This window comes from Zea mays, chromosome 2 (genome assembly GCF_902167145.1).
Source record: "Zea mays cultivar B73 chromosome 2, Zm-B73-REFERENCE-NAM-5.0, whole genome shotgun sequence".
In the NCBI taxonomy this organism is placed as follows: Eukaryota; Viridiplantae; Streptophyta; class Magnoliopsida; order Poales; family Poaceae; genus Zea; species Zea mays.
Window position 1 is genome coordinate 231,355,375 of NC_050097.1, and position 68,885 is coordinate 231,424,259.

A 68,885-nucleotide genomic window follows, 5' to 3' on the forward strand; every position below is an offset into this window, starting at 1 on the left:
AAACTAGGAAATTGTCTACAATAAGGTTTTTGGATTGTTGAATAATTAGACAAATTCTAGATTAAATTCCGAATATAAATCATGACAAAATCAGAAGCACTAAAATACAAAGTCAAATCAGATGATGCGAACTGATTAGACATACTGATAGATGGCGCGCGCCGGAATCAGCAGGGTCGACAACGTCGAAGTAGCGAAATCAGCAGGGTCGACGAGGTCAGAAGATCACGAGCAGTCGCGTGAAGACGCTTCCCAAAAACCTTATTCGCCCTCTCCTGGTGCAGGATCTAGAAGGCGAAGGGTTCCGGAGACCTGCTCTCCTGATCGCAGATGCACCTCTGCGGTCGGGATGAAGAGAACTAGAAAGGCGGCTCGGCTGTGAAGAGAGGCGAAAGCTAAACTAGGATGAAGGATGATTTGGAGGCTGGCTGCCGGGCTCCTTTTATAGGGCCGAGTCCGCGACCCCCGATCTTATCCGCCCACAAAAATCTCGCGTTCAATTGAGATTTTATAGCGATCGGTTAGGATAAACGTAATAGCCAAGAAACCAAAAAATCGAACAGCAAAAGGTAGCCGCGCCCCCGCAAGGCGAGGGGCCGGATTTCGGTGGACCATTCACGCGCATGTCGTGCGCCCGCGCCCTTCGCCCCGCCCCGCCCAGGCCAGGCGAGGCGGGCGAGTGCGCGCGCGTGTGGCTCTCCACACTCTCTCCTCTCATCCATGACTTGGTGAGTGAGTGTGGCTTCCATATTTAAGCTAGCTCTACTCCACTAGAACTAGCATATATGGTGCTATTGGTTCCACCTTCCCCCTAGCCATACACTTATATGGGCTTTTGAGATTTTTCTAGGATTTATTTGAATTTCTCAATTGGGCCAAGCCCATAAATCCTAACAGACACCAGGGATGCCCACTCCCAGAGATCCCTCCCTGCACAGGAAGTCGAGACCGGCACGTCGCCCTCGCTCTTCCCATTGTCGGAAGAAGAGATCTATTTTGGGGCCTCTCGTGGCAGGCGAGGGGATGGGAGTCGGCGAAGTTCAGCGCGAGGCGGAGCTGGGGGACGCGGGTCTATGGGGGGGTGCAGCAGGTAGGGCGGGGGTGCACGGGCATCGTGCGACGGGCATAGGCTGCGGGGCGTGGAGGGATGGCGGGCCGTCGGCCGCGAACCTCCCAGACATCGTGTGGGGGATAATGGGGGCTCTAGGATTGGGGGATGCGGTTGTCACGGCTGCTGGGGCTTGAATCGTGGGATGATGGAGCTCGGCGTTGTCGATGGAAGGAGCTGCCACGTTTGGAAGGAACCACGCATCTGTGGGCCTCTGGAATCGTGGGATGCGGGAGCTGATGGTGGGGGCTAGATCGTGGGATGATGGAGCTCGGTGCTATCCATGGAAGGAGTCACCGCGTTTGGAAGGAGTCATGCATCTTTGGACCTCTAGAATCGCGGGATGCGGGAGGTGGTGGCGGGATCACGGCGGGTATCGCGGGATGTAACTTGAGGGCGGGTTGTCTTGGAGCTTCAATGCTGCGGGGGCGGGGGCACGGTCTCACCGCGTCATCTTCGCCGTGTCGCGCGCGGCGGGGCGGTGATGGCGGGGGATCAGCGCGGTAACGGTGGGATCACAGTCAAGGCAGGCGAGGGCACGACGGGTGGTGTGGATGACATCCATGTGCGAGCGTGGGAGGGAGCGGGGGCACGGCGTAAGTGTGGACGCCCTCACTGCATCCTTATAGAGTAGTAATAGATATAGCGCATAAGAGCAACTCCAGTAGTTCTCTAAAAGACTTTCTAAATCAATAATTTAGGTAGTTAACATAAAAACTATTCTCCAACAGTTCTCTAAATGAACTTTCTAAATTTAACAACTTGTCATCTAACCTCGTTTTCTCTCTACATTTGGCAACCATTTAACAACTCCCTAAACAAAAATGTTGACTGCATTATATAGTTTTTGTGACTTATTTTTTATGTGGATAAATACAAAACAAAATTACAACCTATATTTAGAGAACTATTGGAGAACTCACATTTTTTTACTCCAAAAGCCATTTAGCAACTTCTTAAATATGTGATTTAGAGAGCTAAAATTTACATAACTATTGAAGTTGCTCTAAGCTCACACCAGCGTATATCATACATTCGAGTGTGTTACAGCGATATAAACGGAGAGAAGTTTTCAACTGACAGGGTCCTCCAGAAACAGACAAGGTAGAAGAACGACGCTAGAGCTTGCTGGCCGCAACACAACACCTCGTATATATCCTCAAGAAGTTAAAACCAAGGTACGTAGCGATTACAATAATTAATACAGCAAGAACAATCCTTGGAAATCGTGCACCTGCAACTAAACTAATCCAGAACACAAGAAAACAAGGTATATACTATATATGCTACCGAGATCGAGAGTCGTCGTCCGAGACTAGCTAGCAAGTACGCGTGTACTGTATAAATAATCTAAAGTATTAAAACGTGACCTGGTTTCGGCGTCTCCCCGCACTCCACGTTCTTTTAACCATACCGTGCCTTACACGTGTTAGCGTGTACAGATCACTTGGACCCGAAATTTTCATTCTTCTCAGCGTAGCGCACCGAGCGTTGCATCCGCCTTCTTCCCTATATCGTCTGCCGGCGCATGGCCTCTGGGCCTTGGCTCCAGCAACACTCACCGCTGCAGCGACCTGCCAGACCCCGCCCTTGCTCCCGCCACACGACCACCAACCATGGCCTTCACCTCTAAACCCTACTGCTCCACCACCGCCAAACCTTCCACACCCACTGCCCATCGCTCGCCATCCCCCTTCAGCGCGTCACCGACGGCGGCGAGCGAGCGGAAGTAGGCAGCGTGCGCGGCGGCGAGCGCGTACCGGCGGTCGGCCGCGCCGCGGATGAGCGCCACGCGCTCGCGGCACAGCGCGGCGGGGTCTCCGCGCCGCGGTGAGGGCTCGGACGCGGACGAGCGGCGCGCACGGGGCTGGGAACTGGAGGAGGTCACAGCGGCGGCGACGGCGTCGTGGGAGGTCGTGCACCCCATTGCCGCGCGGGAGGGCGAAATCCTACCTTCGGAATCGGCGGCAGAGGCGTGCGGATACAACGGGCTCCGGTGGCTCGTCGGCGTCCATTATACGAAGGGGGACGGACGGCGGCAGGGCACGCTGCGTCGGGTCCGAGTACGGGAAGGTGTGGCGGACCAGGCGCTGTCGTTGAAGGCTCGCGACCACTGGCCCATAGTCACCTTCGTCGAGGCCAGTGGCTCCACCGTGCTTCCCTCCGATGCCGCCTCCCTCCAGATCCACCGCTTCCCTGCCCCTGCTCGTCGATTCGGCTCTACTACCCACCACGTCGTCCCTGTGTCAGTCTAGGTTTACCCTTCCTGCTCCTGTGTCAGTCTCAGTTCCTAGCTCTGCATCTCAAGGTAGCAACATTTTCAGGACCAGGATTGAAGATGCAAACAACGTTGATGCAGGTAATGTGAAAATATAGAGTAATGTACCAAAGTAGATCGTAAGTACCTTTATTAGTTCCTAATTCATATCTACTTAGTGTTGGGTTGACTGGTTTTTGTTTCCTGATTTTGTGTATCAATTGCTCCAGTTATTGATGATGCATGGAACCATATATCCCTAATACTTTAATGACACTCAGCCTCTAGATACCACTAACCTTATATCATTTGGATTGATTGTCAGCTTCTGCACACTTACATTGTGGTATATGTTCAGCCTGCAGATATCTATCTGATTGATGAACCAAGTGCCTATCTTGATTTGGAGCAGCGTATTGTGGCCTCAAAGGTTATCAAGAGATTCATTCTTCACGCGAAGAAAATTGCATTTATTGTTGAGCATGATTTCATCATGGCAACATACTTGGCTAACAAGGTCATTGTTTATGAGGGGCGACCTTCTATTGACTGTACTGCCAATGCACCACAGTCTTTAGTATCCGGGATGAATAAATTCTTATCGGTAAGTTCATGATAGCAAAATATGGATTGTTACCAATAACATAGCGTGCTCTTTGTTGGTCCAGCCATATGCAGTTCTCATAGTTTAATCTTCAGTCATACTATATATCTGCACTTCAAACTTTTATTGGCCTGGAGTCTATCTTATTACCCTTTACATTGGTTCCTATAGTATTAACCTAGGATTTCATGGGTTGTGCAAAAACATAGAATTTCATGCACCATTTTTCTTTTGATTTTGGTGTAGTATCTCCATGTTGGTTTCCAAAAAAGATCCAACCAACTACATGCTGTTTATAAACGAACAGGACTCTGACAGACCAGGCTCTTCAAGACCTTACTAACACCTTGATGTCTAACAAAAATCTTCAGTAGTGAAAGGGAATTAGGCCTACACCTATTTCCTAAACTAATTTTGGTGGTTGAATTGCCCAACACAAATAATTGGACTAACTAGTTAAGCTTAAATGGAAGAAGCGGCTAGTTTTGCAAAGCAATGGCGGCGGCCATCGTCCTAGAGAGAGCTCTTGCTGATGCGTCCCTGGTCCTTCGAGTGGTGACGCTCCTCCTGCTCACAGCTTCTCTTGTTATCATAGTCACCAACAAGGTTTACGGGCCGTTTAGCGACATACAGGACCCGCTGGACTTCACTTTTCGCGACGTCTATGCGTACAGGTCAATATATATCTAGATCTGCCAATTGTTAAACATAGAAGGTCATGTATATTAGGAATGGGCCATGCGCACTTAAATCCGTTGATTGAGGCTCGGTTGATTGAGGCCTCCTGTAATCTTGGCATGTCAATCACGGCATTGCTGCCATGTAATCCACCCTGCTGTACGCGCATATATATACATGCCTATATCCCCAAGAGGGCAGTGTCTTTTGCACCATTAACAACATGGTACCAGAGCCAAGGATATTCTGACTACCCACCACAAATTTTCTCCTCCTCCTCTCCACCTCCATCTTTCCATGGCTTCGCTTGTCCCCATTTCCCAAGCCGTCACAATCAGACTGACTAAGGCCAATTATCTCCTATGGCGTGCTCAAGCCCTCCCCTACCTCCGAAGCTCAAAGCTGATGGGGTTTCTTGATGGCTCCAAACCTGCCGCCGGCTACAACTGTCGTCGCATCCACGGTCGACGGCGCCACGCCAATACCCAATCCGGAGTACGACCGCTGGTTCGATCAGGACCAGCAACTCCTCAGTGGTCTCCTCTCGACGATGACTGAGGATGTTCTTCGGGATGTCGTTCTCGCCAAAACTTCTAAGGAGGTATGGGACTCCCTCCAGAAGAAATTTGCCTCATCCACGAAGGCGCGCACGGTGCAAATCCGTGTCGAACTCACGACTCTCAAAAAGCGTGATCTTTCTGCTGCCGACTTCTTCCACAAGATCATGGGGCTCGCCAACGAGCTCGCTGCCGCCGACGCTCCACTTCGCGACGAAGAGGTGCTCGCTTATTTGCTTGCAGGTCTTCCAATCGAGTATGATCCCTTCGTCACCTCCATGACGACCAAGAGTGAGGCCTTCTCCCTCGATGATGTGTTCGCGCACCTCGTTGCCTTCGAGGCTCGTCGCCTCCAACACCAGACTTACATGCAACTATAGTTCGGTGCTTCCGCGAACTACGCGGGCCGTGGCGGCTTCAATCGTGGCCGCGGTCGTGGTTATCGTGGTCGTCGTGACCGCGGTCGTGGAGGCCGTTCCCGTGGCGGCGCCCCCGCGCGTGGTCCTCGCCGCGGCAGCACCTCTCGGCCCGAGTGCCAAATCTGCGGCATAGTCGGCCACACCGCCATCAAATGTTGGTACCGCATGGATGAATCGTATCAGGAAGAAGGACCATCAGTGGCTTTGGCATCTTCACACTCGTACCAGGTGGATCCCAATTGGTACAGCGATACCAGCGCCACGGACCACATCACGAGCGACCTTGATCGTCTTGCCATGCGTGAGCAATACCACGGTGGCGACACAGTGCAAGTTGGCAATGGAGCAGGTTTGCGAATTTTGCATACTGGTTCTTGTTCAATTTATACTGCTACTCGCCCACTTGCCCTCAATAATGTCCTTCATGTTCCCGACATATCAAAACAACTTCTTTCAGTTCATAAATTATCTCGTAATAATAACGTCTTTTTTGAATTTCATCCATGGTATTATTTCATAAAGGATCGGGCAACACGGAAGCTGCTTCTGGAAGGAAAGTGTGAGTCCGGTCTCTATCCCCTCAAGCCGTCCAACATAAAATCCCTTCATCAAGCCCTTGTTGGCTACTCGGCAAGGCCGGAGCAATGGCATGCTCGGTTTGGTCATCCATCTCCTCAGATCGTTCGGTCTATTTTGCATCTTAATAATCTCCCTTGTCTCAAGGAGTCTAGTGCGTCCTCGGTTTGTAATGCTTGTCAATTGGCTAAAAGTCATCAGCTACCTTATACTAATTCCATTCATCGTACGACTATGCCACTTGAAATTATTCATTCTGATGTTTGGGGTCCTGCTCCAATTTCTATTGGTGGTTATAAGTATTATATCAGTTTTATTGACGATTTTACCAAATTTACATGGATTTATCTTATGCACGATAGAACCGAGGCTCAGCGTATTTTTCTCCAATTCCAAAAACATGTTGAGCGCCTTCTTGACATCAAAATTCGATGTGTTTAGTCCGATTGGGGTGGGGAATACCAGAAACTTCATAATCAATTTTTTACTTCTCTTGGCATCGCTCATCGTGTTTCTTGTCCCCACACCCACCAACAAAATGGGTCTGCTGAACGAAAACACTGTCACATTGTTGAGACGGGTCTTGCTTTATTAGCTCATGCCGGCATGCCACTCAAATTTTGGGACGAAGCCTTTTTGACAGCCACATATCTCATTAATCGTCTCCCTACTCGTGTCCTTGATAACTTGTCTCCCATGGAACGATTATTTCAAAGTCCGCCAAATTATTCTATGCTAAAAATTTTTGGGTGTGCTTGTTGGCCCCATCTTCGACCTTACCACCGTCATAAACTTGAATTTCGTTCTAAACCTTGTGTCTTTATAGGCTATAGCTCCCTTCACAAAGGATACAAGTGCCTTGATATGGAAACCAGACGTGTCTATATTTCTCGGGATGTAATTTTTGATGAGGCTGTTTTTCCATTCTCTAATCCTTCATCCAACTCTGCTGAGCAACCGGGTGATAGCAGTTTTAATTTGAACACTAATCACTTGCACAATTTGCTTCCTGTTAACTCTATGCCTGTAGCTCCGTCCAATGCAGCAGCTTCGGCCACCGGTACGACAGCACCATCTATGGAGTGCACGCCCTGCGCGCCATCACTGACAGCGACCCAGCCGCTCCCGTGTGCTGTGCCCAGCGGTCAGCATGCACCGTCAGGTCCACACGGAGCGCCATCACTGACGGCGAACCAGCCGCTCCCGTGTGTTGTGCCCAGCAGCCAGCAAGCACCGTCAGGTCCACATGGAGGTGCCCGGCTCCTGATTTACTGGGCTCTTCCCCCACGACCGATCAGCATGTCGCGGGACCAGCCCCAGCTGATTTCTCTCCATCTGATCCCGGCACTGATTCTCCAGAAGATACTGCTGGGACTATTGGATCTCCTGTTGGTGTGGATAATCAACAAGTTCCTCATGTCCATCCGTATGGTACTCGCCTTCGGAATAATATTCGACAACCGAAGATTCGTACTGATGGCACTGTCACATATTCAGTATCCCGGGTTTGTTCTTCAGAACCATCCTCCCATGTCACTGCTATGAAGCATCCCCTATGGCGACAGGCTATGCATGATGAATTTGATGCACTTCTCAAGAACAAGACTTGGCACCTTGTTCCACCATGAGCTGGCCTCAATGTTATTGATTCTAAATGGGTTTTTAAACTCAAGCATAATCCCGATGGATCTATTGCTCGCTACAAAGCTCGTTTAGTGGCCAAGGGATTCAAACAGCAATATGGTGTTGATTATGATGCTGCATTCAGTCCTGTTGTCAAGCCAACCACTATTCGCCTGCTCCTATCTTTGGCAGTTTCTCGTAATTGGTTTATTCGACAAATTGACATCCAAAATGCATTTTTGCATGGTGTTCTTGATGAAGATGTGTACATGAAGCAGCCACCGGGTTTCGAGGATTCAGCACATCCAAAGTTTTTATGCAAACTTGATAAGTCTCTATACGGCCTTAAACAAGCGCCCCGGGCATGGTTCTCTCGCTTGAGCGGCACCCTGATACAACTGGGATTTCAAGCATCGAAGGCTGATGTCTCTTTATTTATCTTTAACCAAGACGGTCTTCAGATTTATATACTTATTTATGTGGACGATATTATTATTGTTAGCTCCTCATCTTCGGCGACGGACAAGCTTCTCCAACAACTTCGTTGTGAGTTTGCTGTGAAGGATCTTGGTCAGCTCAATTATTTTCTTGGCATTGAGGTGCATCACACTTCTTCGGGGTTGATTTTAACGCAACGCAAATATATTCGTGACCTCCTCCTGCGCACAAACATGGATACTTCTAAAGGGGTTTCTACGCCTATGCTGCCTGCTGATAAGCTCTCCCTTCATGATGGTGTTCCTCTATCTCCTGATGATACTACGAAGTACCGAAGTGTTGTTGGTACTCTACAGTATTTGTCCCTTACAAGGCCTGACATCACTTTCTCAGTAAATCGGGTTTGTCAGTTTCTCTCCACACCTACTACATCTCATTGGGCTGCTGTGAAGCGGATTCTACGCTATCTCCACTCTACTATTGATCTTGGACTTTGCTTCACTAAGTCCACGTCTTCTCTATTGAGTGCCTTCTCTGATGCTGATTGGGCTGGCAATCCCGATGACCGTCGCAGCACAGGTGGATTCACCATCTTCTTCGGAGGAAATTTGATATCCTGGGCATCTCGAAAACATTCAACGGTTTCTCGCTCTAGTACGGAGGCCGAATACAAAGAAGTTGCAAATGCTATAGCAGAAGTAATTTGGATCCAAGTCCTTCTTCATGAGCTTGGGATTTCTCAGCATCGGCCTCCTAATTTGTGGTGTGACAACATTGGTGCCACCTATCTTACGGCCAATCCAATTTTTCATCGCCGTATGAAGCATGTTGAAGTTGATTATCACTTTGTTCGTGAACGTGTGGCATCGCGGCAACTTGATGTGCACATCATTTCTTCTAGTGACCAAGTGGCAGATATTATGACCAAGCCTCTAGCAAGACCGGCTTTCTCTAAGATTTGTACCAATCTGAACTTAATTTCATATCGTCCAGATTGAGGGGGATGTTAAACATAGAAGGTCATGTATATTAGGAATGGGCCATGCGCACTTAAATCCGTTGATTGAGGCTCGGTTGATTGAGGCCTCCTGTAATCTTGGCATGTCAATCACGGCATTGCTGCCATGTAATCCACCCTGCTGTACGCGCATATATATATATATATATATATATATATATATATATATATATATATATATATATATATATATATATATATATATATATATATATATATATATATGCCTATAGCCCCAAGAGGGCAGTGTCTTTTGCACCATTAACAACACCAATTTCCTTCTTTTCCCAGCTTGTCGTCGTCGTAGAAGATCAAGAAACACGCGCGGTCCATTTAATTTTAATTTTGTTGCTCAGTTTAATTTGTTCTGTTTTTTTGCTCAGGTACGTTCTGTCCGCTGCCGTCATCGGATGTGCGTACAGTCTGGTGGTGCTTCCGTTCGCTGCCATCCATGTAGCCCAGCAGGGAAGGAAGATTGGGCGCGGCGGCGCTAGGGTTCTTCTCATCTTCACTGATGCCGTAAGTATCATGCTGTTTTTGTTTTTTTGGTTCAGTTAGAGACCCTCACAGTGTGTTTGGTTTAAGAAATGAGTTAGTTGTCCACCGTCATCTCGCTTCTCATTTTTTGTTTGGTTCGTGGAATAAAATAAGTTTGATCCATCACCGTCTCATTTTTTCTTAATTCTTATAGTTAGTTAGTATTAATATAGGAATAAGGTCATCCTACCAAATTTGATGCATACACTCATGATACACCCCTTATTTTAGATGGAGTGATTCTTCGAACCAAACAATACCCTAAGGCCGTCTGCAGTTCACCCAGAGTTTACCTAAAAAATATTATTTTGTATTGTTGTGGACTGTAGACTATACTGTTCGCAGAGTAGAGTTTGAAAATAAATATGAGGATGAGTAAGCTGCTAGAGTGCATGCTGCAGGTGTTTGCTGTGCTGGTTGCAACAGGAGCTGCCGCGGGGATCGGCCTAACAGTCGACCTCCTCCGCCTTCTAACGGTGGATTCGGATTTCAAGAACTTCTTCAACATGGCGTACCTCTCGTGCGGCTTGATGCTGGGCCAGTGTGTGCATGCTCACCATGATAATGATCTGGGCTCACTTGCTCAGCTAGCTAGCTTCTGCGCGCACAAAGGACACGTACTTTGGTCTTCTCTTTCGATTCTTTGGCAAGATATATAACTATGATTGTAATAACAAGGTTGTGTTTCTCTTTTTTTTTTTTTTTTGCCTGCAATCCAACATGGACGATTATGTTCGGTAGAGAAGTCTAGCTACTGTGTAACGCATATATGATAGCTGCTTTCGATTTGCTCGTTCACGCTAGCTAGTTTTGTGCTCATATATAGTCGTTGATGCATGGCATGCATAAGTATATAGCTAACTCTCCGCGGCACGATTCAAGCATGAATCATACCTTTAATTTGTTTAAGTCCAACAGTAATAGAATATCGCACGAAAAATGGATACTAACCTATCCATACTTGTTATCGTTGGTATTCAAGTGTGAATCATATATTATTACTATTACCACTTACGTTACACTTCGCGAACCAAATGATACCTTGGTTATTTATTAATGATTCTGGTTGGTATTAAATACTTTTCACTTCACATGCTGGGGTGGGTGAGAGAGAACAAACATCAAGTGCAGCAGCACCACAGTTCAGCAGTCCTACACAGTTTACAGTGGGGATTGCTGGTTTTGTATCCTTTGGATTGGCACTGCGTGTGGCATCTCTCCGTGGTACAGGAACCCTCGGGGCGAAAGCACTGCTCGCAGCCGAAGACTGGCTGGGAGAGAAATGCAACACATGCAGTTCAAGCTAGCATATATAGCAGCAAAACAAATAAACAAGGGTGCTTACAGTTTCCAGCTTGGTAGCATGGAGAGGAACACAACAGGATCGCAGCGATGACCAGCACAGCGGCGGCGATCGTGGTCTGCTTGGCCACCGCCATGTACGTGATGGCAAAAAGATCGAGGATAGATCTAGTTAAGAATGTCCCCCTTATTCCCTTATTCTTGTTCTCTATTCAGCTGCTGCTGGTGTACATGTCACTCTGCATATATATTGAACGCTATGTATAAATTCCGTTTTAATTAAATTTTGATAAACTAATGCTTGGAGGATATCTCGCTCATGACTTGGATTATTTCTATATCATTACATTAGATTATCTCCAGGGCGGATAGATAGAATCTATCTACTACTACAGTATAAAACAGCCAATGAATACTACGGTATAAAACAGCCGATGAATTGGAGCACGGAGGTTAGATGTTGTTTGCTTCGAATTAAAACCAGTTGTTTAGACTGTTGCAACTGTAATTCATAGAGATAAAAATACTGTAGAAGCTGGTACGCATTAAAGCCAAACTAATAGATTGATGCATGTCATTAGTACAGTAGAAAGGGCCATCAATATTAGTTGGGACGGGCCATAGTACCGATCTACACCCGGTTTTGAACAACCGAGACTACAGACACCAATATTATCCATAGACTTTCTATTTTATATATTTACAAATTAATATAGATAGATATTTAATATATATATATATATAGATATATAAACTTATTTTAAATTGATATAATGATAATATCATGTACTAGTAATTAATATATGTACATTAAAATGAATAGTAATAGTAATATATACAAATATACAAGCAAGTACTATAGAGATTACTAACTACTAAATATTTCTTCATTTATATATCCTCATTATTCATCCTCTTTTGTCTTCTGGTGGGATCAGAAGATTTCGTTGATCATAATAGAACTTTCTGTTTTTTATACGACCTCCTTATATATGAACACTATTGGATGTCCTTGGATTAGGATAAAATGATTGCATGGTTACGCGAATTGTTGTAGGTGATAGCCTGTTTGTAGCTAGTGTCGCCACCTTATTCATTCTATGGTAGACCATGAGCTTGTTCCTCTATGGCAAGAGAGATTGCACTAGTTCATTCCTTAATCTAAATAAGATGTGATTGTGCTTGCCTACAGAATAGGGGATGTTTACTAAACGAGTACCACATTTTATGACGTACTGTGGTTGGCAGCTCCAGCCGACCCTTGGGGTCAAGAGCACCAATTTTCCTCACCAGGGTCGTTGTACACATCCTTCTGGGGTTGGCTGTGTCCAGCCACCTTGGGGGTCAGCATGGGGTCTTCTGTAAAAAGGCCAGACCAGTCCCAATAAGTGCAGCACGTGGCTGCTCAGACTTCTAGAGGAAGCTTGTCTAGTACGCGCTAGCTCATTTGCAACTAGAGAAGAGAGAGCTAGGCTTAAAGAGAAGAGAGGGGAGATTGAGAGGCACCAATCCACAAATTTGAGTGATTTAGGGATCTCGAGCCTCCCCTCACTTGTTGGCTCCCACCTATTATATTATTCATCTTCATAGTGGAGTTTTGCTCGCCGTCGCCCGTAGGTTTTCTCTCCGCAAGGAGTTTCCCACGTAAATTTATTTGTCTTCACTTGTTGTGGTATTTTACCTGTCATATGTGTTGATTGTTCAACATATTGCTTGTTGTTCCCTCAATAGTCTTGGTGTATGGTCTTGTTGGCATGAGAGGCATATAGGTGTTCTTTGATATGATGGTGATTTGTTGACGGGGTTTATGTTGTATTGAGCTGATTGCTGTGCATATAGTGTTGTTGTACTGTTGGACAGTTTGTGGTTGTCTGATCTGAAGCTTAAGTGCTTTTTTGGTTGATGCACACAAGGTCTTCGATGAATTGCTATTGACAGCTTAGCTTGCTGCTTTTGGGGCCCGTTTTCGTTGCGCGTCCGACCCTCACAAGTGGTATTAGAGTCGTGTTATATCAAAGGCACGTGGTTACTGTCTCAAAATGTCACATTCGAAAGTAAGCAAGTTTGATGGAACTGGTGACTGTTCGGCTATGGCAAGTTAAATTACAATATGTGTTAGTTAATAAGAGTTTGGAGGCTGCTTTGGAGGATGTTGATCCTAATTTTGCTTCCACTTCTAGAGAAGAGATGAAGAATATTGATAAGAGGGCATTGGAAGTGCCTCGTTTGGCTCTTGTAGATAATGTGTTGAAGCAAGTTTGTGAGGAGAAGAGTACTTTAGCTCTTTGGAAGAAATTGGAAACTCTATTTGGATAAATCACTCTCAAGTGATTTCTACCTCATGATGCGCTTGTTTAGGATGTGTTTGCAAGAAGGCGCTCCTATCAAGCAGTATATTGATGAGTTCAACAAGGCGGTGCTGGATTACCAAAATGTGGGTAGTTCTATGGACAATGATCATTTGGTCGGACAATGATCATTTGGCCATTTTGTTCTTATGCTCACTCCTAGATTCATATGATTCCATTATAGACCAGATCCTTTATGGTACGAATTCTATCTCCATGGATGATATCTGTTGGGGTGAAGGCGAACACGCCACCCTTCGCTCGACGACTTCATCCTCGCCTTGCGCAGACGAAGGCTGAATCCATAGAACCCGCCAGAACAGGTCGAGGGCGCCAATCGGACGGATGCCTGTTCGACCCCCATAGCTCCTACGAGAAAAGACGAAGGCCCTGCCGAAGTCTATGGACCTCCCGCTCTCTCACCACCGGGGGAGGCCCATGTGCGATTCGGCCCATAGAGATGGGCCCCGCGTGGACAGGTGTGATAAGGGTCGTGTCTGTAATAAAGTTTACCGTAATGACTGTCTGTAACCTCCCCTTGTGGGAATATTCTGGAGATAAACCAGGTACTTGAGGGTCTAAATGTCTTTAACAAGGACAGACGGCCCTTCGAGTACCTATAAATACCCTCGTACTGTGCCCAGGCATAGGGAGATTAACGAAGCTTTTGGCATTCCGTGTTAAACTTTGCAAACACTTTTTACTTTCCCGTTGGATCAACTTGCCCTGGAGAGCAGGTTCCAACATTTGGCGCCCACCGTTCGTGTGACAAAAAAACAACCCACGATGGCCCCCAAGAGAGCAACTTTGAAGGCTGTCGTATCCATTGACGACGCGGCAAAGGCAGCACTATTGGCAGAAAAGAAAGGCAAGGCCCTTGCGGACACCAACCCCCAAGAGGCCTTCGAAGATGACGCTGTCAATAGCAAGAGACAGCGCTAGGACCACCCCACCTCCAATGGCACTGTACGCACCTGCAGTCCGATGGCGCACCACAAGCACCACCACCAGGCTTCGCTCCACCAAAGGGCGAAGACATCATAGAGGACGGAGAAGTCATCAGCATCTCAGCCGAAGACCAGCTAAAGCTGCGAGCTCTGCGCATCAAAAACAACCACCTACAGAAGCATAAAGAAATCCTCGAAGCCAAGCGCCAACAAGTCACCATGCAAGCCAAGGTGCGTCAGATGATACAAGATGAGGAGCAGAGAGCTCGGGAGCTAGAGCAAGAGATCGCGCTCATGCAAGGCGAAGGCCAATACAACCTGCAGCGTGGACCCCTCGCACCGCCAACGCCTCTCCAGCAGTACATTCAAGCCGGAGACCCATCCCAACCACAGCGCGGCCCCTTCATTCCACCAGCCGCCGCTTTCCAGGGGATCAACTATCTCGACAAGCAAAGCCCTCTAGCTCTGCAACTCCAGGCATCGCCCTGGCCCGCCAACTTTAGGGCCGGCACCTACCCCAAATACAACGGCATCACCGACCCGGCTCAATACATCATGAGCTACCATGTAGCCGTCGCATCGTCTAGAGGGGACAATGCCACTATGGCCAAATCCTTCATCATCGCACTCGAAGGCCTGGCCTTGACTTGGTACACCAGGTTACCGCCATTGTCCATCGAGTCCTGGAAAGGGCTTCGCGACAAGTTCCTGCTCAACTTTCAAGGGTACCGACCCAATACAGACGCCCTGGCCGAGTTATCCCTCTACAAGCAGCAGGAGAAGGAAACCCTTCGCGAATACTACAGGAAATTCCTGACGCTCAAATCGCAACTGCCATCAGTTGACGACCACATAACAATCCACTACACCATCCGTGGTCTTCGGGCAGGCGTCCTGTATAGTCATTGCATCAGGGACCCACCCAAGAGTCTACATGAGTTATACCAATTATTCGAGAAGTACGCCAGGTCTAAGGAGCTCCATCAACGCAAGGTTGAATCTCAGAGAAAGCCCAAGGACCCTCCGTAGTCCAGCAAAACCTGAACCAGGACAGCGTAGCCAGACTCCGGCCGGGACAATCGCAATCATCAGCAGGTGCACACCATAGCCAATAAGCACCCAGCTAGAGAGCCCACCTGTCGTCAGGAATACCCACCAAGGTCGCGGCAACGGCGCAAGAGGAAGAGACCACAGATGGACACAGCAGCCGCGTAGATTCTATTGCTTGTTTCACGATGAAGACTACGCGCACCCAACAAGGGACTGTCCAGAGACCAAGGCCACCAGGGACAAAATGTCTAGAGCACAACCAGCCGACAACCAGAGGGTCGTCGCACACACTTACCATCGCTAACAACCCTACCACAGCGAACAAATCCAGCACCCAACCAATCATGCTTACGAGCACCATCAAGAGGTACAGGTTCTACCACCACCGCCTCCGCACCATCCAAATCCTCCGCACCACAACCACCCACCGCAAGCACCCAAACAAGAAGACTTCGTTGAGCCAGCATATCATGGAGTCATTCACATGATCACTGGGGGATCAAGCGTGGACTTCAACACAAAGCAGCAGAAAAGGGACCACTATCAAAGTGTGAACCATGTCGCTCTTACTGGCCCAGTGGTGCAAACAAAGTGGTCCTATGTACCGCTCACTTTCGATGCCAGGGACGTTGACTTGCACAGCGCTCCACACACAGACGCCATGGTGATCAACTGCAGGGTAGCAGGCTGGGATCTACACAAGGTGCTGGTCGACAATGGCAGTCAGGCTGATATCATATTTCTGCACGCCTTCGATCGCATGGGGATCAGCCATAGCCTCCTCAAGCCTGCAGATAATCCCCTCTACGGTTTCGGTGGCAAGGGCACTTTCCCCATCGGCAAGATAGAGCTCCCTCTGTCATTTGGTGTAGCACCCAATGCGCGAAGTGAGTAGGTCACATTCGACATTGTCGACATGGTCTACCCATACAATGCCATAATGGGGCGGGGCTCAATCAACAAATTTGAGGTAGCCATTCATGGACTCTACATCTGTATGAAAATCCCAGGCCCGCAAGGTGTGATCACCGTCTATGGCGACCAGCCGACAGCGCGCAACATCGAAAGGGACTTCGTTCTAGGGCAACAAAACGTACACTGCCTCACAGCAGAGCGCGAAGGCTTCGAAAGCAATCGCCCAGCCGCAGACAAAAAAGTCAACGCAGCTCCAAAGCAACGATGGGACGAAGGCTATACCCCTCCCGAAGCAAACAGTATTAATCAGCGAAGACCTGACATCGCGAGACGAGGAAAAACTCATTTCCTGTCTCTCTGGAAACAAGGATGTCTTCGCCCGGTCCGCACTCGACCTGGTCGGGGTCAGCCGCTCCATCATCGAGCATAGCCTGGGCATCGACCCCTCGGTGCGCCCGAAAAAGCAGCGACTATGGAAAATGTCTGATGAGAAAACTTAGGCAGCTAAGGCCGAAATGCATCACCTGTTGGAAGCCAGATTCATCGAACCTATCACTTATCCAGCATGGCTTGCCAACGTGGTCATGGTGTAGAAGAAGAGTGGCAAATAGCGCATGTGCATCAACTTCACAAGCCTCAATAAGGCTTACCCCAGGGACAATTTTCCCCTACCACGAATCGACAAAATTTTCGAAAGCGCAGCAGGCTGCGAAGTCATGTCCCTCCTTGATTGCTTCTCGGGGTACCACTAGATTTACATGAAAGAGGAGGACAAGGCAAGCACAAGCTTCATTACACCCTTCGGCACGTACTATTTCGTACGAATGCCTGAGGGACTCAAGAACGCCGTCTCGACCTTTTCTCGCCTCACCAAGAAGATCCTTGAAAACCAAGTCGGCCGCAACATTTTCACTTACGTAGACAACATTGTCGTCGCAAGCAAAAGCAAAGAGGACCACCTGGCCAACCTCGTCGAAACATTCGCCAACATGCGGGACGCACGACTCTAGCTCAACCCTAAGAAGTGTGTCTTTGGAGTTCGCCAGGGGAAAATACTTGGTTACCTAGTATCGCACCGAGGGATTGAGGCCAACCCAATCAAGATCCAAGCGATCATCAACATGGCACCTTCGCAGTCCACCAGGGACGTCCAGCGACTGACAAGAAGATTGGCGGCCCTGAACAGATTCATCTCTAAGTCCACTGAACGAAGCCTACCCTTCCTCAAAACATTACATGGTGTGAAGGACTTCGCTTGGGGCCCAGAGCAGGCAGCTGCCTTCGAGTCGCTCAAACAACACATGTCTGACTTAGCAACTCTAACAAGTCCCGACCCTTCGCTGCCACTGCTTCTCTACATTGCGACTTCACCATGCGCAGTCAGCGCAGCATTAGTCCAAGAGCAGGACAGAGATGGCAAAAGTCAAAAATGCCCAGTGTACTACGTCTCCGAAGTCCTCACGGCTTCCAAGTGCAACATGACCGAACTCGAGAAAATTTCATATGTAGTGGTCATGGCTTCACGCAAGCTACGACACTATTTCGAGGCATTCAAAGTATGGGTCACTTCGGACAGGGGTCTGGGAGAATTGTTCAGAAACCCAGAGGCATCTGCCAGAATTGCAAAATGGGCAGCTGAACTATCCGGGTACCACATCACCTTTGAACCTAGAACAACAATCAAGTCACAAGTCTTGGCAACTTCATCGTCGATTGGACAGGACCTGTGGGGCCACAGCAAGAACACTCAGAAAAAGTTTGGACCATCCACTATGATGGCGCATGGTGCCAAGCGGGGGCAGGCACCGCGGCAATTATCACATCACCCGCTGGTGTCAAGTACATATACGTCGCGCGCCTCAGCTTTGCTCTAGAGTTCGACAGGTGCACCACCAACATCGCAGAATACGAAGCCGTCATCTTGGGACTTCGCAAACTACGGGCCCTCAGCGTTACCACATGCATCATCAGAATAGACTCCAAGGTCGTCGCTAGCCAGATCGAAAAAGATTATTCAGCAAAGAAACCTGTGCTCATGCAATACCTCACCGCCGTCCGCGGCCTCGAAAAACAATTCAAGGGTTTTACCCTGCAGCATGTCAACCGCAACAAGAACGAAGAGGCCGATGCGTTGGCCAAGGCAGCAGCCAAGGGCGAGGCCCTGCCCTCCGACGTGTTCTACCACATCATCGGCACACCAGCCGTCCATAACCCCGAAGGCTCGCAAATAACTCAAGACACCGAAGGCCACCGAATTGTCAACCTCATCATTGCCGAAGACTGGAGGACCCCAATAATACTATACCTGCAGAGCCACTACCATCCAACCGATCGCAATGAGGCCAAACGACTGAAACACAGGAGCAGGGATTTCGCAATAGTCGAGGGTCAGCTGTACAAAAAGGGCATCAGTCAACCTATGCTGAAATGCATAACCGAAACCGAAGGCCTAGAAATCCTCCGTGAAGTCCACGACGGAACCTGCGCTCACACTCAGGATCCAGGGCCCTTGCAGCCAAGGTGATTTGTCAGGGATTTTACTAGCCCGCGATAATTTGCACGACCAACCGAGTCACCAGGTCATGCGAGGCATGCCAAAAGTTCTCTCCTCGCTCAGGCAACCCTTCGCAATTCACCAAGCTCATCTCCAAAAAAATTTCATTTAAGATCCAAGGCCCAAGCGCCTTTGTAATTCTTCAAACAATGTCATTTAGGCCCGCACTCTTTGCCTCCCGGGGGGTGAGGTTTTTAACGAGGCGGCACCATGTAATATACCACCGAAAATCCCCCACAAAAAACTCCAGCAAGCATCATTATCATAAGTGTCGAAAAAGACCGCATCGACGGTCTTCGACATTCGACGTATAAATAGTCACCGCAAGAGGTAGCCTAGACTACCCTCTCATGCGACAAATCCGAGCAAAAGTCACCTAAGGGTGCAGCCGGATATGCACAACAAGTGCACTATACGAAGTCTTACTATAAGACAAATTCGAGCAAAAGCCGCCTAAGGGTGCAGCCGGATATGCACAACAAGTGCGCGATATGAAGTCTTTACTATAAGACAAATCTGAGCAAAAGCTGCCTAAGGGTGCAGCCGGATATGCACAACAAGTGCGCGATACGAAGTCTCCACTATAAGACAAATCCGAGCAAAAGCCGCCTAAGGGTGCAGCCGGATATGCACAACAAGTGCACGATACGAAGTCTTCACTATAAGACATCCGAGCAAAAGCCGTCTAAGGGTGTAGCTGGACAGGCATAAATGTGCAACATCTTAAAGCCGCCTAAGTCTATTACGATCACCTTAAAGGTGCAAAGTCTCTGCTATCTGACACGGTCGAACAAAAACCACCTAAGGATGCAACCAGGTACGCGTCATAAGCGTCCAACATCATGGAAAGCGAGGTCCCCATCCCATTTCACAACAAGCAATGCAATCATAATTTACATACACACAGCGAAGGGCCGCCAGCCACATTGCACAAACAATACAAATCACATCTTGTTGCCCTCCCTCTCTATTGCGAGCCGGGGAAGGGCAGCGTTTTCACTCACCACCACAACACGAGAGCGAGGGCAGCAAACATGCAACATCGGCTCAGCCTTCGAAATAAGGCCTCCCTCACAAAAATTAAACAACAACATCTTCAACTCCTCGCCCTCAAAAAGATTCCGCAGATCCCCCTCCCCAATACACGTCCCGAACGTCAAGGACAGCAAATCTCATTGGCCACCCCGATCTAGCTGAAGACGGGATCGTTCCATCCACATCCGTCGACGCCTCCCACTTCGCGACATCTCGCGAACATTGTGCTTCGACACCACCTTTCGCCGGCGGTGCTCTTCGGTCATCGCCCTAGCCGGGGGAGCAGACACTTCACGCACTTCAGGCTGCTGCAAGGACTCTGCCGTGGCCACATCCAACGAAGCAAAATAATCTAAATCCTCATCTGAAGACTCCTTAGTCCACAAAAACGGGCTCCCAAACTTGCCCCGTTTGATGACCAAGACTCAGTTTTAGAACCAGACAAATTTCCACTAACAGGCACTGCATTCGTAGCCGCCACAAAATTAATATCATCAGTAGGGGTTGCTTGCGCAGGCCCGGACGTCAAAACCTACGCAGCAACCGACTTTCAGTATCACAAAAGTTAAGCCCTAAACCCAACGCCCCTAACACAACCCCGCCACCTGCGAAGGAGCAGCCAACGCTGCAGGGTCTTCGCCAGCCGGCGTAGCTACCGCTGGAGGGTCTTCGCTAGCCGGCGCAGCTGCCACTGCAGGGTATCCGCCAGGGCTGGCTTGTGGCGCCGGTTGCTCTTCAACCCTCGTCCTCGCATCTTCTGCCTGGGTCACCGAGATTTCCAGGCCACCAAAGTTGTCGACTTCTTCATCGTTCATCATCTACAGAAATAGCAAAAAACATAAGGAAAAAACGTCACACACCTGCTCCAACGCCCGATCGGACCTCTCCCGGACAGTATCACGGTCGTGAGGGCCCCACATCCTGTCATAAAGAGCCCCAGTGGACCGTTTTAACACTTCGTCTTCGACCTAGAAGATTCCACGGACAAAGTCCTCGTTTGCCCGGTCAAAGGCTCCGAAATGCCTACATCACTCACGGGACAAAGCATTCGCAGCCCCCTCGCAGGTAATGAGCAAGGCAAAGGATATGAGACCCATCACGATGGATGGGAGCAACTCTAGCTCCTCCTACAGCCACCCAAGGAAGCGGAGGCCCACCTCTTCGCCGGATGTGGCAAAGGGGGCGGTACATGCACCAAGCTGCCGGTACGCGTCCACGAGCAACACGTGTGCTCGATCGACCCAGTGCGGGTGGAAGCCTCCACCTTGTCCACATAGCCGCGCAAACTCCTCTGCCCCGACTCCGCGTCGGTGGCACGCTTGAGGGCAAGGCTGGCCTCGGCATAGGCAGCCTGGGCCTCTGTGCGGGCTTTTTCCGCATCTTCTTTTCCACTGCAAGCTAGTGGCCGAGGTCCTCTTTCTCAGCCTCCACTGCCGACAGCTTTTCTAGCAGATTGCGGCTCTTGTTTTCCGCCGTCGACTTGTCTCGCATAGCCTCTGTATGCTGCGTTAGGAGGTGCTCAATCCTCCCATGGAGTCGCCGCCTTTCGGCAGAAAACTCCAAGGTCAACGCCCCGACGCAATGTGCTCGGCGAAGGCGGCCGCCTGGCACAAAAGACTGTCAAATTTGGAGCCATGGAAGAAAAACGAACTCCAGAAGCACTAATTACTCACGTGTCTCAACTGTTGCGCAACTGAGGCGGCCATGTCCTTCACGGTGGCGGTCGAGGCAATTTCGCCGCTGACGCAGAACCTAGACCATGGGTCCTACGAGGACCAAATTCACCATGGTTGCCATGGCCACCGGACCAGCCGCCACCGGCGCTGGGACAACAGCCAGTTGCTCGGACTCCACTCCTACATCATGCTCACGTCAGAAACCCAGACTTCATGGAAAAAAACTCACCAGCAGGGCCCCGCCCTATGTGGCGTCGAACATCGTGACCCCGCCCACAAGGTAGTCATCCACGGAAATATCCATGGAGACTTCGGTGCCACCCACCGCCGCCTCAGCAGCGCGCAGTGGCGAGGGAGGCCTTTGCTCATGTGTGGGTGTGGCAGGCAGCGACATGCTGGCGCCGAGTGCACCAGGCAGAGGCATGCTGGCGATGGGGGCGGCAGGCTTCACGCTCGCCCGTGCCATTTTGACTTCGCGCCTCGGGTCCCCAACCCTGGCGAACGCCCGGTGTTTCCGTGGCGTGTCTTGATGTTTTCATCTCACGAGCTAATCGAGATGTAAACATGTCCTCGCCGGCCGCCCGGGGAATCGGAACATTCGTAGGCCAGCGACCCCTAGTAACCTTCAACATTCGTGCGGAAGATTCCTGGAGCTCGGGCGAAGACATCGTCTCCCCGGGAATCGCGTAGGTCTCCAACAAATCAGCAGCAAAACGATCGGAAGCCCTCGACCCCTCAGCTGTTGTACCTAATTTCCTCTTCTTGGGGGCCGCGCTCGGCGTTGTTCCCCGTGAAGGGCCCTCGTCGGCCGTTGTCATCACCTTTTTCCCCCAGTGGACAGCAGCATCAGCATCGTCGTCCCCGGGGTAGCCGGCATACGGCAGATGGTTCAACTCAAAAACGCAGTTCAACCTAACATTTGAACCGCGGATATCCCAACTCCTCAGAGTCTCTGTCTTCAGCACATACTTTCCTACAATCTTCGCGGCCTCGGCCTCCACTTCACGCAGAAACGTGGCCGGGTTGCGACCGCGTAAATCCACCATAAGGGCAAGACTTCACACCAACTGGTCGCCCAGGGTTGGCATCCGAAGGGGGCACACTTTGCCCAAATACCCAGCCGTGCTCCAAGGGCCACACTCCATAGGCGATAAATTCCTCAACCAAGTCGCGCCCGCTACTCAAGCGGGCAGCATATTGAAGAGCCCCTTCGTCCTCATCTTCCTCCGCCACCTCGAATCGAGGAAACGCTACATAGCAGTGTGAGCACAGAATGGCCGGAGGGAGGCTGGGCAGGTCTTCGACGTCACTAGGAGCCACATAGGACAAAAATCCCACTAGTTGCCCCATTTGTTCCTAGCACAAGGGACTATCTCCATGACTTCAACCGAAGTCTTCCCAGTCCTCGGCGTGAAGGTGCACGATCCGAATTGTGTTATCTTATTTCCTATTTTCCTTTTCTGCCAATGCAGGCAATAATTTATGGTGAAGACCTCCACAAACAGCTCCCCACCGTAGGAAGTAACTGCCCAGACATACTTCACCAGTGCAACCACGGTGTTAGGCGTCAACTGGTGGACCTTGAATGATCTAGTAGTATATTAAACACTTTATCTTTATTTAAGGGTTCTCTGTACCCTGAATTCATCATAACCTCATTTTCATATGTTTCAATGAATTCATCCCAGAATTGGTAGAGTTTTCCCATATCCTCAGCTGTGCGCTGACCCCCTGGAGGGATCCAGTGTTCAGCGTTGTACTTATTATTTTGCAAACCCCAACGTTTGACTATGTCAACTTTTTTATCTTCTGAAGTACTGACTTCTACACCTCGCCTTAGTCTCTCCCATTCAGCCTTCAGAGACTCTCCTAGCTGCTCTCTTTTTCATCCTCTAAATCAGGGTCTCTATCCGTTGATACCCGCACCTCGAACCTTCGCAACACCTCCGCCACGAATCGATGTGTCGGGAGGCGAAGACCGGTGAAAAAAGGCCTCAAAAACCACTAACTCGCCTTCAGGCTTGGGGACCTCCTCTGCACCCGGTGTCCGCCCGACACCGTCACCAAAGTAACCAAGCCGCTGCATCTCAAGCATGCGGACCGAGGAAATCCTCGAAGTACCAAACTCCACGGTATGGCTAGGCCGCAACTCCATCACCGCCAAATCACTCAAGGTCTCCTCGGACGATGACACGGCCAGCGACGCGCTTGCAGCAGACAAAGAAGAAGACATTGCAACGTATTGTCGGCGGTGACGTGAGGTCTGCTTGTGGGCCAGATTTCTGAAGCGGGAGAGCAAGGAGGGCAGGCGAGCAGTTTACAAAAGCTAGGGTTTCTACTGTGCAAATGCAAGCCGGAAACAGGCTCGGTCGTGGTCGGCTTTTTATAGGCGCGACGTGACGCCTCGGAAAACATGCAGTCCAACAGTAACACGTCCATCAACGGTCACATTTCAAAAAACCCCCGCGGGACCACTTCGAGCGAGGGCAGCATCTTCACCATCTTACGGTGGTCTTCGGCACCAGCTGACTTAGTCGAACTGGTCCCTCGAAGGGCAAATGTTGGGGCGAAGGCAAACACGCCACCCTTCGCTCGACGACTTCGTCCTCGCCTTGCGTAGACGAAGGCTGAATCCACAGAACCCGCCAGAACAAGTCAAGGGCGCTAATCGGACGGAGGCATGTTCGACCCCCATTGCTCACACGAGACAAGACGAAGGCCCTGTCGAAGTCTACGGACCTCTCGCTCCCTCACCACCGGGGGAGGTCCATGTGCGATTCGGCCCATAGAGATGGGCTCCGCGTGGACATGTGTGATAAGGGTCCTGTCTGTAATAAAGTTTACCGTAATGACTATCTGTAACCTCCCCTCATGGGAATATTCTGGGGATAAACTAGGTACTCGAGGGTCTAAATGTCTTTAACAGGGACAGGCAGCCCCTCGAGTACCTATAAATACCCCCGTACTGTGTCTAGGCACAGGGAGACTAACGAAGCTTTTGGCATTCCGTGTTAACCTTTGCAAACACTCTTTTTACTTTCCTGTTGGATCAACTTGCCCTGGAGAGCAGGTTCCAACAATATCATTTCTATCCTTATGTCAAAGGATTTGCTCAAGAAGTAACGTTTGGAGAATCATGGAGAAGGTGAAGGCCTGTGGTGAACCGTGAGAGGTCTAAAGACCATGGTCATGATGTTGGTGGTTCTTCTAACAGTGTAGAAGAAAATCAAAGGGTCATTCTAAGTCACGTTCGGGCAAGAATGAAATTCATTGCCACTATTGCAAGGAACTGGGCCATATAAAGTGGGATTGTCCTAAATTGAAAAAAAGAAGGACATAGAAAATAATGGAAGCAAGGATGATAATTCTTCTTTAGCTACTATAGCAGTTGCAAATTTTGATACTAGAGAGTATCGTGATTTGCTTATTGTCTATGTAGATGGTTCTTCAGTTGGGCAGTGTGCTTCTAGTGTCTCAACTGATTGTGATATGAGCTTCAGCACTGGTTGGGTTCTTGATTCTGCTTGTTCTTACCACTTGTGTCCGCATAGAGAGTGGTTTGCCACTTATGAGCATATGAATGGGGGCTCAGTTTATATGGGCAACAACACAAAGTGCAAGGTGGTTGGCAATGGCACAATCAGATTCAAGATGTTTGATGACATTATTCATACTCTCACAAATGTACGCCATGTTGTTGGGTTGACCAAGAATTTGATCTCTTTTAAGGCACTTGATCAGAGGCTATAAAATTGTGACTCGCAAATATCAGATCAAGGTGTTTAGGGGTTCCTTATGTGTGATGAAGGCCCACTCTACTCCTGATACGATTAATCTGTATTTCTTGCAGGGTAGTTTGCTTATTGGGGCAGTTGCAGTGGCTTCTAGTTCCCAGGTGGATGATGACACCATGACTATATTGTGGCACATGTCAGAGTGAGGTATGTCTGAGTTGAGTTGTCGTGGCCTATTGGGCAGTCAAAAAGACGGCCATTGCGGATGGTCTGTCCCTCGAGGCCGGACAGTCCGGTGGTGACAAGAGAGTGTCGTAGTGCGAGGCTGCTATCACAGACAGTCCAGCCCCTAAGGCCAAATAGTCTGACGATCACCAAAGGACACCGCAGCATGTGGCCGCTATCGCGGACAGTCCAGTCTTCATAGCCAGACGGTCCCCAGCCACACAGGAAGCCTCGAACTCCCCTAAAATAAACACAATAGAAGAGTTTAGAGACTTTGACAAGTTAGGACAAGGGTTTAAAATCGACCGATCCTTTGGAGGAAGTTGGCATAGGAGATGGTAGAACTCCAAGACCGACTCTTATAAACAAGACCTTGAAAGCCAAACTTAGGAGTAAGATGATCGGTTTATTAAGAGAATACTTTGATTGCTTTGCGTGGAGCTATACTGAAATGTCAGGACTAAGTCGAGAGATAGTGGAGCATCGGTTACCAATTAAGCCTGATTTCATGCCCTTTAAGCAAAGACCAAGGTCGTTTCGTCCGGATTTACTTCCCAAGATTAAGGACAAAATTCACTGACTCTTGGAAGCTAATTTTATAAGGTGGGGACCTACCCAAAGCACTGAATGGTCATTTCTTAAAGCAATATCATCCTAGTGTATGACAAGATGCTTAAAAAACTAGGGCTAGGAAACGAGTATTCTTGCTACTTTCATTTCCTTTCTGCGGCAAACAATCGATGAGGAATATACCTGTGCTTACCGCGATCTATTTTATCCCTTGCCACCAAATTAGCCCTTATGTATTTTTGTATGCAAAGATTAAAGTCTAATATCTTCTCATTAGATTGCAAAATAATTAGCAGTGGACGAGAAAAACCATTGCAAATAATATGTTTGTTGCCTTTGTCACTAGTACACAAAAACTCTATAGTGACGGTTGTGAACTTATTTTCACTAGCGTTTCTTAGAACCGTCGGTGTTAGAGGCTTGTAGAAATCATCATTTTTACAGGCGAACAACTGAGGACCGCAAGTGAAAATCGATTTACACTGACGGTTAGAGTTAAGAAAATCGTCAGTGGAAATCGATTTTTACTTACATTCGACATAATAAAACCCCAGGGAAAATTATTTTCAAAAACATTAAAGGGTTTTAAAAACAGGAAAAAGTTCGTAGACAAAGATTAAAGTCTAATATCTCCGTCAAAGTCACAAGTCACGGCACTTTTCGCGTAAAATTCGCGCGCTGCGCGGTTGTTAGAAATCGAACCCCGAACTTTTCGCGTAAAATTCGTGCGCTACACGGTTGTTAGGAATCGACCCCCCCCAACCTCACCCTCGCGTGTACCCTCCGCTACCACTCTGCTTATGACATGCTTTGTGCCTAGTTGTGTTGATAGTTTTGTTGTCTATATATTACAAACAACTGAGTGTAAATTGCTTGTTTGAGACCGGAAACGAATTTAAATAAAAACGTTGTCAATTACAAAGTTGAATAACTTTTGAAGCTGTACCGCTTTCATTTTGACACTTTTTTCGAGGTCCTTTTTCTACCAGTGTGTAACGAACGTCATCGTATATCGTATCATATCAACAACAATATATGCCATTGCAATATCTATTTCTATAACTATATCACTATGTAAAATCTCTGTATCTCTTTCTATATCTACAGCTAGATCTTCTGGCACAAACCAGATGCGCTAGAGATATGGACTCGTCTTCTATATAAAACAAGGGAGACCGTGGACGAAGATCCGAACAAACAAAGCATTTATATAACCGCTCTTGGATCACTAGCTAGCTCTCGCTCGTCGCAACAAGCGAAGAGCTTGGTCGTTTTGGTTATGGCGGTGATGAAGAGCAGGACGGTCATCGTCGCCGCCGTTCTGTTGGCGGTTGTCATTCTGTCCTCGCTGTGTCCATGCTACGAAGCCGGCGGCTGTACGTAGGCGCGCCTTCGATCGATCTCCACTCTTCTAATTATATATATACCGGCGATAATTATATATCTGATAATTAACCATGCCGATCTCTCTCGCTCGCTTGGACGACGATGTGTGTGTGCAGGTATCGGGAAGCCGCCCAAGACGCCGGCGCCGAAAAGGCCCTGCTTCTCGCCCTACTCCGAGGACCACTGTGACCGCCAGAACTGCCGCTTCGTCTGCATGTCGCACGGTTACAGTGACGGTGGCTGGTGTGACGAGAGGGAGGTGCGCAAAATGTGCTGCTGCTACCATTAGTTAGAATAATAACAATAGCAGCGTGTAGTGTTGTGTGCTGGTGCATGTATATGGATCATCCATCTCTCTGTCTGTCTGCCTGCCTGTGTGGTGCAAGTTCTGAAATAAAAGAATCTGTTTTGTTTCGATCTGCTAGTAGCGCTGTATGCTCTATGTCCAGTAGACAGTAGTGTATCTGTATTGAGACGCGGCGGTGTGTATGCTTTCTCCTACAGGATTAGGTGGTCACGACACGAGATGTCCAGAAGCAAACACGCTCGCTCTCGGTCATTTATATATATATCATATTAAAAAAAAGGTAACAATTGCTATGTAAGCAGTTCTTCTTTGCAAGCGCAAGCAAACTATCTGATCTATTAGATCATGATCCAACCATAAGTCACATTTAACACTTAAATCATTCTACCATCAGCTTAATATTCTTTATAAAAAAACTCCTAATAAACTATGATTGTATATTTGTATCTGTGATTGGATCATAATTTAATAAATCAGATAATTTGCTTGCACGCTTACAAAGAATGACTGCTTGCATAGCAATAGTTGCCATTAAAAAAACTCATGAGAGATATACCTCGGGCGCCGCGCGCCGTGCCGAGTAGATCAGTGGATCGGGCAGGGCTGGCGACATCTTTATCCATACAGGTTGGCGGTGACGGTTCTGCCCTCAGGTGACGCCGGCTATTCAGGGGATATTTTGGCGGCCAGTGGACAGAAGGAAGGGTTAGTCTAGACTCTTTGACTTCTGGTCCTGGCGGCTCGGCCCTTGCTTCGTAGATGAGCTTATCCGACAGATGGGCTATTATGTTTCTATAAAACTAATACTTATATCTAAGGCACCAAAATAATATGCTAAAAACTCCTATATCATAATGATATTCTTATAAGCGGAAGCTATATATACCTTTAATATTTTAGAAGGAATACAAGGAAAAAAAGGCAAATTATATTCTTATAAGTGGAAGCTACATATTAAAAAAATGTACCAGTATCTTTTTGGATGGAGTATGCTACTAGCGCAGCTGTGCTTGCCGTGACGAGAGATATGGGAGCATGTGCATATACGATAGTACCTCCGTTTACAAATATATGACATCGTTGAATTTTTATTTTTTTTTAAAAAATTTAACCACTCGTCTTATTCAAAATATTTATTAAAAATATAAAATTTTAAGTTAAGCACAAACTACCTTAAGTGATAAAAAAATCTCAAAAAATAAATGATAACTCATTATTAGAGAGGGAAATAATTGAAAAAGACCCATCCTAAATGGAGTCCTTAATGAGGACGTAGGTTCTTTCGAGACGAACCTCAGAAAATAAATTGCCTGTGTTCTTTGTGTTGATTTTTTATTGTGATTTGTTTCTTCCTTCCCCTATCTCTAGTTCTCTTACTTGCGCTTGATCCTATACCATTTAAGTTGTTTTTAAAGTAATTCCACAATCATTTGAGCAACTCTAGCATGAAGAACAACTCCCGTCCCCTTCCGATTGATTTAGGGCGTGTTCGGCAGGCTGCAAGCCGACACTGTTGCAGCTGTTTGGACTGCTGCAGCTGCAATCCATAGAGAGAAAAATACTGTAGAAGCCGCAGCCGCAGCCGGATTGCAGCCGCAGCAAGCCGCAGCGAACAAGCTGTTAATTCTCGTTCTAACACCTAACCGGGGTTTGAGTTTATGTTTAAGATTATAAATTTTATCTATTCAAGTCCCCTCTATACGACTTTTAATAGTAAGGACGTAAGACCAATGTACAAGAAGTAAACCACTTTCAGGTGCGCGCTAGTGGGACATGTGGCATGAAATGACACCGTGCATCGAGTCATTGAAAGGCAAGTTGATCGTTGATTCTCGATCGGGCAGAGGAGAACAAAAATGGTGATGCATGTGGACAGCTCGAGAGAGCAGTTTTGTTCCCACATTAAGATAAAAATTAAAATGCGAAGTTATTAAGAAAAAAGTTGAATAAAAGCAATTTCTTTCATAAACAGATAAAATTATCACTTATATATATATATATATTCCAATTTCTAAAAAGGAGTATTGTTGGGTGTGCAGTGCGCTGCCAAGTGCCACCGGCCGTTGTACTCGGCAGTCCCCCACTGGCCACTACCCAGCGCTTGACGTTGACGACAGCTTCTTCCCTGCGAAGCGAAGGAAACCGACGGTGCACCGTTGGATCGGAGGATCCAGTTTCTGGTCCACCGGCCCCACCTGGCGCTCTCCCTCGCCTCCAGGGACCCACCCTTCGCCTCCGCGGGAGATATTTTCGCCAGCCCCGCGTGGCAGGTCTCGTAAATAACCCGCAACCACGCCCCTTTTCTCCGGCTTGTTCCGCGCCAATAAAAGCCAGGCGCACAAATATCTCCCCGCCCTCCTACTTGCAGAATCTCCATTTCCCCCCGCACCAAACCAGCCAAACCACTGGCGCACGCCGAGGAGAGAGAAAGGGGGTGTGCGGGGCGGCGACCGGCCTCCGACGACGCGGGGCGTCGCGGCGTCGTGGCGGTGAAGCGGATGAGGCTGTGGGAGGAGGAGGACGATGACGAGGACGAGGAGGGGATGGAAGTGGACGGGGAGGCGGAAGATGAGCCGGGGTGGCCGTGTGGGGCGCCGGAGGCGGGGCCCGGCGAAACGAGGCCGGCAGCGATCCTCGTGGCGGACGCGGCGGAGGTCGACTTCCCCGTCATCTACGTCAACGCCGCCTTCGAGGCCGCCACGGGGTACCGCGCGCACGAGGTGCTCGGGCGGAACTGGTCAGTGACCTCGGCCTCCGCTCTGTTTTTCTGTGCTTGGGGATTGGCAATCCGGGATGCTGTGGAATGCCGCTCGCTCGGCGCCTCGTTCGGGAGCGGGAGCTGGAACCTCGAGTCGCCGCTGCTCGTTGCGGCAGGATTTTTAGCGTTTTCTTTCCTTTTATTTAAACCGTGGTACGGTGTCCGTTCCGTGCAGTCATCTCTAGATTTCAGGATCCGCATAGTAAAGCTACATCCCATCGCACGTTCGCATTAGGTTCTCAATCTTCTGACCAAATGGCGTGCGTGTTCACGATGCTTGCGGGCAAAAGCCAGAAATAAGCAGAGCGGGTGCTTGCTTTCTTGCTACGGATTCTAGTATGCGGTCGTGGCTTTTGATTGGACGGTTCTGTGAGCCACGGATTTTGTGATGCTTTAGTCAAAGCATGGCCTCCCGTACCATAATATTTTTAGACTGCGGGTATCAATTTGAGTGATTCTTAGGTGTCGATCTGGTGCGCAGCCTGCCTTTGAGCAGCGGTCAATGGTGCCAGTAGTGAAATCATTCGACGGACCACTGCCCATGCTGTTATAAGAGTAATCGCACGGGCGACATGATTTGGTAAAGTTAACAAAAATATTTATTGTGCATATGCACAAAAAAAAACGCATAGACAGGGTCTCCTGAGATAAGATTTAGTTTTGGTTTGTTCATGTTGTAGGTAAATTTATTGAATGAGAATTGTAAGTAATAGGTTTGGATCACGAGTAGCATTGCCAGCGAAAGTGCCTCTAGTCTAATGGTTAAGCCTTATGAGTAGCATCTTCAGGTCCTAGTTTCGATCTCCCTCGAGACGAATTTTGGGCTTGGTTAAAAAATTCCCTCCATGTGACCCGCTCTCTCTTAGAGATCGATATCCTGCGCGCCACCTTCTGTCTAGGCCATTGTAGAGTGGACAATTTATCAGCTCGTTAGTGATGGGGCCATCCCTGTCACCTTGTGCCTCGCTCTCTCTCGGAGATCGATATCCTGCGCGTCACCCTCTGGCTAGGCCGTTATAGAGTGGACGGTTGATCGGCCCGTTAGTGATGAGGCCAAGGTTCGAGGTTTTTCTCGGCTGGGACTATGTTTTGGTCTCTTAATATAATACCGGTAGAACGGTCTCTCCTCACCCCCAATTTTTTACGCAGTAGCATTGCTTGGCATGTTGATGATTACCTATGAGATATTTTGCTTGATACTTAATGATGCACTTCTATAGATATTTTGCTTGATACTTAGGTTGCACTTCTAAAGTTGTCCACTTGCACATAGAGAAAGGAATTATTCAAGAATAATACCTAGAATTTATGGGTGTACCAAAAAATATTTGCTGGCCATGACAAACTGGGTGAGCACCCGAGCTGGTGGTTGACTAGAACTCGAAGACTGGTGGTAAAATTCTGTTCTCTGAAATTGGATGTTAGTGAAAGATTAGGAAATCATCGGCAGTTTACTTCATATCATTATGCTGAGTAGAAGCTAGGTGATCATTGGATCCAGTATATGAAGTTTGTAGGCATTAGAGCAAGTATAATAGCAGGCTACGAGAAGTCTAAATGCTGAGTTGGAGGAGAGAGAAGAGGATAATCTGGCTGTAAACTTACAGCCAGCTGAAACATAAGAGAACCAAAAAGCTTGTGAGAGAGATAAGTAGGCCAAACATTTTAATAATGAAGAGCCAACTATTATACAAACGGGCTAAAAGGTCAGTCCTTGCAGCAGCCAGCAACCGGCTACATTATTAGCCTTGTTCTTAGATGTATCTAAGAATTTCAGTAACAGTTGTGCCAGAGTAGCAGCATGGTCAGGCTAGTCGATCCAAATAATTCTATACTATAACGTCTCGTAGCAGTTATTTTCTGAAGGCTTTCTTGCTTGGTATGCTTTCTTGCTTGTGCCAACTTTAAGATTGCTTAACACTGACAGATATGACAGAGGGCCTATGCCTATCGAAGCATCTCACAAACTGCGTCCACTCAAACTTGTCTTTCAGCCGATTCCTACAATTCCGGGATCCACATGCCCAAAGGCGACACCCCCTCGTTGATCCCATGGTCGTTTCAGAGATTCGGCGATGTCTCAGCGAGGGGATCGAATTCCAAGGCGAGCTGCTGAATTTCCGGAAGGACGGTGCTCCACTTCACAACAGATTAAGGCTCGTTCCTATGCACGGCGATGATGGCTATGTGACGCATGTTATCGGAATCCAGCTATTCTCTGAGGCGAACATCGATCTCAGCAGCGTATCTTATCCGGTGTACAAGCAAAAGTCCAGCAGCAGGCCCAGCATTCAAGATCTGAACTCATCTCCCCACGAGCACGCTCCGAAAATCCAGAGCGCAGACCACTGCGGCATGCTTCAGTTGTCAGACGAAGTTCTCGCACACAACATCCTATCCCGCCTGTCCCCAAGAGACGTTGCGTCCATCGGATCGGTGTGCACCAGAATGCATGAGCTGACCAAGAACGATCACCTGAGGAAGATGGTCTGCCAGAACGCGTGGGGAAGGGACGTCACCGTGAGGCTGGAGATGAGCACCAAGATGGTAGGATGGGGCCGTCTTGCGAGAGAGCTAACAACTCTCGAGGCCGCCTCATGGCGGAAGTTCACGGTCGGAGGGCGTGTCGAGCCTTCCCGGTGCAACTTCAGTGCCTGCGCTGTTGGCAACCGGCTTGTCCTGTTCGGAGGGGAAGGCGTGAACATGCAGCCTATGGACGACACGTTCGTGCTCAACCTGGAGGCCGCAACGCCGGAGTGGCGGCGCGTCAAGGTTTCTGCCTCCCCGCCCGGCCGGTGGGGGCACACTCTGTCGTGGCTGAACGGGTCGTGGCTGGTAGTGTTCGGAGGCTGCGGGCAGCAAGGTCTGCTCAACGACGTCTTCGTCCTCGACCTCGACGCCCAGCAGCCGACGTGGAGGGAGGTCGCGAGCGAGGGCCCTCCGCTGCCGCGGTCCTGGCACAGCTCATGTACCCTGGACGGCTCGAAGCTCGTGGTCTCAGGTGGCTGCGCCGAGTCTGGTGTCCTCCTCAGCGACACCTTCCTCCTCGACCTCACCAAGGAGAAGCCTGCGTGGAGGGAGATCCCTACGTCCTGGTCGCCCCCGTCCCGCCTCGGCCACACCACGTCCGTCTACGGCGCGACCAAGCTGTTCATGTTCGGTGGGCTGGCGAAGAGCGGCTCGCTCCGGCTGCGCTCCAGCGACGCCTACACGGTGGACGTCAGCGAGGACAGCCCGCAGTGGAGGCAGTTGGCCACGACGACCGGGTTCCCAAACGTCAGTCCGCCGCCGAGGCTCGACCACGTCGCGGTGAGCCTGCCCTGTGGACGGATCATCATATTCGGGGGCTCCATCGCGGGGCTCCACTCCCCCGCGCAGCTGTTCCTGATCGATCCCGCGGAGGAGAAGCCGATCTGGAGGATCCTGAACGTGCCTGGGCAGCCCCCCAAGTTCGCATGGGGGCACAGCACCTGCGTGGTCGGCGGTACCAGGGTCCTGGTTCTCGGAGGCCACACTGGCGAGGAATGGATACTGAACGAGCTGCATGAGCTCTGCCTGGCAAGCAGGCCCGACGAGGACGGCTGATGACTTCTTTTCGTTGCACTTGCACACATATGGTTCGTTCGTCTCTCTCTGTTTTACGTCCTATATATGCGCGCTATGTCTTGTTTGTGTATCATCTACTTTCAGTCTGTTGCTGCGTCGTGTCGGTCCGTCGGTATGAGAAAAAAAAAAGCGGAAATTGATTTTTTAAAAATTAGTCTGGATGAGTTTAGTCTATTTTATTGTCATTGGAGAAGTTCTCTTTCATCGGTCTAGGATAAGATTCTATGGTCTATATGTATGTATATTTTCATGTCTCAGAAAACACAAAAAAATTATTGAAGGTCCAATGTCTTGTACTCGTATTTTTGTCTCACGTTTCAAATCTGTGTATTATGATCTTTTGGATGTTTCTTTTTTTATGTGACGTTTGATTGAAAAGCTACGAAAGACCCATGGTCAATATCACTCCCTTCGTTGTTGCGTTTGCGTTTTAAATTGGTTTAAAACTAAGTTCATGAAATATGTCACCGATATATACCGAACTGAGAACCTATGAGCTATAGGACTAGCTACTAAAGTTAATTTAAATTAACTAAAATTAGCTAGTGTAATTAACTGACAGCTAGTTTAACTGGCTAACTAGTTTAAAATTTATGTAAAAAATAGCTTGTCTATAGCTTTTCTATTTGGATACAGGACAACCAATTTAAACTCTTTTAGCTTTAGCTAGTTAATGATTAGCCCTCGTATCCAAATAGACCCTAAATAAGTGCGTCATCAACTGCAATACTAAATAATTGCACCATCAGCTACAATTCTAAACAAGTGTAGTACGTACCTACCATAGCACAAAACTAAAACAACAGCCTGTTTATACTCTCCATGATAGATGGTCTCGTCGCTTTGAATGAGCTTTTTGAAAGATGGTATCATCACCATATAGCAGTGTTGAAAAATAAATGTGGTCTGCGTCATCGTGATAGACTTAAAAGACGACGCAAATTAAGAATATTCTGAGACATCAAGCCAAATAGCTTTGCGCATAACAGAATATCAGTCCACTAGGCAGCAGGCCTGTCAAAGTCAAATACACCGTAGGTCATTCTAACAACGCTGCACCCACAAGGGCAGGCAGGTCTTCTTCCTGGTGGCCGGCTCGGAGCACGAAAACCAGCATCCGGCCACCATTTATCGACATAGAAACCGAAACAAAGCATGCGGTATAACATCTAGAATGCTTAATTAAAACAGCAGCAATGGCAGCTTCATCGCATACACCGGCGCGACGACGACAACAACAGCAACAACACAAGGTATACTAGAAGATAATCTATCAGAATCGAGGACGGCGGTTCTGGTTCTGGTCACTCCTCAACATCAGCAGCAGCAGGTCGTGAGACTGAATCCATCTTACTGACCCTCCGCGGATTCTTTCGGGGCAGCAGCATCCTTGATCTCGTCGCCGCCATCCTCCTGGCGAGGAAAACGCAGAACAATGGTCGTCAGATGAGAGCCATGGCAAGTGATACGCAGAGGGGGCCGAGAAGGAACTCACGTTGGTGTCGGAAGTCCATAGGGTCAAGTTGTCGCGCAGGAGCTGCATGATCAGAGTGCTGTCCTTGTAGGACTCCTCTCCCAGGCTGTCTAGCTCAGAGATCGCCTCATCGAAGGCCTGCAACAAAGATTAAATTTACTTCAAGCCAACTGCATCCAATATAAAGCCCAAGATGCTTAAATTGATGGGGAACGTCAAGAGTACTTCGTTGCATAGGGAATGCATCTGTCATCTCAAGTACTGTATGAAGACCGTCATGTCCAACTTCATGGATTGCAGACAAGTTAGACAGTGCAACCATCATACAAGGGAAATTGAGAATTCTCTAGGTGACTTGTAATCATTAGGTTGTAGCTTGTCAATGTTCAATATGTAGTAGAACATGTATGCAAGAAGACGTGACAGATTGAGTGAAAATAAACAACAGCCTCCGTGGGTGGTAGCAAAAGAAGCATTTTGTTAGCACCCAGAGTAATTAGATCCATCACTTACACAGTGCCTAATGTAAGAAAAAATTGTTTCAGTGAATAGGCATGCAGACGGAGGCAAGTGAACTATTTCCTTTGCACCATCTTTTTTTAATTGAATCAACCAAACCCCTACATAAGCTGATGGAGACAGGAGCTGTTTATGCACACTCAATCCGTTGCCCAGAAGCTACACACAATCTAGGAGACATCATGTCTCAAAATTAAAACAAATCACAAAGGGTCTCAAAATGAAAGCAAGTCACAAAGGGGGGATAGAAGGAGAAGAAGCAAACCTGTTTTGCAAGGTTGCAGGCGCGATCAGGGGAGTTCAGGATCTCGTAGTAGAACACTGAGAAGTTGAGAGCGAGGCCAAGCCTGATGGGGTGGGTTGGAGCCAGATCTGCAAGAGCAATGTCCTACAAACCCCCCAAAAAAACCCAGAAACTATGAATCACAATTAATAAGATATGTACACCTTCATCCTATCAACATGTACACCATGGTCCAACCTGAGCAGCTTTGTAGGCATTCATGGTGCTCTCCGCAGCATCCTTCCTCTCTGCACCAGACTTGAACTCAGCAAGGTACCTGCCAAATCATCATGTGGAGAAATCAGATAACAAGATATACGTGCTGTAGGGTAGGGGGTAAAAAAACCATGAAACAATTTCACATCTTTCAACCATGCATTACAGGAGACAGCACAGCATCGTGCATCATACAGGCAAATTCATAGATAAACAACTTCAACGTGCAACATAAATAAAAGGACAACAACCTCACTAAAAAACGTCACAGCCTACACAACCCCTTTCCCCTTTTTATCTTTTGAACTTTCGGCCACAAATAACAAAAAATTCAAACAAAAAGACCACACATTAAATTTAGACACAATTGATAATAAGAACTCATGCCATCTCCAACCATTTCCCCTATACATCTCCCCTTATCTGTATTTTTTAATATATTTTACTACACTAAACTCCCTTATTCTCCCACTATGTTTTGTCTCCAACCATTCCACCTATACACTACAATCCAGCTTCCTCTATACACTACAGATTAACATTTATTTATCTTTTTTCTTTGAATTAGAAGCAAACAATATTTATAATACCATAATACACATTATTATAATATCACGGGAGAGCATATCACTCCCCCTATATAGAGAAGATTCTTCTCCCTATACATACAGGGACCTTTTATAGAAAACCTTTTGAGTACTACGCACACTGTATACACGGTTGGAGGAGGTTTTTACAGGGAGCCTCATGCCCCTGCTACCATACAAAACATCTACGCACAGATCTCAAGTTAACTTCTCCAAAACACAATTCCCATGGTATGGACTCCTCCCTCCTTCGCCACTCCATAAATAGATCGCATAGTCTAGACTCTACATGCGGATACGCAGAATAAAAAGCGAGATCTGCTAGCGATAATGGTATACCTGTGGTAGTCACCCTTCATCTTGAGGTAGAAGACCTTGGACTCGGCGCCGCCGGCGGATGGGACGAGGTGGGAGTCGAGCAGGGCGAGGATGCCATCGCAGATGCGGGCGAGCTCGGTCTCGATCTTGGAGCGGTAGGCGCGGATGGAGGCGGCGTGCGCCTCGTTCCCGCGGCCCTCCTCCTTCTGCTCGATGGAGGAGATGATCCGCCACGAGGCCCTGCGGGCGCCGATGACGTTCTTGTAGGCGACGGACAGCAGGTTGCGCTCCTCCACGGATAGCTCCTCCCCTCCGCCGGCGCCGCCGGCGGAGCGCGCGACGCGCTCCATGAACTCGACCATCTCCTCGTACCGCTCCGCCTGCTCTGCCAGCTTGGCCATGTACACGCTCTCCTCCCGCGTCGGCTCCGACGGCGACATAGCTGCGAGCGGCGGTAGGGTGTGGTGGGACGGGACGGGTCGGCGGATCGGGGTCGCCGGCAGCACGGACGGTCGCACGGTTGTGGGTGGCGCAGAGGATCCTGTGGAGCGGAAGCGACGAGTTTGTGCGGAGGTGGGGGAGGCGATGGGTGGCCGGGTGGGGGCATTTGAGGAGGACGCGAACCCTGGGCAGCGGGTGCGGGGCCCGCATGTCAGTGGGATGACGTGGCGACCAAAGGAACGTGGCGCGCGCCGGGGAGTTCGGTGCGGGAGGGAGTATGTGTGGTCGGCGTTATGGCTGGGAGGCGGATGGACGGTGGAACACGTGAGGAGTTCTGGTTGGGTGGAAATGGTGTTTGCTGCGTGAACGAGGTGTGGGCGGGGAACGTGAGGCGGAGAGGCTTGAGCGGTCACAATCTGAGGATGTGATGGGAGGTGAAGCTTCCCCCATGCTTCTGCCATTTAAATTAGAACAGAATAATTTTAAAATATAATCTCATATACATCTGTAGTCTAACGATGTACGTAGTGTAGATATTGTTTCCGGTGTTTGTATTTTACGTTGAGAATGCTGATGTACTGTGAAGATCTATAAATATACAGCTTATTTTTAAATTAAGAGTTGGTTTGACTTCTCGAACCGATACTATAGGCAGTAAATCAGGGATCCCATCCCTCGTCTCCCCCACTTTCAAGGTTTTGTAGAGCACGAAGAGAAGGCATGTTCGTTGCCGAAGAAAGACACGATGAAGATCTAAGCATCTGGAGACGAGATATGTAGTATACCGCTAGATACATATAGGGAGAGAGCACGCAAACGAAGAGAGAAGCCCAGCCGGAGCAACTCCAAACCAAGAGGCACCCACACCCGGCATTAGTCTGAGAAGGGCGAGAGAATGCGAGTGCCTTCCCAACCCTAGACCCATCGAGGAGACACAACACCACCACCAACTATGTAGCATATGCCGACTGTTGTCACGCTACTGTGATATCCTGGCCCCTGGGATGGTAATATCCTAGACCAAGGCTTAATAGAATTAATAGAGTACTCATACAAACAAGGTGCATCTTCTTTTTCGGAAGCCTATCTCGAAAGAACCTCCAAGTTAGGCGTGCTTGACTTGAAGCAATTTGGGATGGCTGACCGATCGGGAAGTTTTCTTGGATGCGCATGAGTGAGGACAAATTAAAGTGCGCACAAAAGACTCGTGTTGATCTCTGGGGACGATATATGATCATAGAGAGCTGTTAGGAGTAAGTACCGCTGGTCCAGAGATTAGACAGGGTGTTACAAGTGGTATCAGAGCCGGCCCTCGCGGTTTCACGGGCGTGTGTGGGTTAGGGGTTCGGGTATATAGCGCATGGAGCATGTGGGCTCGGAGTGGTCACATGACATGGCATATGACGACACTAGACACACCTACGTGGCTAAGAGGGGAGGTTCCTGGATTGGGGTTGACCGACGAGGACGTCGGTCTTCTGAGGGGGTGGATTGTGTTGTCCTGGCCCCTAGGATGGTGATATCCTGACCTAAGGCTTAATAGAATTAATAGAGTATCCACACAAACAAGGTGCATCTTCTTTTTCGGAAGCTTATCTCGAAATAACCTCTAAGTTAAGCATGCTTGGTCTCTGGGGACGATATATGATCCTAAAGAGCTGCCAGAAGTAAGAACCGCTGATCCAGGGATTGAACGATACATGTGAGATTATTGGAATCGACTCTATTTATATCCAAGTTCATGATGGCAGTATTAAGAAACTTATCGATGTCTGTTTTGTTCTAAAATTGAAGAGAAATCTTATTTCTTTGAGCACTTTAAAGCAATGGGATTCAATTTTGCTGCTATTGATGGTGTTCTTAAGGTTTCTCGTGACAGTCGTATTATATTGAAGGGCAACCGTTTGAATAATCTTTATTACTTGCAATGTTCAACAGTTGATGCTGAAGCTGTTTCTATTGCGTTCCAGAAGAGAGGTTATTTTGATGATACAAAGTCGTGCTCCAGTTCCAAGTCTAATGATTCCTTAGAGTTGGTTGACATTCAAATTTAGGATCCTAGTGGTGTTTGGGAAACAGTTCTATGGATTTAGAGTCAAGGGGAGATTTGTTGTAATATGCCTCTAATTCCTTTTATATATTTGGAATATGCCTTGTAATATGCTTTTCTGTACGCCTATAAATATAAGTCCTCTCTGTAACTTGTATTCTGCGGTTGATAATGGATTTGTTTCCTCGTGGTTGATTGCTCCTTCATATTGGAGGAGATTTTTCCACGTAAATCTTTGTGTCTATTTTATTTCCTAACAGTACGAATAGACCAAGTTACATAATATGAGGGTGCAAGGGAAATGGAAAGCAAAAACATCATTGCACCTTTTTATTTTCTAGAAGTACACTAATCCAAATTCATATATAAGAAGCATCATATAGAGATAATATTTGAAACAATATAAAGGCTAGCAAGGGAACAATACTATTTTATTCTAAAGAAAATGTTGTCATGTAGTCATGTCTAAATAAAGTGAGTATTTATGCCTTATAAACTCATGATGAAACTCTTAAACAACAACACTTAAATGTATATGAACTGAGATTACACCATACTTTCCTTATCTGATTTCCATTTCGAGGACTACACCACACCAAATTGAGACAGAGCCAAGAACATGTAAAATACATAAAAAAAGAAAGTATTTAGAGACAATCCACTCGTCCCCATGTAGCTTTAAAGGGCAAGCTATTTCCTGCGTAAAGCAGCACTATGCACAATAATCCAAGATCGATAATAGTACAACCATAAATCAAATGTATTTAGTGATGGTTGTCTGGCACAAAGAAAATAAGTTGTAACCCACTATTTACTAAAAAAACTGGGACGCCCCAGAACTGTTTCTGCATTAAGCTCACCCAGAACTTACTCTATAAGCAGCTAGGAAATGAGAATTAAACTTTAGAGACCTGAAAAAATAGAATTATATTTTAGAAATAACATGTGCAACGATATATTTTTTATAAAGGGACCCTTTATTAGGGATAATACTTCAAAAAATGTTTTAGAGCCGCGTTGTACCAAGCTCAACAAAAATTATACTTTAGAGACAACACTTCAAATACCACAATTTTATGAAGGCATCCTTTAGAAATAATGCTTGAAACAATAGACAAGCAAGTAAGAAAAATGACCATTTTTATATTCGAAGGAGGAATTACTTATATATATATATATCTAAATGAAGTGAACATGTATGTTTGGATGATGGAGAGTAATTGTTAGGGATGAAAGTAGGATGGGAAAATCTCGTACCGACCGTTATCGTATAACCGATTTTGTTAGTTTTGTCCTGATCATTTTCGAACCCGTCTAAAAAACGAAAACGGAATGAAAACGAGATATACCAAACGGTAAATGGAAACGGAAACGGTAGGGTTGTTTTCCCGACCGTTTAACCGGGATCCCGTTTTAATCGGGATGATCCCGTTTTTCTTACCATATTTTGTAATTCGGGAATAATTCAATACGGCCTGCTCTAGAGTCCAGACATCAGTGCAACTTTGAGGCCCAGCCCATTTAAGCGCCAGCCATCGGGCCACGGGCTAAAGCCTCCAGAAACCTATCGCTCACTCCTCTCTCTTACTTCTCCACGCTGCGCGCCCTCCCCAGTCCCCACGTTCACCAATCACCACCGCTTCGAGCTGGCTTGCTTTTTACTGCTGCTGCACTTATTATTCTACATGAGCACATGCAGAGACTATGATGCTAGTACTTCGTATTATTCTACATGAGCAATAGTGCTGTTGTACTTGGTATTATTCTACATGGCGTGTATGATGCTAGTGTGTCTTCATTATACTTAGAAAATTCTAGTGCATCACTTGTTTGTTGGTGCATAACTGTTGTTGTTTGGTACTGATTGCATACTAATTCATGTTGTATATGTATTTCTTATGTTAGCCAAGAGCACAAGACTTATGTGCTACATTACACTATGTGTGCTCCGGATTTACACGACTTTTATCTATGTTTAATTAAGACTTGTGTTTGCAATTTTTTATTTATTGTTAAGTTTTGAATATATGGTTTCATGGTGTGATTTTACCTAACATAAATACCGGTTCCCATCCGATTTCAGCATTTACCCGACCGGATCGTATCATTTTTCGATTCCCGTATTTATCCCGTTCGTTTTCGTTACCGATATATTCCGTTTTCGTTTTCGTCCCGCAAGGTAAATATAAAAATGAAAACGGTATAGATATTTTTCCGACCGTTTCCAGATTTTTTTGTATTTCAGCCTAATTTATGGAAAATATTTACATATTTAGATCCTTAGGTGACGTAATGACAGTTTTAGACCCTTTGCTTGGCGCTATAGATCTTCGCGACAAGCTATATGTCGCGCTGGCCACAAGGCGTCGACGTGCCTCCGAGATGGATCCGAGCTCGGCGCCATAGATCCTGGCGCCGAGCTCGGAAGTAAAATATTCGTCGTTGTTCTCTCCTTTCTCCCGTTGCTCTCTCCTTTCTCTCCAAATTCGCGCCATCCTGTCGTCGGCCCTCTCCAGCTTCCGCCGCCAGCCGCTCCACGTCCATCCCCGGCCACGCGCCGGTCGCCGCACTGTCCCGCCGCGCTTTCCCGAGGCCCCGCCACAGCTAGCGTTGTCCGACCACCGCCCCGCCGTCCGATGCATCGCCGCCGCCGTCCTGCCCCAGCGCCCACCATCCCGTCCGCCCCCACGCGTCTTGTCGTCGACCGGTGAGTTATTAGCTAATTGGTATTTAGTGGTTAGTTTGTAGAAGTGTTTAGTGGTGTATTGTCTTAGTGTTTAGTTAGTGTTAGTTAGTTTAGTACGTAGTATTATATTGTTTTAGTATTTTTATATTTAGTTAGTAGTTTAGTATTAATTTACTGCTTATTTATCACATGTTTTGTGGCATATAGTTAGGTAGATATTTAGTTGTTAGTGTATATAATTAGCTAAGTATTTAGTTGTTAGTATATTTACATGGAATTGGTATGGCAGCCATCATGCTGTTGTTTCTTTGCAGGTTATAGAAACCTCACCGTATAAGGGAGGTGCTGCCAAATTTTTACCGACAATACTAATTTATTTTGGTACATAGGTGTCGAACTCGACCTTCACCACCGTGAGTTTGACTCATCCGCGATCTCGGGTATACCTTGTTTTCGTACATTATTCATAGATTATGTATTTTTGTTTGTTGTGGTCATTTATATAACTATTAGTTAGTAAGTAGCTATTCTTTATTTATTACTTAGTAAGTATTTAGGCATAAGTATTTAGTCATTAGTAAGTACCTAGGCATTATTGAGTTAGTACCTAGGCATTTATTACTTATTTATTTACCGCCTTCAATCTCCTCTGATTTGCACGCATCGGGCTGTCAAAACTCGCCGATTTCGCGAACCTACGCATGTCTTGTATGCGATCGTTAATGTACGAATCGACGAGCTGAGATCCACAACACATCTTCTGTCCCATTAGTCTCTTGGACTTTATTGTACGCATCACCTCTCCTTTGTCGTCGTAACTCTCCCAACCACATTTTCTCGTCTCCTACAAAAAAGAGTAAGAACGGGTGCAACATTGCAGCTGATGCAAACAAATAAAAAATACCAACCTCATCGTAATCTACCATACGTCCACAAAAATAGCCAACGCCAAGCTCGGAAGAAACTAATCCATACTTAGCTTCAATACCACATTTGCAGAGTACTGGATCAAACTTTATCTCTTCCGCCCACTCATTTTTTTTTCTTTTCCTTTGCATCTGGCTCTGGCCAATGGGACATAGGACCATATAACCACTCTATGAAATGACACTTACGCCACTCGTATGGCTGCAGGAGAATAATTTAGTAAATTTGTGCAAAAAATACCAAAAGTTTGGACATTTGTTATGAGTTCACGTAATCAATGTTCGGACACACGAAGTGCTTCGCGGTGTCCTCGTCGATGACAGCATGATCTCCGCAATCGCATCGAGGCGGCGAGTCCATTTGTGTTTCTGTTGCTACCTCCTCTGCATCCGTCATTGGTGGAGGATTCGGGGGAGGAGGTACCCAACGCTTAAAACACTCATGACTAGTCCTTCCACACAAACCAATTAGCGAAAAGAAGATATCGAGGGTCAAATTTATTAGGACCGTCGATCCACTAGAAAAAGAAACACCTCAGATGCTCCTGCAAAAATGGAATGAAGCATTAGTACACATCTATTAAACAATATTAACTCACAAGTCATAAGCTACGTACATTAAAACCACCACAAAGGTAGAAGCAACGAGCATCTGTCTCTGGATGTTTGGATTGACATACCCAAGCCAATCTGCCATAGTCATAGTTAGGCACAGGAAGATCAGGAGGAACAGGAGCATCCTTACTAAATACATCCGGATATAACATCCGAGGACGATCTCTCTTCTGCCACAACGCCTCCCGGTACATGTCTTTCATCTAAGAAACGATTATATATGAACACAAGTATCTAAACTAATATATCCTAAGAGCAACAATCAAAAATATAGTCATCATATGGACTATATATCCTAGGAGCAACAATTAAAACTAATAATCGAAAAAATACAACACAATATACAAAACGAATCAGTAAGACACCATACCTTGGTATACAAAGTATTCCAACTCAAATCTGGCCGTTTTTGAAGAAGATTTGAATGGAGGCGAAGTTGAGAAATGAGGAGGACGTCCCTGTCGGCCAGCAGACGGGTCAATTTATAGGGCCTCCTAGCTCGGTGCCAAGATCTGTGGCGTCGAGCTAGGAGGCCACGTCGGCGCCACAACAGCCCTAGACGTCGTGAGTTGCCACCGCCACGTTAGAGCTCGGCGCTATAGTCCATGGCAGCGAGATGTGTTACCTCGACGCCGGATTCAGATCCAAAAATAAGTCATTCAGGGGTCTAAATGTAAACTTTGGTAAAAAAAGGTTAAAAACAAAAAATTCGGTAATTGTGGGTTGCGGCGAGGGAAATACTTGCGAAGAGGTTGGTGAAAGAGGCCGTTGCGAGCATGGTCTTCACCGCCGTCGTCGGGGATGGTGAAAGTCGCCTAGAGGGGGGTGAATAGGGCGAAACTGAAATTTACAAAGTTAATCACAACTACAAGCCGGGTTAGCGTTAGAAATATAATCAAGTCCGAGAGAGGATGCAAAACAAATCGCAAGCGAATAAAAGAGTGTGACACGCGAATTTGTTTTACCGAGGTTCGGTTCTTGCAAACCTACTCCCCGTTGAGGAGGCCACAAAGGCCGGGTCTTTTTCAACCCCTTCCCTCTCTCAAATGGTCCCTCGGACCGAGTGAGCTTCTTCTTCTCAAACACTTGGAACACCAAGTTCCTGCAAGGACCACCACACAATTGGTGTCTCTTGCCTCAATTACAAGTGAGTTTGATCTCAAGAAAGATTGAGAAAGAAAAGAAGCAATCCAAGCGCAAGAGCTCAAAAGAACACAACAAATCTCTCTCACTAGTCACTAAAGCTTTGTGTGGAATTTGGGAGAGGATTTGATCTCTTGAGTGTGTCTAGAATTGAATGCCTAGCTCTTGTAAGTGGTTGGAAGTGTGAAAACTTGGATGTCTTGAATGTGGGGTGGTTGGGGGTATTTATAACCCCAACCACCAAACTAGCCGTTTGGTGGAGGCTGCTGTCGCATGGCGCACCGGGCACTGTCCGGTGCGCCAGCCACGTCACCAGGCCGTTGGGTTCCGACCATTGGAGCTCTGACGTGTGGGCCCGCCTGGCTGTCCGGTGGCGCACCGGACAAGTCCTGTAGACTGTCCGGTGTGCCACCCGCGCGTGCTCTGCTCCTCTGCGCGCGCTGACGCGCATTTAATGCGTTGCAGACGACCGTTGGCGCGAAGTAGCCGTTGCTCCGCTGGCTCACCGGACAGTCCGGTGTACACCGGACATGTCCGGTGAATTATAGCGGAGCGGATTCCCGAAGCTGGCGAGTTCAGAGTCGCTTCATTCCTGGAGCACCGGACATTGTCCGGTGTGCACCGGACAGTCCGGTGAATTATAGCGGAGCGCCTCTGAGTTTTCCCGAAGGTGAAGAGTTTGGCTTGAAGTCCTCTGGTGCACCGGACACTGTCCGGTGGCACACCGGACAGTCCGGTGCGCCATACTAGGGCTGCCTTCGGTTAACCCTTGCTCTCTTTGTTGAACCCAATTCTAGGTCTTTTTATTGGCTAAGTGTGAACCTTTGACACCTGTATAACTTATACACTAGAGCAAACTAGTTAGTCCAATTATTTGTGTTGGGCAATTCAACCACCAAAATCAATTTAGGAAATAGGTGTAAGCCTTAATTCCCTTTCAATCTCCCCCTTTTTGGTGATTGATGCCAACACAAACCAAAGCAAATATAGAAGTGCATAATTGAACTAGTTTGCATGAAATAAGTGCAAAGGTTGCTTGGAATTGAGCCAATATAAATACTTATAAGATACGCATGGATTGTTTCTTCATTTTTAACATTTTGGACCACGCTTGCACCACATGTTTTGTTTTTGCAAATTCTTTTGTAAATCATTTTCAAAGTCCTTTGCAAATAGTCAAAGGTAAATGAATAAAATTTTGCGAAGCATTTTCAAGATTTGAAATTTTCTCCCTCTGTCTCAAATGCTTTTCCTTTGATTTAAACAAAACTCCCCCTAAATGAAATATCCTCTTAGTGTTCAAGAGGGTTTTGATATATTAATTTTGAAATACTACTTTCTCCCCCTTTTGAATACAATAGGATACAAATTTGAAATTTCCAATTGAAAATCATTTTTAAAACTAGGGTGGTGGTGCGGTCCTTTTGCTTTGGGCTAATACTTTCTCCCCCTTTGGCATGAATCGCCAAAAACGGAGTCATTAGAGCCCTTCTCTATAACTACTTTCTCCTCCTTTGGTAAAAGACATAAGAGTGAAGATTATACCAAAGACGGAGTCCTTTTGTTTTGGACTCAGGCTCTCTCCCCCAAAGATGGAGAGTTGCCCGGAGCGACGACGAAAGATGAGTTACGGAGTGGAAGCCTTTGTCTTCGCCGAAGACTCCAATTCCCTTTTAATATACCTATGACTTGGTTTGAAATTCACTTGAAAACACATTAGTCATAGCACATGAAAGAGATATGATCAAAGGTATATGAATGAGCTATGTGTGCAAATCAACAAAAGAAATTTCTAGAATCAAGGATATTTAGCTCATGCCTAAGTTTGTTAAAAGTTTGTTCATCAAGTGGCTTGGTAAAGATATCAGCTAATTGATCTTTAGTGTTAATATAAGAAATCTCGATATCTCCCTTTTGTTGGTGATCCCTTAGAAAGTGATACCGAATGACTATGTGTTTAGTGCGGCTATGCTCAACGGGATTATCCGCCATGCGGATAGCACTCTCATTATCACATAGAAGAGGGACTTTGGTTAATTTGTAACCATAGTCCCTAAGGGTTTGCCTCATCCAAAGTAGTTGCGCGCAACAATGGCCTGCGGCAATGTACTCGGCTTCGGCGGAAGAAAGAGCTACAGAATTTTGCTTCTTTGAAGCCCAAGACACCAAGGATCTTCCCAAGAACTGGCAAGTCCCTGATGTGCTCTTCCTATTAATTTTACACCCTGCCCAATCGACATCGGAATAACCAATCAAATCAAAAGTGGATCCCCTAGGATACCAAAGCCCAAACTTAGGAGTATAAACTAAATATCTCAAGATTCGTTTTACGGCTGTAAGGTGAGCTTCCTTAGGGTCGGCTTGGTATCTTGCACACATGCATACGGAAAGCATAATATCCGGTCGAGATGCACATAAGTAGAGTAAAGAACCTATCATCAACCGATATACCTTTTGATCCACGGACTTACCTTCCGTGTCGAGGTCGAGATGCCCATTGGTTCCCATGGGTGTCTTGATGGGCTTGGCATCCTTCATCCCAAACTTGCTTAGAATATCTTGAGTATACTTCGTTTGGCTTAGGAAGGTGCCCTCTTGGAGTTGCTTTACTTGAAATCCCAAGAAATACTTCAACTCCCCCATCATTGACATCTCGATTTTTTGTGTCATGATCCTACTAAATTCTTCACATGTAGACTCGTTAGTAGACCCAAATATAATATCATCAACATAAATTTGGCATACAAATAAGTCATTTTCAAGAGTTTTAGTGAAGAGTGTAGGATCGGCCTTTCCGACTTTGAATCCATTTGTGATAAGGAAATCTCTAAGGCATTCATACCATGCTCTTGGGGCTTGCTTGAGCCCATAAAGCGCCTTAGAGAGTTTATACACATGGTTAGGGTACTCACTATCTTCAAAGCCGGGAGGTTGCTCAACATAGACCTCTTCCTTGATTGGTCCATTGAGGAAAGCACTCTTTACGTCCATTTGGTAAAGCTTGAAGCCATGGTAAGTAGCATAGGCCAATAATATACGAATTGACTCAAGCCTAGCTACAGGTGCATAGGTTTCACCGAAATCCAAACCTTCGACTTGGGAGTATCCCTTGGCCACAAGTCGGGCTTTGTTCCTTGTCACCACACCATGCTCATCTTGCTTGTTGCGGAAAACCCACTTGGTTCCTACAACATTTTGATTAGGACGTGGAACTAAGTGCCATACCTCATTTCTAGTGAAGTTGTTGAGCTCCTCTTGCATCGCCACCACCCAATCCGAATCTTGTAGTGCTTCCTCTACCCTGTGTGGCTCAATAGAGGAAACGAAAGAGTAATGCTCACAAAAATGTGCAACACGAGATCTAGTAGTTACCCCTTATGAATATCGCCGAGGATGGTGTCGACGGGGTGATCTCGTTGGATTGCTTGGTGGACTCTTGGGTGTGGCGGCCTTGGTTCTTCATCCTCCTTGTCTTGATCATTTGCATCTCCCCCTTGATCATTGCCGTCATCTTGAGGTGGCTCATTTACTTGATCTTCTCCTTCATCAACTTGAGCCTCATCCTCATTTTGAGTTGGTGGAGATGCTTGCGTGGAGGAGGATGGTTGATCTTGTGCATTTGGAGACTCTTCGGATTCCTTAGGACACACATCCCCAATGGACATGTTCCTTAACGCGATGCATGGAGCCTCTTCATCACCTATCTCATCAAGATCAACTTGCTCCACTTGAGAGCCGTTAGTCTCATCAAACACAACGTCACAAGAAACTTCAACTTGTCCAGAGGACTTGTTAAAGACTCTATATGCCCTTGTGTTTGAATCATATCCTAGTAAAAAGCCTTCTACAGTTTTAGGAGCAAATTTAGATTTTCTACCTCTTTTAATAAGAATGAAGCATTTGCTACCAAAGACTCTAAAATATGAAATATTGGGCTTTTTACCGGTTAGGAGTTCGTATGATGTCTTCTTGAGGATCCGGTGTAGATACAACCGGTTGATGGCGTAGCAAGTGGTGTTGACCGCCTTGGCCCAAAACCGATCTGATGTCTTGTATTCATCAAGCATGGTTCTTGCCATGTCCAATAGAGTTCGATTCTTCCTCTCCACTACACCATTTTGTTGTGGCGTGTAGGGAGAAGAGAACTCATGCTTGATGCCCTCCTCCTCAAGGAAGCCTTCAATTTGAGAGTTCTTGAACTCCGTCCCGTTGTCGCTTCTTATTTTCTTGATCCTTAAGCCGAACTCGTTTTGAGCTCGTCTCAAGAATCCCTTTAAGGTCTCTTGGGTATGAGATTTTTCCTGCAAAAAGAATACCCAAGTGAAGCGAGAATAATCATCCACAATAACTAGACAGTACTTACTCCCGCCGATGCTTATGTAAGCGATCGGGCCGAATAGATCCATGTGTAGGAGCTCCAGTGGTCTGTCAGTCGTCATGATGTTCTTATGTGGATGATGGGCACCAACTTGCTTCCCTGCTTGGCATGCGCTGCAAATCCTGTCTTTCTCAAAATGAACATTTGTTAATCCTAAAATGTGTTCTCCCTTTAGAAGCTTATTAAGATTCTTCATCCCAACATGGGCTAGTCGGCGGTGCCAGAGTCAACCCATGTTAGTCTTAGCAATTAAGCAAGTGTCGAGTTCAGCTCTATCAAAATCTACCAAGTATAGCTGACCCTCTAACACTCCCTTAAATGCTATTGAATCATCACTTCTTCTAAAGACAGTGACACCTATATTGGTAAAAAGACAGTTGTAGCCCATTTGACATAATTGAGAGACGGAAAGCAAGTTGTAATCTAAGGAATCTACAAGAAAAACATTGGAAATTGAATGGTCAGGAGATATAGCAATTTTACCCAATCCTTTGACCAAACCTTGGTTTCCATCCCCAAATGTGATAGCTCGTTGGGGATCTTGGTTTTTCTCGTAGGAGGAGAACATTTTCTTCTCCCCTGTCATGTGGTTTGTGCACCCGCTGTCGATGACCCAACTTGAGCCCCCGGATGCATAAACCTACAAAACATGTTTAGTTCTTGACTTTAGGTACCCAAATGGTTTTGGGTCCTTTGGCATTAGATACAAGAACTTTGGGTACTCAAACACAAGTCTTTGACCCCTTGTGCTTGCCCCCAACATACTTGGCAACTACCTTGCCGGATTTGTTAGTTAATACATATGATGCATCAAAAGTTTTAAATGAAATGTTATGATCATTTGATGCACTAAGAGTTTTCTTCTTAGGCAACTTAGCACGGGTTGGTTGCCTAGAACTAGATGTCTAACCCTTATACATAAAAGCATGATTAGAGCCAGAGTGAGACTTCCTAGAGTGAATTCTCCTAATCTTGCTCTCAGGATAACCGGCAGGGTACAAAATGTAACCCTCGTTATCCTGAGGCATGGGAGCCTTGCCCTTAACAAAGTTGGACAATTTCTTAGGAGGGGCATTAAGTTTGACATTGTCCCCCTTTTGGAAGCCAATGCCATCCTTGATGCCAGGGCGTCTCCCACTATAAAGCATACTACGAGCAAATTTAAATTTTTCATTTTCAAGTTCATGCTCGGCAATTTTAGCATCTAATTTTGCTATATGATCATTTTGTTGTTTAATTAAAGCCATGTGATCATGTATAGCATTAATGTCAACATCTCTACATCTAGTGCAAATAGAAGTATGTTCAATGGTAGATGTAGAGGATTTGCAAGATTTTAATTCTACAACCTTAGCATGTAATATATCATTCTTACTTCTAAGGTCGGAAATGGAAGCATTGCAAATATCTAATTCTTTAGCCTTAGCAAGCAATTTTTCATTTTCATTCCTGAGGCTAGCAAGAGTAATGTTTAATTCTTCAATCTTAGCAAGCAAATTATCATTATCATTTCTAAGATTGGGAATTGAAACAACACAAACATTTAAATCAACCTTAGCTAATAAATTAGCATTCTCATTTCTAAGGTTGTCTATAGTCTCATAGCAAGTGCTTAGCTCACTAGATAGTTTTCACATTTTTCTTCTTCTAGAGCGTAAGCATTTTTAACTTTAACATGCTTCTTGTTTTCTTTAATAAGGAAGTCCTCTTGGGAGTCCAAGAGATCATCCTTCTCATGGATAGCACTAATCAATTCATTTAATTTTTCTTTTTGTTGCATGTTTAAGTTGGCAAAAAGGGTACGTAAATTATCTTCCTCATCACTAGCATTATCATCGCTAGAGGACTCATATCTAGTGGAGGATTTGGATTTAACCTTCTTCTTTTTGCCGTCCTTTGCCATGAGGCACTTGTGGCCGACGTTGGGGAAGAGGAGTCCCTTGGTGACAACGATGTTGGCGGCGTCCTCGTCGTCGGAGGAGTCGCTAGAGCTTTCGTCGGAGTCCCACTCGCGACAAACATGGGCATCGCCGCCCTTCTTCTTGTAGTACCTCTTCTTCTCCTTTCTTCTTCCCTTCTTGTCGTCGCCCCTGTCACTAGAAATAGGACATTTTGCTATAAAGTGACCGGGCTTACCACACTTGTAGCAAACTTTCTTGGAGCGGGGCTTGTAATCTTTCCCCCTCCTTTGCTTGAGGATTTGGCGGAAGCTTTTGATGACAAGTGCCATTTCCTCGTTGTCGAGCTTGGAGGCATCGATGGGTGTTCTACTTGGTGTAGACTCCTCCTTCTTTTCCTCCGTCGCCTTGAATGCGACCGGTTGTGCTTCGGACGTGGAGGGACCATCAAGCTCGTTGATCTTCCGTGAGCCCTTGATCATAAACTCAAAGCTCACAAAATTCCCGATTACTTCCTCGGGAGTCATTAGTGTGTATCTAGGATTGCCACAAATTAATTGGACTTGAGTAGGGTTAAGGAAAATAAGTGATCTTAAAATAACCTTAACCACCTCGTGGTCATCCCATTTCTTGCTCCCGAGGTTGCGCACTTGATTCACCAAGGTTTTGAGCCGGTTGTACATGTCTTGAGGCTCCTCCCCTTGGCGAAGACGGAAGCGACCGAGCTCCCCCTCGATCGTTTCCCGCTTGGTGATCTTGGTTAGTTCATCACCCTCGTGCGTGGTCTTGAGCACGTCCCAAACTTCCTTGGCGCTCTTTAATCCTTGCACCTTGTTGTACTCTTCCCTACTTAGAGAAGTGAGGAGTATGGTTGTGGCTTGGGAGTTGAAGTGCTTGATTTGGGCCACCTCGTCCTCATCATAATCCTCATCCCCTACGGATGGTACCTGTGCTCCAAACTCAACAACATTCCATATACTTTTGTGGAGTGAGGTTAGATGAAATTTCATTAAATCACTCCACCTAGCATAATCTTCACCGTCAAAGGTTGGCGGTTTGCCTAATGGAACGGAAAGTAATGGAGTATGTCTAGAAGTGCGAGGATAGTGTAAGGGGATCTTACTAAACTTCTTGCGCTCATGGCGCTTAGAAGTTACGGAGGGCGCGTCGGAGCCGGAGGTAGATGGCGATGAGGTGTCGGTTTCGTAGTAGACCACCTTCCTCATCTTCTTTTTCTTGTCGCCACTCCGATGCGACTTGTGGGAAGAGGCTTTCTTTTCCTTCCCCTTCCCCTTTTTGCGGGACTCTTCCGATGAAGCTTTCCCGTGGCTTGTAGTGGGCTTTTCGCCGGTTTCCATCTCCTTCTTGGCGTGTTCTCCCGACATCACTTCGAGCGGTTAGGCTCTAATGAAGCACCGGGCTCCAATACTAATTGAAAGTCGCCTAGAGGGGGGGTGAATAGGGCGAAACTGAAATTTACAAAGTTAATCACAACTACAAGTCGGGTTAGCGTTAGAAATATAATCGAGTCCGAGAGAGGATGCAAAACAAATCGCAAGCGAATAAAAGAGTGTGACACACAAATTTGTTTTACCGAGGTTCGGTTCTTGCAAACCTACTCCCCGTTGAGGATGCCACAAAGGCCGGGTCTTTTTCAACCCCTTCCCTCTCTCAAACGGTCCCTCGGACCGAGTGAGCTTCTTCTTCTCAAACACTTGGAACACCAAGTTCCCGCAAGGACCACCACACAATTGGTGTCTCTTGCCTCAATTACAAGTGAGTTTGATCTCAAGAAAGATTGAGAAAGAAAAGAAGCAATCCAAGCGCAAGAGCTCAAAAGAACACAACAAATCTCTCTCACTAGTCACTAAAGCTTTGTGTGGAATTTGGGAGAGAATTTGATCTCTTGAGTGTGTCTAGAATTGAATGCCTAGCTCTTGTAAGTGGTTGGAAGTGTGAAAACTTGGATGTCTTGAATGTGGGGTGGTTGGGGGGTATTTATAACCCCAACCACCAAACTAGCCGTTTGGTGGAGGCTGCTGTCGCATGGCGCACCGGACAGTCCGGTGCGCCACCGGACACTGTCCGGTGCGCCAGCCACGTCACCAGGCCGTTGGGTTCCGACCATTGGAGCTCTGACGTGTGGGCCCGCCTGGCTGTCCGGTGGCGCACCGGACAAGTCCTGTAGACTGTCCGGTGTGCCACCCGCGCGTGCTCTGCTCCTCTGCGTGCGCTGGCGCGCATTTAATGCGTTGCAGACGACCGTTGGCGCGAAGTAGCCGTTGCTCCGCTGGCTCACCGGATAGTCCGGTGTACACCGGACATGTCCGGTGAATTATAGCGGAGCGGATTCCCGAAGCTGGCGAGTTCAGAGTCGCTTCATTCCTGGAGCATCGGACATTGTCCGGTGTGCACTGGACAGTCTGATGAATTATAGCGGAGCGCCTCTGAGTTTTCCCGAAGGTGAAGAGTTTGGCTTAAAGTCCCCTGGTGCACCGGACACTGTCCGGTGGCACACCGGACAGTCCGGTGCGCCAGACCAGGGCTGCCTTCGGTTAACCCTTGCTCTCTTTGTTGAACCCAATTCTTGGTCTTTTTATTGGCTAAGTGTGAACCTTTGACACCTGTATAACTTATACACTAGAGCAAACTAGTTAGTCCAATTATTTGTGTTGGGCAATTCAACCACCAAAATCAATTTAGGAAATAGGTGTAAGCCTTAATTCCCTTTCAGATGGCAATCACCTTTTTCCGTCGTTAAAGCCTAGTCGGGTGAAACCTTCCCTTTTTTATTTTGCCATGCTGGTAGCAAGGTCTGCTTAGACAAAGACTAGAAGCTACACATTTGTCTTGAGGTCGTCCAAAGAATACCAAATGGCCGAGATTTTTAGTGGTGACATGGCTAAAGGAGACGCGTGTTTTGCGCTGGCACTTAATATATAGAAATGACTTGTTTTATAAAATATAGACCAAACTTTTTTTAAAAAAAGTGCCTCTTTATTATAACTCTTGTTTGTAATATTTTTGAAAAGCAAAAGATCATTTCATTATGCTTTCTTTATAGCTTGTTACGGTGATTGATATATGTTATCGAGTGGTGTATGTTTCTTATTTGTTGTGTGTTTTTAGTGGTTGGTCCAATAATTATGAATCAAGATCTGCTTGAAGAAGAGCCTCAAGTTTTCTATAAACAAGGAAAGTGGACTTCTCCTCCTGTATTTTCTATTTGATCCCAAACAAACACATGATAACCAAGTTTATATTTATGGTATGCATAATTTGATGGGTTAACTATTTATATACACCAAACCTCTCCAACATTATTCCTTGTTTAACCTAGGATTATGATTTAATCAATTAGCTACGCCATTGCTATAATTTTATTTTTATGCTGGCACTCTTTAATGATATTAATGTTCCAAAGTTTATGTTATTGTTGCAATGTTAATATGACAAGCTCATATGTGTTAATTAGAACATACAGTGACCACCCAGGAAAACAACACAACCATGAGTGCTATTATGGCTCTGGCTTTGGTAATTATCTTTATATGCTTAGTGCATAGCAACCTATCTGAAAGATGGGCAAGAGGGAGAGTGGGAGATGGTGGCAACTCAGGTACCTCTCCTAGAGGGTCACCACACTGACCTGACAACCTTAGCAGTTTGCTTTGTACTAAGTGTATTTTGTGAAAGCCTCATAGTGGATCTTTGACCATTCACCTCGAAAGTGAATACGGGTCTGATCAACCCAGGCTAGAGGGGATACACGATTTGTCGGTGAAGTTGTGACACCTCTGCAAAGTGTAAAACTGATATATCATCCATGCTCACAGTTAAGAGCGACCTAGACCCTCACATGATAATTGAACTTCAAGATGAAAATAAATAGGTTTCAAGCGGTGTGCTTAAGTGGATTTGCTTAAATGGTACACTTAAGTGGTTTCGAATCATGATGAATGTTACTTATGCTTAATGTAGTTTGGTATATACTTATACTTAATACTCAGGCGTTGTTAATAAAACTTTGACCAACTAAAATGCTAACTACATTAAATCTTAGGCTTACCTTGTTAACCTTACATTTTTCACCCCACTTGCTGAGTACCATCCATAAGTGTACTCACCTTTGCTTAAATTGTTGATCAAAAGGTTTTGAAGGTGATGAAAATTTTGATGGTGGATTTGATGGATTATAGTCTAGCAATACCCTCGGTCATCTTCCCGTGGAAGATTGCCCATATTCCACTATGGTTTGTTAAATATTGTTCGAAGACTCTTAAGTATATTCGAAGTGTAATATTGTTATTATAATCTTTATTTACTTCTTTGTGCATTGTTCTTTTGATATATTTCACTTGTGACATCAACACATGTGTGTAAATTGATCCTAGCACACATATGCTATGCATCTGGATTTGTTCTTAGATCCGGGTGTGACACAAGTGATATTGGAGCAAATGTATATATGCATGCGTGCGTGCTGCATGTATGCATACATTGATGTATGTCTGAATGCATGCTAGACCTTAGCTCAGTTGGGAAAACAAACTTTAACCCATTTATAAGAGGACATAGATTTAGAGAGAATATATTCATTAGATATTAGTTAGTTTCGCATAAAAGTATATGAGACCTTACTTATTAGATACAAAAACATTATTGTTTATTAGACAACACATGCCAATTTGTATATTTGTTGTGGTAGATAGTTAACTAAGTATCATCTACCGGAGAAATGCACTTTAGTCCTAGTTGGTAAAATATGCTAGACACGAGTGTTGTTCTAACTTGTATGGATCATGAGTCCGTGTGACATTTGAGATGGGGTGTGTGAATTTTGATATATTGGAATTCTAACTCATACCAGTATAGGCCATAAGTTTGAGTCAAGTAAAAGGACAAAGAAAATACACCATTATCCAAGTAGTTAGGGATATATGGATGAAAAGAACGATTTAGCCGCTTTGCTATTAGTTATAAATCTAATATATAGATAGTTGTATATTGGACCTTAGCCTAGTCAGGGAAACTAAAACATTAACCCATTTGGAAGAGGACATAGATTTAGAGAAAAGATCTGTTCTTTTTTTATTTATCGTGTTTTAGTTAAAAATTAAACTAGCGAACGACAAATATTCAAGAACGGAGGTAGTATTATTTAGTTGCATGTAAAATTAGAGAGAAGATACTCATTAGATATGATTTAGTTGTACGTAAAAGTATACGAGACCTTTCTCATTAGATACAAAAACATCTGTGTTTATTAGGTAACACATGATAACCACTAGACCTTTGACCGGTCTGAGAGCTGTTTCTCTGTTGGTTCTGGTATTGGTTGTTTCTCTGTCCTTGCTGTCCAGAGCATTGCACTTGATAATTACTATTTCCACTCAGATTTCTAGAGCGAAACTGAGAACCTTGAGAGTTGTTTTGTCGGGTGTTTTTGCTAGACTGTCCTACGAATTTTCTCTTATGATCAAACAATTCCCTTCTCTTGCTTTCTAGGCCAATTGCCTTGTTGAGTAGAGTCTGGAAATTGGGAAAGTTGTGGCTCTGTAACCGATAGTTCAATGGTCCAATAAAACCTTATAACAATCGCTCTTGGCATTTCTCATCTGTATCGATTTCCTCCGGTGCGTAGCGAGAAAGTTGGGTGAAACGATCCCGATACTCATTAATGGACATACCTCCCTCAGTGAGGGATAAGAATTCCTTCTTCTTAAGTTTCATTATTCCTGAGGGAATATGGTGAGCATGAAAGTTTGCCTAAAATTCCTGCCAAGTTATGGTGTCTGCATTTGCATGTGTCGCAGTGAAGGCATCCCACCAGTCGGACGCGGCGCCTTCGAGTCTTCTAGAAGCATACAAGACCTTCTCTCAGTCGTTGCACTGTGTAATGTCCAGCTTCTTTCCAGTGACCTTAAGCCAGTCATCGGCATCCAAGGGATCAACCGAATGAGAAAACGTAGGGGGACGATGACTCATAAAGTCTCTATGCTTGTCCTGATCTTAGGGTGCATTTTGCTGTTGGTTTTGTTGGATTTGCTACACTAAAGCAGTCAGGCCTTGAAGAAGTTGCATCTACACAGCAATGAACTGCTCCATGTTTGGGTTGGGTGATGGTGGTGGTAACTGCTGACCAGCACACTGATTATGGGTATTTCTGGGACCTGGGCAATCGTTCACCATCTAGTTGGTTAGAAAGTGTATCCTTTAGTAAGTGAGGAGTAGAGAAAATTCTAGGGGGAACAACTTTTAACTAAAGCTAAGCTTATTTGTTAATTAATTTTTTAAATGTTCTTATGGTCATCATTTCATAAGATCATTGCACTCAAGCAAGAATCCAAATCAAACATTATGCAAACATCACCATCACATGGTTGTTATTATAATCATAGTATCATAAGGAGTTTCATCGTCTAACGCAAAACTGAACTTATTACAATATGACTTATAAATCTAGAGTATCCTGGTGATAGATCCTAGTTCTCCATAGCGAATCCTTTTGCGGGGCGGGGACACAGCTATGGCAGGGACTAGGGCTTCGGGTGGATTCCTTCCTTCGAGCTGAGTTTTGAGGGCTGCAATCCTGACATGTGCTTCTTCAAGTTCTCCATGTACCCTTGAAAGATCCAGTGTAGTGCTGTCCAGGTCAGTGTTAAGACCTGCCACCACACCTACAAGGGTGTTGAGGCGATCTTCTCCAGCTTCACCTAGAACAACACTGGTGTGGCTTTCTCCACGAAGACGTAGAGGAAAATGTCTGTACCTCGTGTCATGCAACTATTGTCGATAACTGTGGCTGAGAGACCACAGAGCTCGCCTAGCAGCATTGCTGACCGAAGTAGCGTAGGTAGATAGTGGCGTCAGAGACTCATGGGCTGATAGAGTCCTGAAACCTATATCTCCTGCATCCATCACCCGGATATGCACAAGATTGATGTAGTAGCAAGCCTGAGGAGGCTCAGACACTCGCCTTGTGTCATATAGAGGTCGGACGTAGGTTCCTAGCGCATGCAGTACATCCTGCAGCAGGTTTGGAAAGTGTCCCGTCTCTAACATTGAAGTGTAATGCTCGGTGACCGGCCATATCCCAACAAAGTTTTCTTCCTGCTCATCGTTGGCTTCTTCATTGTGGTTTTCCTCTTCTTCTTCTTCTTCATCATCATCATCTTCTCCACTGTTGGGGGCCTTCGGCTTCCGAAGGTCCTCAAAAACATGATTTGACAATGTTTCCCAAGTGAAATATGTGAACAGGTATCTTCGGAATTGGGTCACGAATATACAAGAGTATGGTCAGGACGAAGCTTGAGTAGGACGGAAGGCGATCATGACGAAGGATAAGATGATCACGAAGCTATGCGCAGAAAAGCTTCGGCATAACAGCAGAAAAGGGGAACCGACTTAAAGATGAAAAGCCAAATTAGACCTCGAAGAATTACTATAGAGTTATTGATAAATATAAAGGGCATTAATGTAATTCTACACGGGCTGCGTCCCGTGCCTATAAATAGATGAACAGTACTCCCGTACTGTTGACGCTGACTTGGCATTCGCTTTTTGCATCACGCCTGTACCTTTACTTCTCGTCAATCCGAAGGTACATCTATAATTTGTTATTATGAATTTGACAATGCAAAATAAAAATAAGTTGATGATAATATCTGTATTATTATTCGTATTTCATATATGTATTCTTCTTCATCATCTATCGAGCTTACGAAGGTCTCTTCCTTCATAACCTTCGTCCGGAACTCATTATATCCGAAGGGACATAATGTCTTGAAGGACGAAGGACCTAAACATTTAACACTTTTTATGTTGCCTTGTTCTTAACTCGAAGCATTTGAGAACAAGTCCCCAACATTGGCGCCCACCTCCGGTGAACTCACGTCCATTTTTTGAGTTTTGAACATCTTCGGCAAGCATCACCTTCGTCATGCCGCCGAAGAAAGCTTCAGCCACAGGGGCTGCCACTCTGCAGCCGCTGGATCCCAATCAGGATGTCCTTTCTCTTAGGGAGACCCGAAGCCAGAAAAGGAAGGCCACCAGTCCAACGCCTCCGGAGGATGACTTGGATCAAGAAATCCAAAACTTGGAGATGCTCCATCAACAGGTCCAACGGAAGAAGGAAAAGATGGCTCGTCTAGCTGACCTACAAAGGCAGATAGATGAAGCCTCTGAAGAAGTTCGTCATCTTGCTCAAGATGACCAGAACCGAAGGCCTCCGCGCAGAGAGCTTCATCAGGAGGGCTTCTACAACGAAGACGATTGGTATGAAGATTTCCATCATGGAAATTTTGCTTTTGATGATACTTCTCCTCTGTCAACAGAATTGCAGGCTACACCTTGGCCCCAATCTTACAAGCCACCCCAGCTCCCCATGTACGACGGTCATTCAGACCCAAAGCAATTCTTGATGAGCTATGAAGCAACCATATCTTCGTATGGTGGTAATACGGCGGTCATGGCAAAGTCTTTCGTCATGGCTGTCAAGAGTGTTGCACAAACCTGGTACTCCTCTCTTCGGCCAGGGACAATCACCTCATGGCAAAAGCTGAAGGACATGTTGATAACCAGCTTTCAAGGGTTTCAAACGAAGCCAGTCACTGCTCAAGCTTTATTCCAGTGCACCCAGGACCACGAAGAATATCTTCAGGCGTATGTCCGAAGGTTCCTACGTCTGAGGGCACAGGCGCCAACAGTGCCCAATGAAATTGTCATTGAGGCCATGATCAAGGGGCTTCGGCTGGGACCTTCAGCTCAGTACTTTGCCAGAAAGCCTCCTCAAACTTTGGAGAAGCTGCTCCAGAAGATGGACGAGTATATTCGAGCTGACAATGATTTTCGCCAAAGAAGGGAGGAAGCATTCAGGTTCTCTGAAATGACCAGGGGCTTCAGAGGAAGATTCCATCCGAGGCACGTCAGGTCAATTCACAACTCTACTCAAAGTGATGATAGAGGGAGTCAACAGCAAAGGCCACAGTACTCCTCGCAAGCTTCGGGGCAGCAACAAAGCTCTTTTCGGCCGCTGGCGCCAAGGGGCAGAGGCGCCAGGGGCTTCGAGGGAAGATTTGGGGATCAGCCAAGAAAAATTTACTGCCTATTCTGTGGTGAAGACAAGGGCCATACCACCAGGATGTGCCATGTTACCATCCAGAAGCAAAAGGAGATAGCAGAAGCTGCAGCGCAACAGAGTCAGCCGAAGCAAGTCATGCATACTGCTTCGTACCATTCGCCTTACATTCCAGAATATGTAGGCAATCACCCTGCAGCTTCTGTTGCTTCGGCAAGTAAACCCCAAGCATCTTGGCAACAACCTCCACCGCCACCACCAACGCAACGAGGTCAGCAGCCAGAAGGGAGTCAGCACACTCACCTTCAGCGGGACTTCATAGAGGAGTCTGAAGCTCGCACAGTCAATAGCACTGTGCCAGAGTCGAAGCATATTTACTGACAAATATCCTACCTCGACAGCAACTTTCCGCATTTTCGCATTTCAGTCTTACTTTCTTTTTAATAAGGAACAATTATGGGAAGTTTAAGTGCTTTTTTATCGTTTTTCAATCTCTTGTAACAGTTTCGCTTTTTACCATAATGAAAATATATCTTCTCCATAGGCTTAAGTTGCCGAAGCATAAGAATTTATGGTGGCAAGGAGGACCTTCGAACTATCAAAAATTTGTTCTAAGGAACGCAGTGCAATTTCTTCGAAGCAGCAAAAAGTCGTTCCTAAGGGAGCGCAGTGTAAGTTTTCTGCTCAAAAGTCGTTCCGAAGGGAATGCAGAGCTTGCAGCGAAAAATAAACGCTGATTCCGCTGAAAATAAAAGGCGAAGAAGCTCCCAAGGGAGGCTTACAGCGAAAAATAAACGCTGATTCCGCTGAAAGTAAAAGGCGAAGAAGCTCCTAAGGGAGGCTTACAGCGAAAAATAAACGCTGATTCCGCTGAAGTAAAAGGCGAAGAAGCTCCTAAGGGAGGCTTACAATGAAAAATAAATGTCGACCTTCGACAAATATCATTTTGCATAACATCACATCATTACATCATTTGCATAGCATAACATCATACATCATAGTGCATCAACAACGCAAGAAGGGGGGTCTCAATATTGATATTCGAAGATCGTTTTGAAGAAATAGTGACACGACACAAACAATAGCCATTGAAGAGTTATATCTTCGTCAAACTCTGAAATGGAAAGATCTATTGATTATTGATTTTACGAGGATTGGTTACTGATTTTATGAGAACACGGATATTATTTACGAAGCATGAAAAGAAGGGAAGGTGTTTTTTCGCCGAAGGCTAAAAAACGGTATGTATATGATGTTTCATGCATCGTAAAGAATAGAACTATAAATAGCTAATATATTACATCCAAAGTTACACAATATTACACATGATTCTCAACAAACATTACATTCTAAATGTTCTTACAACAGCATCTAATCTTCCCTTAGGACTACTTCTGCAGCTTCGTTTAGAAGCTGATCAACAACTTTATCCATGATGGCTTTAGCCATTTGTCTAATTTCATCATCCCCCTTCGTGTGGGGGCCCGGAGATGGCTCAGCAGGTTCTGAGGGAAGAGTAGATACAGATTTATTACTATTACAAACCGTGGACAAGTTCGAAATCAAAAAATTACAACAAAGAGTCAAAAACCACTAGTTAATACCTATTTGCCCTTCGGGCTCTGCGCTTTTCTCAGCGGCCTCTACTACTTTTCTAGCATCATGAATGCCTTTTTCGCTTTTTGAATAATTTCTTGGGCCATTTCCCGGCCACCATTGTCCCAGATGTTGGTGAAAAATTTCCCACTGACCAGGCTTGCTTCGGCCGAGGGGTCTTTTATATCTTCGGAGGATAAGGCAGTTTCGGATTGTGCCAAAGATTTCACATGCTCATAGCCTTTCCTCTCCAAAATAGTAGCAATCCCCCTGGCACCCGAAAAGGCACATATGTCTCCGCGGCTATTCAAAATTTCCTCAAAGGCCTCAGCTTCGTGACTGATCCATTCAATCGGGCCTTCGAGGTTACCCCTTGTGAAGTTTTCCTTGCTCGAGAATGCGCCAACGCTGGCGAAGCTAGTTTTTATTTTCTTAGAGCATTCTAAAGATTTGTCATAGCACCTTTTCTTGGATGCACGAAGCTCTTCAACGTTTCTTTCTAAATGATTTGCCCACTGATCGCTAAGTTCTCGTTTCGTCTCTTCAAGTATGCGTTCTTCTTTAGCTCTGGCTAACTGTTTCCGAAGATCCTCGATTTCGTGCTTCTGGGCCTCAACTTGAGGTTTATAAGTAGCTTCGTCTTCCTTTATCTTATCCACCAATGTAACCAGAATTTTATCTTTTTCCAAAGCTTCGTTCCTCAGCTTAATAACCTCTGTTCGTAGGTTGTTGAAAGCAATATTATAGCTCTCATCTTCAGCATTCTTTTGCGCTCTCAAAGCGTTGCTAAGTATTAAACCCTATATGACAAGAATTAGTATAAGAATAAAAGAATAATTCAAAAATTATAAATTTCCAAATATACAATTTTCATACCTTCAGACTATTATATGCGAGGCTATCTGCAAGATCGTCCTTTGTCATAGCGCAGAGGCCAGTTTCAAGCTTCGGGAACCCCATACTTCTAGCCATCTCCCGACAGACAGATAATTCTTTGTTGTCTGGGAGGCAGTATAAGAAATCATCTTCGTCTGTGCCATTGAATACTAAGGCCCCTTTGGATACTTCAGTTCTCGGGCATAGTGATTAGCTTCAAAAATCTCTTCTTCAGATAATCTTTTTCCCGAAGCATGTCGTACAATATAATCGAGGGCCTTGGAGGATGCTTCGGGGGCAGCAGTGCTAGTTTCTTCAACCAAAATTGGCTCTGCTGTTTCTGTTTCTTCGGCTTCCAAGGATTTCACCTTGGCGGGCTCGGAAGGCCCGGCTTCAGTTTCTGCCTGCTTCTTTGAAGCTTCGGCAATAAAGGCTTCAGTTTGCACTTCGGAAGTTTCAACAATTTTCTTCGGAGTCGTGCTTGAAGACTTAATTTTCTCCAAAACATCCAGCACATTAACCATCCTTTTTCTTTTCGGGGTCACTGCTGGACCCTTTTGGCTTTTTGCTGCCTCAATTTTTGCTGAAGGACTTAAAACTTCTAATGTTTTTGTTTCTTCAGTCCTCGGTTCTTCTATTTTTTCTGTCGCTGGCACTTCGGCCAGCTCTTCGATATTTGGCAGCGGAGTTGGCTCTTTAGCTTCGGTGGCCGAAGAGGTCTCACCGACAAACTCAGGCACTATGGCCGGTTCAATATAACGTGGCCGGTGTGTGAGAACCTTTACCCTTTTCCTCTTCGGCGTCGGCTCGCTAGGAGCGGCTGAAGTAGTTTCCTTCGCAGAAGATGTATTCTTTCTTTTTTGACCCTGCGTTGGATAACAGTAGTCGGGGTAGACAAACCCAATTGCATCAAATACTCGGTTGAGTCTCTTCTTCTTTCGGCCTCCGAAGGCCGCTGATAATGCAGTATCTTCGGCCTTTGAGTATACTCCAAGCAGTTCATCACTTATGGCCTCAATACTTTTCAACCAGTCATCATCTGGCTCAACGAACTTATCTCCGTATTTGAATGTGTATTTTAGCCTGACTAGTCCACCTTCGTCAGGTTTCTTAACGGTTTCCTTCGGCATTTCCCAGTTATCTGCAAGTGGCCATATTCTGAAGGAATGTGTTCTTGCATTAAATCCCTTGTCCTAATAAAAGAGCACACCACGCCGAAGGCTCTCTGGCATTCTTCGGCCGCTTCATTCATTTCCACCTTCGGCCTCCGGAGGCCGAAGCGTTGCCAGATAGGGCGCATAATGATATCTTTAATATCTTCCCGTGTTTTCAAGTCATTCTTCACATAAAACCATTCCGTCATCCAGTCGCTGGGCCACCTCTTTCGAAAGGATGGCACGGGGCAGCTTGACCCAGATCGGGCACCGAAGCTGTAGCAGCCAAAATTGTTGTGATACTGCTTTTTACCCCAGGGTTTTGTCTCATACAATAGCTCATGTATGTTGCAGAAACTTTTTGCATTAGGTTCTAAACCTTGGCTCCTCACGGCCCACACAAAGATGCCCATCCTTATGATTGCTTCGGGGGTAAGTTGGTGAAGGTAGATTTCAAATGTCTTCAGTATTTCCACGACAAAATTGCTCAAGGGAAATCGCAGTCCAGCCTTTAAGAAGCTTCAGAATATCACGACTTCATTTTCCTCGGGAGTCGGACAAGTCTTCTCTCCTTCATCAGCCCTCACAACAGACAAGTCCCGAAAATATCTGCCCCTCATATTGACAAGATGACTTTCTTTAATACTGGATTTACCAAAAACCGCATGGCTTGGTCGCCAAGGTCGATCTTCGGAGTCTTCACCACCACTATCCACATCATAACTGTCACTGTCACCATTATCTTCAGATAAACCCTCCAAAATCTCCCTAGTAATCTTCTATGTATTAGTCTTTGACATTGATTGAAGAAAGCCCAGATGCATCTCCTCAGAAAGACTTAGCTTCGAATCACCAACAGCTTTCTTATCTTCAGACATCTTCACAAACGCTGAGAAAGTGCTCTCGAAACCGAAGCTTAAAAATTTTAAAAAGCCAAGCAAGTGTTGCGCACAGGCTAAAAGTTGGGTGAGTAAAAGTAGATGGCAAGAAAGCGTGCCAAATAAACTCATGGTGAGCTCTTATTTATACACCTAGTGCGTTGAAAACTGGAGGGTCCCGCTTGTCAAAGACTGTTGCTATTCTAGCAAAGGGAAGGTGTTTTTTCGGACCTTCGGCTTAAAGCCTTTGTCCATGTCGCAATATGAACTTATCATTCCAGCAAATTAATATTGCGCGGGGCTACTGTTGGGGGCCTTCGGCTTCTGAAGGTCCTCAAAAACATGATTTGACAATGTTTCCCAAGTGAAATATGTGAACATGTATCTTCGGAATGGGTCACGAAATACAAGAGTATGGTCAGGACGAAGCTTGAATAGGACGGAAGGCGATCGTGACGAAGGATAAGATGATCACGAAGCTATGCGCAGAAAAGCTTCGGCATAACAGCAGAAAAGGGGAACCGACTTAAAGATGAAAAGCCAAATTAGACCTCAAAGAATTACTATAGAGTTATTGATAAATGTAAAGGGCATTAATGTAATTCTACACGGGCTGCGTCCCGTGCCTATAAATAGATGAACAGTACTCCCGCACTGTTCACGCTGACTTGGCATTCGCTTTTTGCATCACGCCTGTACCTTTACTTCTCGTCAATCCGAAGGTACATCTATAATTTGTTATTATGAATTTGACAATGCAAAATAAAAATAAGTTGATGATAATATCTGTATTATTATTCGTATTTCATTTATGTATTCTTCTTCATCATCTATCGAGCTTACGAAGGTCTCTTCCTTCATAACCTTCGTCCGGAACTCATTATATCCGAAGGGACATAATGTCTTGAAGGACGAAGGACCTTAACATTTAATACTTTTTATGTTGCCTTGTTCTTAACTCGAAGCATTTGAGAACAGGTCCCCAACATCCACCATCACCAGAATCATCCGAATCGTCACCTCCAGAAGTAGGGGCTTGGGCTGCTGGTGCTGGCGGTGCTGAAGATGAAGCTCCAGCTACAAAGGCTTGTGACTCTGACAACGGGGTGGGTATCTCCAGAATCTCCTCTGAGCTGTCCTCCAGAATCACTCCATTCTCCACACGAAGGTGATGGTGATCCACAGGACTTCATCTACTACCACTAGGTAGATAGGAGCCTACCATGGCGGAGGGATATAGTTGGTGTTCACATGGGTGGTTTGGATAATACACACCATTTACAAGAGAAAATGTCAACTTAGTTGAATTTTAAAGAGGCAAGATGGATAAAATAATTGGTAAGAGAAAAATAAGTATATTTTGAATAGATTGGGCTTTCCATTTCTAACTAATCTAATGACCTAGAGTCAGCGTAGCTCTGATACCACTTATGTCACACCCGGTTTTGGGGGGCAAAACCGAATGCATAGCATATGTTTGCCATGATCCATTTTACACACATATGTTGACGTCACAAGTGTAATATATCAAAAGACAATGCAATAAAGGCGTAAAGAGAGTAGAGTAACTTTATTACATCATCCAGACATAAATGTCTTAAATAGTATCTTCATCAAAGTACAACGGATAAAACATGGATGCTCTTCCAAAGGAAGATGACTGTCGCATCATTAGACTTAGTACTCGTCAACATCATCTGCAAAGTCTTCTTCATCACCCTCTGATCAAAATATTAGCAAGAGGTGAGATCACTTATGGTTGGGGCTCAGCAAGTGGGAGGAGTAATGCAAGGTTAACAAGGTAGGCTATGGATAAGCGGTAAGCATTTTAGTTGGTCAATATTTTATTAACAACGACTGACTTACAAATTGTAAGTGTATCCCAAAATTCCCAATTAAACATAAGTACACAATTATATCTCAAAAAACACTTAAGTGAAACCACTTAAGCAAACCATTTATAAATCATCGGATCATGATTTATTTACATCTTTAAGTTCAATTATCATGTGAGGGTCCAGGTTGCTCTTAACCGTGAGCACGGCTGACATATCAGTTTTACACTCTGCAGAGGTAGTACAACTTTATCCACAAGCCATATATCCCATCTAACCTGGGTTGTACGGACCTGTAAACACTGCCGAAGTGAATGGCTAGGGATCTATTATGAGGCTTTCACAAAATATCCTTAGTACAAAGCCACCCGCTAAGGTTTCCACGTCAGTATTGATGGCCCTCTGGGCGAGGTAACTTAGCCAAGACTACCATCCCATGTTAACATGAGCTGCCACCAAACCACTGCTGCCCCCTCTTGCCCATCTTTCAGGTAGGGTTGCTAAGCACTAAGTCTATAGAGCTAATTACCAAAACCAGAGCCATTACAACACTCATGGTTGCACTGTTATCCTGGGTGGTCACTCCATGTTCCATTTAATATGAAATTATCTTATTTAACCATCGGGTTAACATCATAATACAACAATTTCATTTCTGGAACAATAGTATCATTAAAGAGTGACATCATAATTATCAAGTTGAGCAGTAGCACAAATTGCTAATCATAGTATTTATCCTAGGGTAATCAAGGAATAGGGTTGGTATTTCTAGAAAAAACTTATTTAGGCAAATCCCATCAGATTATGCAAATATCCAAAAAGTAAATATTATTATATGCATTACTTGGATACAAACAGAAATGCAGAGGGAGAATCCACTTACCTTGCTCAAACGTGTCCTGTGGGCCATCTTCGAACGTGTTTGGTTCTTCTACCACATAGTCATCTTCTAATATCGATTCACATATCACACATACAAAAGTAAACATACACCAAATAAATAAATATACACCATTATATGAACAAGCATATACCACACAAACTATACTTACAAATAGTGCCTAAAATAAAACCTAATTCATATTTATTTTGTTAACCCACTAAAAATCTCTACTTTGGAGTTATATGGACATGCGACTACGAAAGTATTTTACCTAACATAGCTTAGATATAATGACCTAACCAATTCTACAGAAATAAATTGTCAAATAATTATTTCTATTCTATTCTGAATAATGATATCCTTTTAGTTTGATCCTTTCTTTCTAAAGGAAAAAATCATTATAGTAATAAGAGGTCAAAAGATATAATAATAAATTAGACATATAATTCTTGCATTCTGATGAATTCTACACCACTTACTAATTCCATGTTACGAAGTTTCCATCACTTATTCGGTGAGCCTAAATGAACCTTGGATTATAACTCCTAGATATACTCTAGAATTCATCGTAATCAAAATTAACAATAAAATCACTTATCTAGTATTTTACCATTAACACATGTCTACCAAATTTTGCCATACTTATTTCTAACCCACTATTCTAAAACCATTGTAAGCAAATAACGTGACTAAAAACAATTCACGTACATATACCAATAATTCACATACACATGAATTTCAAATCTCAACATTCCAGTAACAATAATTTATAAAATTTCATACACTAAATCAAAACATGTTTTTTGAAAATTAACAAAACTA

General features: G+C 45.8%; 3 protein-coding genes, 2 long non-coding RNA genes and 1 other non-coding gene across 8 annotated transcripts; 4 read left to right on the forward strand and 2 right to left on the reverse strand.

Annotated features, from left to right (window-relative positions):
- The first annotated feature begins 5,407 nt into the window (after nt 1-5,407).
- On the forward strand, nt 5,408-5,547 carry LOC111591039 (small nucleolar RNA Z247). The gene has a single exon (XR_004856802.1). It is a non-coding gene; the product is annotated as a small nucleolar RNA Z247 (small nucleolar RNA).
- A 5,238-nt stretch (nt 5,548-10,785) lies between these two features.
- LOC103648051 (uncharacterized) lies at nt 10,786-11,352 on the reverse strand. The gene is made up of 2 exons (XR_563206.4): nt 11,161-11,352; nt 10,786-11,082 (listed from the first exon to the last, which is right to left on the reverse strand). It is a non-coding gene; the product is annotated as an uncharacterized lncRNA (long non-coding RNA).
- Nucleotides 11,353-27,345: 15,993 nt separating this feature from the next.
- LOC100274646 (uncharacterized) lies at nt 27,346-27,974 on the forward strand. Its single transcript, XM_008672558.4, has 2 exons — nt 27,346-27,547; nt 27,674-27,974. Exons 1-2 carry the CDS (start codon nt 27,451-27,453, stop codon nt 27,844-27,846), a joined length of 270 nt encoding a protein of 89 aa, XP_008670780.1. The 5' UTR covers nt 27,346-27,450; the 3' UTR covers nt 27,847-27,974.
- Nucleotides 27,975-30,217: 2,243 nt separating this feature from the next.
- On the forward strand, nt 30,218-34,577 carry LOC100383277 (uncharacterized). 2 transcript variants are annotated; one of them, XM_008670173.4, is made up of 2 exons: nt 30,218-30,601; nt 32,550-34,577. In XM_008670173.4, exons 1-2 carry the CDS (start codon nt 30,388-30,390, stop codon nt 34,205-34,207), a joined length of 1,872 nt encoding a protein of 623 aa, XP_008668395.1. In that variant the 5' UTR covers nt 30,218-30,387; the 3' UTR covers nt 34,208-34,577. The 2 variants fall into 2 exon arrangements, with proteins under 2 accessions (XP_008668395.1, NP_001348913.1); NM_001361984.1 differs by having other exon boundaries at nt 30,228-30,601; nt 32,617-34,522.
- Nucleotides 34,578-35,203: 626 nt separating this feature from the next.
- LOC542285 (14-3-3-like protein) lies at nt 35,204-38,254 on the reverse strand. 2 transcript variants are annotated; one of them, NM_001397126.1, is made up of 5 exons: nt 37,647-38,150; nt 36,703-36,781; nt 36,487-36,609; nt 35,724-35,840; nt 35,204-35,641 (listed from the first exon to the last, which is right to left on the reverse strand). In NM_001397126.1, the coding sequence occupies exons 1-5, from the start codon at nt 38,063-38,065 to the stop codon at nt 35,579-35,581; spliced, it is 801 nt and encodes a 266-aa protein (NP_001384055.1). In that variant the 5' UTR covers nt 38,066-38,150; the 3' UTR covers nt 35,204-35,578. The 2 variants fall into 2 exon arrangements, with proteins under 2 accessions (NP_001384055.1, XP_020404254.1); XM_020548665.3 differs by lacking the exons at nt 35,204-35,641; nt 35,724-35,840 and adding an exon at nt 35,858-35,987 and having other exon boundaries at nt 37,647-38,254.
- On the forward strand, nt 37,390-40,348 carry LOC103648050 (uncharacterized). The gene is made up of 2 exons (XR_563205.2): nt 37,390-37,538; nt 40,005-40,348. It is a non-coding gene; the product is annotated as an uncharacterized lncRNA (long non-coding RNA).
- Nucleotides 40,349-68,885: the final 28,537 nt, after the last annotated feature.

Bases quoted from the DNA above. Each gene is read 5' to 3' on its own strand.
- LOC100274646 (XM_008672558.4), top strand. From the start codon at position 27,451: ATGGCGGTGATGAAGAGCAGGACGGTCATCGTCGCCGCCGTTCTGTTG. The intron at 27,548-27,673 runs GTACGTAGGCGC...GTGTGTGTGCAG, and splicing joins ATGCTACGAAGCCGGCGGCT to GTATCGGGAAGCCGCCCAAG.
- LOC100383277 (XM_008670173.4), top strand. From the start codon at position 30,388: ATGACGAGGACGAGGAGGGGATGGAAGTGGACGGGGAGGCGGAAGATG. The intron at 30,602-32,549 runs GTCAGTGACCTC...TAACACTGACAG, and splicing joins GAGGTGCTCGGGCGGAACTG to ATATGACAGAGGGCCTATGC.
- LOC542285 (NM_001397126.1), bottom strand. From the start codon at position 38,065: ATGTCGCCGTCGGAGCCGACGCGGGAGGAGAGCGTGTACATGGCCAAG. The intron at 36,782-37,646 runs GTATACCATTAT...ATGATTTGGCAG, and splicing joins ATGAAGGGTGACTACCACAG to GTACCTTGCTGAGTTCAAGT. The intron at 35,642-35,723 runs GTGAGTTCCTTC...TTTCCTCGCCAG, and splicing joins TATGGACTTCCGACACCAAC to GAGGATGGCGGCGACGAGAT.